This window comes from Arachis hypogaea, chromosome 11 (genome assembly GCF_003086295.3).
Source record: "Arachis hypogaea cultivar Tifrunner chromosome 11, arahy.Tifrunner.gnm2.J5K5, whole genome shotgun sequence".
Classification (NCBI taxonomy): Eukaryota; Viridiplantae; Streptophyta; class Magnoliopsida; order Fabales; family Fabaceae; genus Arachis; species Arachis hypogaea.
Window position 1 is genome coordinate 130872284 of NC_092046.1, and position 72089 is coordinate 130944372.

The following is a 72089-nucleotide window of genomic DNA, read 5'->3' on the forward strand; positions in this document are numbered from 1 at the left end:
AGTAAGTTAGTGATGAATGTTAGGAAGTATCCTAACTTTAGATAATGTGAGGCAGTTGTGTACTTCAAGTCTAAGTGTAAACTGATGTTAAATAAAAATTTCATTTCTAGAGTCTTGACATATACTAGAGTTTTAGAATATGGAGATGAAAAGGCCTAATATGTAATAGTGAGGACCTATGGTGAAACACTCCTAAAGTGTAATTCGGGATCAATAGTGAAAATTGGCACTATCCCACAACCAGATGGAGAGGTGATTTTTGAGAAGATATATGCTTGTCTTAGTGTCTGCAAGAATGATTTAAGGCAGGGTGTAGGCGGCTGATTGGATTAGATGGGACATTCCTTAAAACACAATTTGGAGATCAAATTTTATCAGCAGTGGGTTAGGATGCAAATCATCACATATATGTTATAGCTTGGGCAATCGTTGATATGGAGAATAAGGAGAATCGGAAGTGATTTTTGGAGCTACTTCATGAGAACCTCGGAGACTATAATGAAAACAAATGGTGCTTTATGAGTCACATACAAAAGGTATACTCATTAAACATCTTTTTGTCATTTTATTATATGCTTAAATGTTTTCATGTTCTCTAAATTTAGGATTTTTTAAGCCCTTCGCTTGTAGATACTGAAGGATTACTATGTGTTCATAACACATAGTAGAAGAAAAGAAAGTAATCTTTAAAGATATATTTTGTGCTTAAATTTTATTCGAATAATATAGATCAGATCTAAATACCTGAGTACGCTAGTAAAAATAACTTTATCCTTCGATGATACGAAGACGCTATGCGTATCCACACCAAGACCAACATTTGTTTGTCAACTCTTTGACCTTTGAATATCTGATCTAAATTGAGAAAACCTCTTTGCAATTCTTTGTAGATCATAAAATTTGTCTCCAAGAATTATGCCCACATATATTTGTATATGTAACGACCCAACTTTCGGTACATCATGATCATACCAGAAATCCAAGTGTCACCAACTTGCTTCCTTAGTTTATAACTAGTATTTAATATATGAGCATGTTACCTTATTAAAGCGTTATCATTTTTACGGGTAAATTTCTTTTTAAAACGTTTACAAGAATAAAATAACCAAACATACATGAACAGAAATATAAAGGAACATAAGAAACAGATATCCAAATTGATAATATACATCATATACATCACATGTAGCATTATATAAAAGATCTAATTAGTGTCCAACCTTTAAGACATAGTTACTAACTACTAATGATCATGTAATGAAGACACAAACATAGATAAGCACTTAGCATAGAAAACGAAAAACAGAGAATAAGAACAAGGAATGAGTCCACCTTAGTGATGGTGGCGTTTCCTTCTTGAGGAACCAATGATGTCCTTGAGCTCTTCTATGTCTCTTCCTTGTCTTTGTTGCTCCTCCCTCATTGCTTTTTGACCTTCTCTAATTTCATGAAGGATGATGGAGTGCTCTTGATGTTCCACCCTTAGTTGTCCCATGTTGGAACTTAATTCTCCTAGGGAGGTGTTGATTTGCTCCCAATAGTTTTGTGGAGGAAAATACATTTGAGGCATCTCCGAGATCTCATGGTGATGAGCTTCATGCGTCTCTTGAGATCCATGAATGGGGCTCTCTTGCTTGCTCCATCCTTTTCTTAGTGATGGGCTTCTCTTCCTCAATGGGAATGTCTCTTTCTATGAAAGCTCCAGCTGAGTAACATAGATGGCAAATAAGATGAGGAAAAGCTAGCCTTGCCCCAGGAGATGGCTTTTCGGCTATTTTGTAGAGTTCAAGGGAGATGACTTCATGAACTTCTACTTCCTCTCCAATCATGATGCTATGGATCATGATAGCCCGATCCACAGTAACTTCAGATCAGTTGCTAGTGGGGATGATGGAGCGTTGGATGAACTCCAACCATCCTCTAGCCACAGGCTTGAGGTCCAGTCTTTTTAATTGAACCGGCTTGCCTTTGGAGTCAATCTTCCATTGAGCTCCTTCCACACATATGTCCATGAGGACTTGGTCCAACTTTTGATTAAAGCTGACCCTTCTAGTGTAGGGGCGTGCATCTCCTTGCATCATGGGCAAGTTAAACGCCAACCTCACATTTTTCGGACTAAAATCTAAGTATTTCCCTCAAACCATTGTGATATAATTCTTTGGATTCGGGTTCTTACTTTGATCATGGTTCCTAGTGATCCATGCATTGGCATAGAACTCTTGAACCATTAGGATGCTGACTTGTTGGATGGGGTTTATTAGAACTTCCCAACCTCTTCTTTGGATTTCATGTCGGATCTCCAGATATTCATTTCTCTTGAGTTTAAAAGGGACCTCAGGGATCACCTTCTTCTTGACCACAACATCATAGAAGTGGTCTTGATGAGCTTTGGAGATGAATCTTTCCATCTCCCATAACTCAGAGGTGGAAGCTTTTGTCTTCCCTTTCCCTTTTCTAGAGGATTCTCCGGTCTTAGGTGCCATCAATGGTAATGAAAAAACAAAAAGCTTATGCTTTTACCACACCAAACTTAGAATATTGCTCGCCCTCAAGCAAGAGAAGAAAGCATAGATGAAGAAGAAGAAGAAAATATGGAGGAGAGGGGAGAGGTGTATTCGGCTAAGAAGGGGAAGAGAGGGTTGTGTTGTGTGAAAATGAAGAAGAATGGAGGGCTTTATATAGGGAAGTGAGGGGGGTAATGGTTCGGCCATATAGGGTGGGTTTGGGTGGGAAATTGATTTTGAATTTTGAAGGTAGGTGGAGTTTATGAGGTAGGTTTATGGGGAAGAGTGGATAGATGTGAGTGGTGAAGTGGTGATAGGGAAGAGAGATTGAGGTGATTGGTGAAGAGTTTTGGGGAAGAGTGTTTATGGGATTGTGTGAAAGAGGGGAGAGAAGAAGTGAGTGGAGGTAGGTAGGGGTCCTGTGGGGTCCACAGATTCTGAGGTGTTCAAGGATTTACAACCTTGTACCAAATTAGGCATGCAAAATGCCCTTGCACACAACTCTGGGCGTTCAGCGCCAGATTGGTGCTTATTCTGGGCGTTGAACGCCCATCTATTGCCCATTTCTGGCGTTGAACGCCAGAACCATGCTTGTTCTGGGTGTTCAGCGCCAGCTCTTCTCCAGGGTGCAATTCTGGCGTTCAAACGCCCAGATGCTGCCCATTTTGGGTGTTCAGCGCCAGAACCATGCTCTGTTCTGGCGTTGAACACCAGCCAGATGCTCCTTACTGGCGTTTAAACGCCAGTGAGATCCTCCTCCAGGGTGTGATTTTTCTTCTGCTATTTTTTATTATGTTTTCAATTTTTATATTTATTTTGTGACTCCACATGATCATGAACCTAATAAAACATGAAAAACAAGAAAAATAAAATTAGATAAATAAAAATTGGGTTGCCTCCCAACAAGCGCTTCTTTAATGTCAATAGCTTGACAGTGGGCTCTCATGGAGCCTCACAGATGTTCAGAGCTTTGTTGAAACTCCCCAACACCAAACTTAGAGTTTGGATATGGGAGTTCAACACCAAACTTAGAGTTTGGTTGTGGCCTCCCAATACCAAAATTAGAGTTTGACTGTGGGGGCTCTGGTTGACTCTGTTTTGAGAGAAGCTCTTTATGCTTCCTCTCCATGGATGCAGAGAGAGATCCTTGAGTTGTAAACACAAGATTGTCCTCATTTATTTGAAGGATCAATTCTCCTCTGTCCACATCAATCACAACTCTTGCTGTGGCTAGGAAAGGTCTTCCTAGGATGATGGATTCATCCTCTTCCTTTCCAGTATCCAAGACTATGAAATCAGCAGGGATGTAAAGGCCTTCAACCTTTACTAACACGTCCTCTACTTGTCCATAAGCCTGTTTTCTTGAATTGTCTACCATCTCTAATGAAATTTTTGCAGCTTGCACCTCATAGATTTCCAATTTCTCTATTACAGAGAGGGGCATGAGGTTTATCCCTGAACCAAGGTCACGCAGAGCCTTATCAAAGATCATGTTACCTATGGTACAAGGTATTATGAACTTTCCAGGATCCTATTTCTTCTGAGGCAATGTCAGTTGATCCAGATCACTTAGTTCATTGGTGAACAAGGGAGGTTCATCTTCCCAAGTCTCAATACCAAATAATTTGGCATTCAGCTTCATGATTGCACCAAGGTACTTGGTAACTTGCTCTTCAGTAACATCCTCATTCTCTTCAGAAGAGGAATACTCATCAAAGCTCATGAAGGGCATAAGGAGGTTTAATGGAATCTCTATAGTCTCTAGATGAGTCTCAGATTCCTTTGGTTCCTCAGAGGGAAGCTCCTTATTGATCACTGGACGTCCCAGGAGGTCTTCCTCCTTGGGATTCACGTCCTCTCCTTCCCTTACAGGTCCGGCCATGGTGATCAGTTCAATGGCCTTGCACTCTCCTTTTGGATTTTCTTTTGTATTGCTTGGGAGAGTACTAGGAGGGATTTCAGTGATCCTTTTACTCAGCTGGCCAACTTGTGCTTCCAAATTTCTAATGGAGGACCTTGTTTCATTCATGAAACTTACAGTGGCCTTGGAGAGATCAGAGACTAAGTTTGATAAATTAGAGATATTTTGTTCAGAGTTCTCTGTCTATTGCTGAGTAGATGATGGAAAAGGTTTATTATTGTTAAACCTGTTTCTTCCACCATTATTAAAGCCTTGTTGAGGCTTTTGTTGATCCTTCCATGAGAAATTTGAATGATTTCTCCATGAGGGGTTATAGGTGTTTCCATAAGGTTCACCCATATAATTTACCTCTGTTATTGCAGGGTTCTCAGGATCATAGGCTTCTTCTTCAGAAGGCGCCTCTTGAGTACTGTTGGATGCAGCTTGCATTCCGTTCAGACTCTGAGAAATCATATTGACTTGCTGAGTCAATATTTTGTTCTGAGCCAGTATGGCATTCAGAGTAACAATTTCAAGAACTCCCTTCTTCTGAGGCGTCCCATTACTCACAGGATTCCTCTCAGAAGTGTACATGAACTGGTTATTAGCAACCATGTCAATGAGTTTTTGAGCTTCTGCAGGCGTTTTCTTTAGGTGAATGGATCCACCTGCAGAAGTATCCAACGACATCTTAGCTAATTCAGACAGACCATCATAGAATATATCCAGGATGGTCCATTCTGAAAGCATGTCAGAAGGACACTTTTTGGTCAACTGTTTGTATCTTTCCCAAGCTTCATAGAGGGATTCACCATCTTTTTGTTTGAAGGTTTGAACATCCACTCTAAGCTTGCTCAGCTTTTGAGGAGGAAAGAACTTGGCTAAGAAAGCCGTGACCAGCTTATCCCAAGAGTTCAGGCTATCCTTAGGTTGAGAGTCCAACCATATTCTAGCTCTGTCTCTTACAGCAAATGGGAAAAGCATGAGCCTGTAGACTTCAGGATCTACTCCATTAGTCTTAACAGTATCACAGATCTGCAAGAATTTAGTTAAGAACTGAAAAGGATCTTCAGATGGAAGTCCATGAAACTTGCAGTTCTGCTGCATCAGAGAAACTAGCTGAGGTTTCAGCTCAAAATTGTTTGCTCCAATGGTGGGGATGGAGATGCTTCTTCCATGTAAATTGGAATTAGGTGCAGTAAAGTCACCAAGAATCCTCCTTGCATTATTATTATTTTCGGCTGCCATCTCCTTTTCCTGTTCGAAAATTTCTGTAAGGTTATCTCTGGATTGTTGTAATTTAGCTTCTCTTAGTTTTCTCTTCAGAGTCCTTTCAGGTTCTAGATCTGCTTCAACAAGAATATTCTTGTCCTTGCTCCTGCTCATATGACAAAGAAGAGGGCACAGAAAAATAATACTAATAGAGATCCTTTTTGCCCAAGCATAGAGGTTCCCTTATGTGAGTAGAAAAAAGGAAGAAGAGAAAATCTGAACTCAGAGAGAGAGAGAGTGTTCGAATTTTTGGTGAGATGAAGTGTTAGTAAATGAATAAATAAATAGAAGGAGATGAGAGAGAAGGAGAATTCTCGAAAGTTATTTTTGAAAAAGAGTTAGTGATTTTCGAAAATAGTTTTTGAAAAAGGTTAGTAATTTTTGAAAATTAAAATAAAAAATTAAAATAATTAGTAAATTAAAAGAAAATTTTGAAAAAGAGGAAAGATATTTTCGAAAATTAGAGAGAGAGAGTTAATTAGGTAGTTTTGAAAAAGATAGGAAACAAACAAAAAGTTAGTTAGTTAGTTGAAACAAATTTGAAAATCAATTTTGAAAAGATAAGAAGATAAGAAGTTAGAAAAGATATTTTAAAATCAAATTTTTGAAAAAGATATGTTTTTAAAAAAAGATAAGATAAAAAGATATTTTTGAAAAGATATGATTGAAATTAGTTTTGGAAAAGATTTGATTTTTAAAATCACAATTAATGACTTGATTCACAAGAAATCACAAGATATGATTCTAGAACTTAAAGTTTGAATCTTTCTTAACAAGCAAGTAACAAACTTGAAATTTTTGAATCAAAACATTAATTGATGATGTTATTTTCAAAAATTATGAGATAAAATTAAGAAAAGAAATTTTTTTTTGAAAAATATTTTTATAATTTTCGAAAATAACTAAGAAAGATGAAAAAGATTTGATTTTTGAAAAAGATTTTGAAAAAGATAAGATTTTTAAATTGAAAATTTGATTTGACTCATGAAAACAACTAGATTTTTAAAATTTTTTGAAAAAGTCAACTCAAATTTTCGAATTTTATGAGAGAAAAAGGGGAAGATATATATATATATATATATTTTTTATTTTTGAATTTTTAATGATGAGAGAGAAAAACATGAAAAAGACTCAATGCATGAAAATTTTGGATCAAAACAATGAATGCATGCAAGAATGCTATGAATGTCAAGATGAACACCAAGAACACTATGAAGATCATGATGAACACCAAGAACATATTTTTGAAAAATTTTTAATGCAAAGAAAACATGCAAGACACCAAACTTAGAAATCTTTCATGTTTAGACACTATGAATGCAAAAATGCACATGAAAAACAAGAAAAGATGCAAAACAAGAAAACATCAAGATCAAACAAGAAGACTTACCAAGAACAACTTGAAGATCATGAAGAACACTATGAATGCATGAATTTTTCGAAAAATGCAAGATGAATATGCAATTGACACCAAACTTTCAACTTGACTCAAGACTCGAACAAGATATACAAAATATTTTTGATTTTTATGATTTTATGATTTTTTTGGATTTTTATTTTATATTTTTCGAAAATCATTTGAAAAAAAAATAAGGATTCCAAAATTTTTAATATGAATTCCAGGAATCTTATGCTCTTTAGTCTAAAGCTCCAATCAAAGGGTCAGGCATGGCTTAATAGCCAGCCAAGCTTTAGTATGTAACTCAGACATGACACGCCTGACATACCCTATCCAGAAGAATTAGATATGGCTTTACAGCCAGCCAGGCTTCAACATGCTTCATGAAACACTAGAATTCATTCTTAAAAATTCTGAAGAAAAATATATTTTTGAAAACATTTTTATTTTAAAAATTTTTCGAAAACAAAGGAGAATTTTTTTTGAAAGATTTTTGAAAAATTTTTTTGAAAATAAAACAAAAAGAAAGTTACCTAATCTGAGCAACAAGATGAACCGTCAGTTGTCCAAACTCGAACAATCCCCGGCAACGGCGCCAAAAACTTGGTGATCGAAATTGTGATATCAGGCAACGGCGTCAAAAACTCTGTACGCACGTCTTAATAAATTGTTTTTTTATTCACAACTTCGATACAACTAACCAGCAAGTGCACTGGGTCGTCCAAGTAATAAACCTTATGTGAGTAAGGGTCGATCCCACGGAGATTGTTGGTATGAAGCAAGCTATGGTCACCTTGTAAATCTCAGTCAGGCGGATATAAAATAGTTATGGAGTTTTCGAAATTATTAATAAATTAAGGATAGAAATACTTATGTAAATCATTGGTGAGAATTTCAGATAAGCGCATAGAGATGCATTCGTTCCTCTGAACCTCTGCTTTCCTGCTGCCTTCATCCAATCAATCTTACTCCTTTCCATGGCTGGCTTTATGTAAGGGCATCACCGTTGTCAATGGCTACATCCCATCCTCTTGTGAAAATGGTCCAAATGCTCTGTCACAGCACGGCTAATCATCTGAGGTTCTCGATCATACTGGAATAGGATTCACCCTCCTTTTGCGTCTGTCACTACGCCAAGCACTCGCGAGTTTGAAGCTCGTCACAGTCATTCAATCCCTGAATCCTACTCGGAATACCACAGACAAGGTTTAGACTTTCCGGATTCTCATGAATGCCGTCATCAATCTAGCTTACACCACGAAGATTCTGATTAAGAGATCTAAGAGATACTCATTCAATCGAAGGTAGAACGGAAGTGGTTGTCAGACACGCGTTCATAGGGAATGATGATGATTGTCACGTTCATCACATTCAGGTTGAAGTGCGAATGAATATCTTAGAAGCGGAATAAGTTGAATTGAATAGAAAAATAGTAGTACTTTGCATTAATCTTTGAGGAACAGCAGAGCTCCACACCTTAATCTATGGAGTGTAGAAACTCTACCGTTGAAAATACATAAGTGAAAGGTTCAGGCATGGACGAGAGGCCAGCCCCCAAAATGTGATCATAGGATCAAAAATACAATCCAGGATGTCAAATACAGTAGTAAAAAGTTCTATTTATAATAAACTAGCTACTAGGGTTTACAGAAGTAAGTAATTGATGCATAAATCCACTTCCGGGGCCCACTTGGTGTGTGCTTGGGCTGAGCTTGAATGTTACACGTGCAGAGGCTCTTTCTGAAGTTGAACGTCAGGTTGTAACGTATTTCTGGCGTTCAACTCTGGTTTGTGACGTGTTTCTGGCGTTTAACTCCAGACAGCAGCGTAGAACTGGCGTTCAACGCCCTTTTACGTCATCTAAACTCGGTCAAAGTATGGACTATTATATATTGCTGGAAAGCCCTAGATGTCTACTTTCCAACGCAATTGGAAGCGCGCCATTTTGAGTTCTGTAGCTCCAGAAAATCCACTTTGAGTGCAGGGAGGTCAGAATCCAACAGCATCAGCAGTCATTCTTCTACCTCTGAATCTGATTTTTGCTCAAGTCCCTCAATTTCAGCCAGAAAATACCTGAAATCACAGAAAAATACACAAACTCATAGTAAAGTCTAGAAATGTAAATTTAACATAAAACTAATAAAAACATCCCTAAAAGTAACTAGATCCTACTAAAAACATACTAAAAACAATGCCAAAAAGCGTATAAATTATCCGCTCATCAATCGTGTTTGTTAGTTCAGAGACTGGTACTAAAATTTCTGTCTCTGTCTCTAAAATTTCAGTATTTTAGTACCTCCAAAAAGTAGGGACACAGGGGACTTAAATTTTTAGAGATGGAGACTGAAACTTTAATAATATTTTATACCTAAAATACTTTCATTTCAATTGATTAATTCTAATTTTACCCTTTATACAAATTAAATTAGAGTTTCATTCTTATTTTAATTTCTGTCTCCCATTTTACACCAAACAGAATACTGAGATTTATTTCAATCCCTGTCTCTTAGTCTCTGTCTCTCAGTCTCAGTCTTTCCGTCTCTGTCTCTCCACCAAACACTACCTAGGGTATTAGGTGTCCAGAATCAACGTATGATAATATATTGTTAATTATTATGACAGACGCAAGTCAAAGGAAACTTTATTACTATGTTCATCTTGAGAATATCCTATTGACAAATATGTGATAATTATAACCATCAGAAATTTTCAAAGTGAGTCAGTTCAATGGTCATATCTCTATATGCAACATCTATAATATCCTATGACCAAGAACAGTTTAGATTAAATTATAAAAAAAATTATCTCTCATTATTATGATTACTATCATAATGATAAATCTCTAAATTTAATCAAGAACCTTATTATATTAACATTTTAATATAATAATAATAACAAATAATTTGACACATGATTGATTGAAATGTCGTCATACTATTTATTTTTATCAGATACTGCCTATAGAAAGGACACACAAAAAAGAGTTGTCCAAAGAAGGGAGCAGCTGATGTTGCAGCTACTCTTACTGTTGCAGCTACAGTTATTGCTGCTGCTAAGTCAAAATCCAATGCACAAGGAAATGCAGTACTAGGATTTACTGTTGTTCAAATTATGTTGCACCAGAAGTTGTTGATGTTCCTCCACCTAGTAGTGATTAAGATGTGCCTACTCAAGCTCCTCCAAATACTACACTCCAACCCATTGATATCTAGGAAGTTGAGATCAAGCTTTCTCAACCAAACTCCTCAAATGCACAAGAGTCTCAAGAAGTAGTTGCATTTAGTTTAACAAACCACATTTAAAATTATTGTGAATAATCAACCTAAATTTATGTATTATTTACATGGAATAGGTGCCACCTATGAGGCTACCCCAAGTTACAGACAAGAAGAAAGTCCTTACTACCACAAGAATTGGTCACTATGGATCCATTGCAAGGAACAATTAAGCTTAGTCACAACTTTCAGACTAGCCAGCTTCTTGAAATTTGTCCCAATACCTGGCTTCAAACCACCAAAGAAAAAAATAAAGATGTAGTTAGATTGAAGATATTTTTGTGAATGATACTTTTATTTTGTGGTTTAAGTTTATTCCAGTAGACTATTTATTTATTTGGATACATTATATGCTTTGATAGCACTCTCTGTCCTTGTTATTGGGCTATTTTGGATTTAAAACTAGTCTTTAATTTTTTGAGGGAGATGTCACGTTATTGGGCTATTTTGGATTTAAAACTAGTCTTTAATTTTTTGAGGGAGATGTCACTAATATGATAGGAGTTTGATTTGGTGAAATTTGATGAGTTTGGAAAACTTGAAATTATTGTGATGATCAAATATTATTAAAAATATTAATTAAAAAATTATTAATTTAATATTTGCTTCCAATTGTTTGGTTAATGAGTTTGTTAGTGTGCAGGAAAAATGAAATAAATTTTTCTGTTGGGATAAAAGGTAATATAAGCCCAATGTGATGAAAATGTGATAAGCCTTTGTGCAAAAATATTCCATACAATATGGCTGAATTGTTTAAAGGAAGAGCAAAGCTAAGTGGGCCAGAAAATCACCCCAAAACAATTTTTCTTCCTAGACCAACAAGCCTTGGTCCGAAATTGAAAGAAGAAAGAAAGAGTTGGAGCATTCAAATATTCGGTTACGTACCTCCAAGGGTTAATGGAATTCAAATTTTAATTCAACTAAATTTATGCCTTGGTAACTGAAAGAGAAAATTAAAATTGATTTAACTGCATTAAATGCTCCACAGTCCACACATTACTCCACTTCTACGGGAATGAAAGTGGGATTTCAATTTCATTTAATTGTACAGTGAAAGTTTTGTATCTTCTCTCTCCTCTCTCTCTTTGTTTTCGATCACTTCACTCAGGAAAGAAGAGTGAACAAGTTATCAGAAGAGAAGTACAGATACAGTAAAGCTATGAAGAAGAAAAAGGCTAGGTTGATGATGGTTTCTAAAGAAGGAAGATCCGAAGCATGGAGTGTCTAGATCTTTGCCATTGAAGGCAAGATTTTGAAGAAGAGCTTCAAGATCTTCCATGCCAAGAATAGAAGCAATCCGCCTCGGTCAGAGAAGAAGATCTCAGTGGGTAAAGCTTATTTCCATTTTTGTTATTCCAAGAGAAAAGGTAGCCTCTGGAGCTACGTACGTAGAGGAAGAAGCAAATATGGAAAGGAATGAGCTATCAAGGATCAAAGGTTCATCAAGGGTCAGAGTTCTTTCTTGGAGCCAAAGTCAAGATCAAAGGCTCAGATTGAAGAAGCTTGATGAGAAGGGATGAGAGAGGTACATACATGTTGATTTTTGGTTTTCCCTCTCTCTTCTCTCTGTCCGAACCGAAACTGCTTGTGTGTTGGAGAAGATGTTGGTGGCTTGGTTGAATCGGTTTCAACCTTGGAAGCTTCCCCTTCTATAATAAGGGAGAACGGCCAAGGGTTGAGACAAGGAGAAAAAACACATAGTTCTCATAGCTACCCTAAGTTAACAGAGTTCTTCTCCTTCAATGGGTTTCATTTAGTTTTATTTTCTTTAGTTTTGTCTGTCTGAGTCTCATGGTAAAAGTCAAACAGAGTGAGATTTGTAAGAAAAAGCCAGTAAGAAGAAAAAGACAGTGAGCAAAATTAAAGAAAAAGCCATAGATGTCTAAGAGTTCCTTTGTACATCTGTATGTTGTGTTTCATGATCCTGTGGTGATTCCCTTGCAAGTTGGGTTAGTACTTTGCAGTTGAAAGCTTAGTAGGTGTCCAAGTCCAATTCAGATTTTGGGATAGAATCTGGATTTGTCCCAGATAGGAATGGGTAGTTCCTAGGGAAGAATTGGCATATGTAATCTGATGATTATAGTGAAATTCTGTCACTGTTGTGATGGAGACTAGATGTAGGCTGCATTGCACTTAGCAGCTGAACTAGGATACTTCTGGGCGTGATTCTCTCTTTCTCTTCTACTCCTATTCTGTTTATATTGCATTGGAAACAAAATTGAAAAATATCTCCTAACCGGTTACGAGACAGAAAGAAAATGTCTCTTGACTTGTTATGAGACAAAAAGCAAAAATTAATATTCAGCAAAAAGGGGCTAAGATTCAACTCCCTCTTCTCTTAGCCACTAATTACCATCAAAATTCATTGTTACTTTTTTTTGAAACTCATTGTTATGGTAATATATTATTATTATAACAACCTTATCTACCTTTAATTATGCTACTCTAGAGTTTTTTTTTATTTTTTGCAATATTTTTTTCATAATTTTGTTGGATGACAAAAAAAGAAACTTATTTCATGTTTATATCAGGACTAACAACTTGAACATTTGACAATGACACTTTTTTTTTCTTTTATTACATATCAACCCTAAATACATTAAAATAAAATCATCCTCAAACCTTAAATACCAACATGAAACCAACAACAAACATTACAAACACAGTCAACAACAACTTGTACAATTTTTATGCTTTAAGTTCAGCTTCTAACTTTTCAATTCTCCAAGCCAAATTCACCCTCACTTGGTCAACATCCTTTGTAGAAGTCACCCTTTTACCGGCGTCTTCTTGTCCAATGTTAATATAGATGAACAAATCACACCACCTCTTTCAATTCACATTGTAGTTAGAACACCAAAAAATTGGCTTGTTAGGGTTAGACTCTGTTGTGGACCATCGAAGAACAAGGCAGAAGCCACGTCACGCCACTCTAAAACTATCGATGCTCTACTTCGATGGGATCCTTGTATTTGACCGCATGGAACTCTAGGTTCCACTTACAATCATGATCCCAAAATTGAAAAGGCGCACAACGAGAAAGAAGAAAAACAAAAAAAAATGAGAAGGAAAAGAAGAGGAAGAAGTAGAGAAAGTAATTTAGGTTATAAAATGTTACGTTTGTTTTGTGTATTCTTTAATACATAGACATAAAGACAAAGACACTAAAAACATAGACACATTAAGACACAAATTTTTAAATTTGTTTGATATACAAGTACAAGACAGAAGACACAAATCATAATCTTGTTAAATTTCAATATTACCTTTATTACAAATTATTACCAGTACCACTACTACACAACCACCATTTCAACCAAACCACCACCATTAATAATCAGCCACCATCTCAATTAAAAATAACCACCAATAATAATATAAAATTAAATAATAAATTTAATCCAACAAATATCAACAAAAAAATAATTTAACAAAATTAATACAAAATTATTTTAACAAAGCTTAACCAAAATTCAAACAATTTAAAAATTAAATTATATAAAAACAAAAATAAAATTGTGACAGAAGGGAGAACAAATCTGGAACATGGTGACAAAAGGGAGAACAGATTTGAAAACACAATGCGCGAGAGAATGGAGAACAAATATAAAAATATGGTGACAGAGGGGAGACTGGTGCGCAGATATGAATCCTCGACGAGATGTGAAGCAGAGGCAACAACTACAAAAAAGTGACGGCGGCAAAGAGACAACCGTGAAGAGCAAAAAAGAAGCAAGGGGGAGAAAAGAGAGGAAGGGATGGGGGTGGTAGCTGTGGTCTGAGTGGAAGAAAGGAAGGAGAGGAGGTGGTCTGGGTGGAAGAAAGGTGGTGGTGGTCTGGTGACACGAAGAGAAGATAAGCGACGGTGATTTGGGCGGAAGGAAAGGAGGAAGAGAGGCGGTAGCGGGCTGGTGGCACGACGGGAGGAGAGGCGGCGGTGGCCGGAGTGGCAAGAAGAGAAGATGAGAGGTTAAACTCTCTATGTTTTGGAAGTAGAAAGGATGAAAAGAGACGGAGGAAGGAGAAGAATTTGAAGGGTAATTTTAAAAATTAATGTTAAAAATATTGTGTCTGTGTCTTAAGATCAGTGTTCCACCCCTTAGTGCTATACACAAATTTTGTGTCTCTGTGTGTCTTTGTGTCTTTCTGTATCTATCAGAATTTTGCGTCTTACTAGCCAAACAGAAAATGTGTACTATCGTATTTATGTCTTGGGTAGACACACCCACCAACCAAACGCACACAAAAAGAACAAAGATCAAATTGAAACTAATACACTTTTATGTCATATCACCTAATCATTACTATGTCCAGCATGGTAAAAATTGGTCATGTCACTAACAAAATCAGTGCTTCCAGTAACAAAAAATAAAAAGAAACTAACATGATGTATTTTTTTAAATTTAAAAGACTAATTTAATACAATTAAAATTTTAATAACTAAATTAATGTAATTCGTCAATTTCAAGAACTAATATATCGTACAAAGCATATCTATTTTGATATGCTAATTTTTATATTGATAAAACTTTTATTTTGATTTATTATTTTTGTTTTGATAGGATTTTGATTTTAATTTAATATACTAATTTTAGGAATACAATTTTTGTATTTTAAAAACAAAAAGGGTGACACGTTAAATTCAAAAGTGTGTTCGGTTAGAAATTAACTTTTTTTTTTCTTTTTTTTTATTTTATTTTGTCTTTATGTATTTTTTTTTCTCTTTCTCACAAAATAAAAAAAATAAAAAGAGAAGAAACAAAAAAAAATGAAATAGAAAAGAAGCAAAAACAATAAAAAAAATTACAAATACATTTTTTTTTGTATTTCTCATTTTTTATCAAATTTTGTAATTTTTTTTGCCCTCTTGGGTAGTAAATACAGAAATTTTTTAAGGAAAACAAAATTTTATAAATATTAACATAGAAATTTTGTATTTTTTTTTGCCTCTTTCGTCTTTCTCTTCCTCATTTTTTTTATACAGTTATTTTGTATTATTCAACTTCACAAATTTTTATATAGTTTTAATTATAAATTTTGTGTTTTTTATTTTATTCGTAGAGAATTGATAATTCTGCACTTTTTTATTTCTCTCTATATTTTGTCAATGTAATTATTTAATTTTTCGTTAGGTTCAACTTCACAAATTTCTAGTTTTTTTATTTTTTTTTACAGAATTTTATAAATTTTTATTTTTTTTCTCTTTTACAATGAAAATAAAATTATTTTTAAAAAATACATAACTTTATAAAAAAGTAAAAATTAAAAGAGAAATAACTATTCTATTTCTTCTTTAAAAGAGTAAGAATTAAAAGAGAAATAACTATTAAAAAATGAAGAATTGAGGGGAAAAAAACAGAGAAAAAGAAAATGGTACAAAAAGAAAAATGTAATTACTTAAATATAAAGCCAAAATGTACATAGATGCAGAGAAGAGTATAAATCATACTTTGTGAATTCTTCCTTTTTTTTTTCCCTTTTTTTTTTCAGTTCACATTCTGTATGCTATATATTTATTATGTATGTGAGTATCTACTAAAAAAAAAAGAAATTGTATATAATTTATGCATATTTTGTGAATAATTTTTGTTAGATCAATCAATCTCTGAACTCCCTAGGTTATAATTGATTCCTAAAAAGCTTACTCATTATTATTTGTGTTACTGTTCACGATAATATTTGTGTGTATAAAAACCAATTTGACCGAAACTTGACTAGTACAAGCACATAGGAAAATATATATCTAAGGAAATACGTGGAGAGTCCTATATATATAGAAACAAGTGGATCCTAATATATATATATATATATATATATATATATATATATATATAACATTCGGCGTTTATTTTTTTGAGTAATGTTATATGTACACCAAAATTAATCACTAAAGTTAAATATGTTGAAATATAAATACATATTAAAAATAAATTAAATCATATATATTTATATACAAATATATTAATAGCTGATTTTAATAATTAATTTAGTATATAAATAATATTTTTATTTTTTTAAATACGGATAAAACTTTGGTAAAACACTCATCAATTATTAAATTTTGTGATATTTTTAAAAATGGGGTGAAATAATACGTTCTCCGTATACATGGTGCACGAAATTGTGATCTCCAGGCTCGAACAAATCCTGGTAATGGCTCCAGAGCTTGGTGCTCTGATCTTAATTCATAATTGTCACAACTTTGATACAACTAACCAGCAAGTGCACTGGGTCGTCCAAGTAATACCTTACGTGAGTAAGGGTCGAATCCCACGGAGATTGTTGGTATGAAGCAAGCTATGGTCACCTTGTAAATCTCAGTCAGGCGGATATAAAGTGATAATGTTGTTTTCGAATATTATATAATAAAATAGGGATAGAGGTACTTATCTAAATCATTGGTAGGAATTTCAGATAAGCGAATGGAGATACTTTTCGTTCCTCTGAACCTCTGCTTTCCTGCTATCTTCATCCAATCAGTCTTACTCCTTTCCATGGCTGGCTTTATGCAAGGGCATCACCGTTGTCAGTGGCTACATCCCCTCCTCTCAGTGAATAATATGCTCACGCACCCTGTCACGGCACGGCTATTCATCTGTCGGTTCCCGATCATGCTGGAATAGGATTCACCCTCCTTTTGCGTCTGTCACTAACGCCCAACACTCGCGAGTTTGAAGCTCGTCACAGTCATTCAATCATTGAATCCTACTCAGAATACCACAGACAAGGTTTAGACCTTCCGGATTCTCTTGAATGCCGCCATCATTCTAGCTTACGCCACGAAGATTCTGGTTAGGAGATCTAAGAGATACTCATTCTAGCTTATTTCATGTAGAACAGAAGTGTTTGTCAGACACGCGTTCATAAGGGAGAAGGATGATGAGCGTCACACATAATCATCACCTTCATCACGTTCTTGGGTGCGAATGGATATCTTAGAAGCGAAATAAGAAGAATTGAATAGAAAACAGTAGTACTTTGCATTAATCTTTGAGGGACAGCAGAGCTCCACACCTTAATCTATGGAGTGTAGAAACTCTACCGTTAAAAATACATGAGTGAAGGTCCAGGCATGGCCGAGATGGCCAGCCCCCTAAAACGTGATCAAAGGATCATAAGGTAATCCAAAGATGGTCAAAAAGACTAAAACTGAGACCAAAGATGCCTATTACAATAGTAAGAGGTCCTATTTATACTAAACTAGCTACTAGGGTTTACATGAGTAAGTATTTGATGTATAAATCCACTTCCGGGGCCCACTTGGTGTGTGTTTGGGCTGAGCTTAAGTGTTGCACGTGCAGAGGCCATTTGTGGAGTTGAACGCCAGTTTCTGTGCCAGTTTGGGCGTTCAACTCTGGTTTTGGATCCTTTTCTGGCGCTGGACGCCAGTTTACGTCGTCAATTCTTGGCCAAAGTATGGACTATTATATATTGCTGGAAAGCCCTGGATGTCTACTTTCCAACGCAATTGGAAGCGCGCCATTTCGAGTTCTGTAGCTCCAGAAAATCCACTTTGAGTGCAGGGAGGTCAGAATCCAACAGCATCAGCAGTCCTTTTTCAACCTCTGAATCTGATTTCTGCTCAAGTCCCTCAATTTCAGCCAGAAAATACCTGAAATCACAGAAAAATACACAAACTCATAGTAAAGTCCAGAAATGTGAATTTAACATAAAAACTAAGGAAAACATCCCTAAAAGTAACTAGATCCTACTAAAAACAATGCCAAAAAGCGTATAAATTATCCGCTCATCACAACACCAAACTTAAATTGTTGCTTGTCTCCAAGCAACTGAAAATCAAATAGGATAAAAAGAAGAGAATATACTATAAATTCCAAACTATCAATGAAACATAGCTTCAATCAAATGAGCGGGACTTATAGCTTTTTGCCTCTTGAATAGTTTTGGCATATCACTTTATCCATTGAGGTTCAGAATGATTGGCATCTATAGGAACTCAGAGTTCAGATAGTGTTATTGATTCTCCTAGTTCAGTATGATGATTCTTGAACACAGCTTCTTTATGAGTCTTGGCCGTGGCCCTAAGCACTTTGTTTTCCAGTGTTACCACCAGATACATAAATGCCACAGACACATAATTGGGTGAACCTTTTCAGATTGTGACTCAGCTTTGCTAAAGTCCCCAACTAGAGGTGTCCAGGGTTCTTAAGCACACTCTTTTTTTTGCTTTGGACCTTGACTTTAACCGCTCAGTCTCAAGTTTTCACTTGACACCTACACGCCACAAGCACATGGTTAGGGACAGCTTGGTTTAGCCGCTTAGACCAGGATTTTATTCCTTTAGGCCCTCCTATCCACTGATGCTCAAAGCCTTGGGATCCTTTTTATTTGCCCTTGCCTTTTGGTTTTAAGGGTTATTGGCTTTTTCTGCTTGCTTTTTCTTTTTCTTTCTATTTTTTTTCTTTTCTTTTTTTTTTCGCCCCTTTTTTTTTTCTTTTTTTTTTCTGCAAGCTTTGTTCTTTGCTGCTTTTTCTTGCTTCAAGAATCATTTTTATGATTTTTCAGATTATCAAATAACATGTCTCCTAGTCATCATTCTTTCAAGAGCCAACATATTTAACATTCTTAAACAACAACTTCAAAAGACATATGCACTGTTCAAGCATACATTCAGAAAACAAGAAGCATTGTCACCACATCAATATAATTAAGCTAAGTTCAAGGATAAATTCGAAACTCATGTACTTCTTGTTCTTTTGAATTAAAACATTTTTCTTTTAAGAGAGGTGATGGATTCATAGGACATTTATAACTTTAAGACAGAGTTTACTAACTACTAATGATCATGTAATGAAGACACAAACATAGATAAGCACATAACATAGAAAATGAAAAACAGAGAAAGTAAGAACAAGGAATGAGTCCACCTTAGTGATGTCCTTGAGCTCTTCTATGTCTCTTCCTTGTCTTTGCTGCTCCTCCTTCATTGCTTTTAGATCTTCTCTGATTTCATGAAGGATGATGGAGTGCTCTTGATGTTCCACCCTTAGTTGCTTCCAATAATTGTGTGGAAGAAAATGTATCCCCTGAGGTATCTCAGGGATCTCTTGATTTGCAGTCAAATGTTCTACCACTGGGCTATAGACCCTTGATGGAAGCTTTTGTCTTCCTTTTCCTCTTTCTAGAGGCCTCTCTGGCCTTAGGTGCCATCAATGGTTATGGAGAAAAAACAAAAAAGCTATGCTTTTTTTTTACCACACCAAACTTAGAATGTTGCTCGTCCTCGAGCAAAAGAAGAAAGAATAGAAGAATAAGAAGAAGATATGGAGGAGATGGATGGGAGTGTGTATTCGGCCATATGGGTGGGATTGGGTGGTAGAGAGATGTTGAATTTTGAAGGTAGTGGGTGTATGGATGTGAGTGGTAAATGGAAAGTAGAAGGGATGATCATGAATGGGAAGAGAGATGATGAGGTAGGTGGGGATACTGTGGGGTCTACAGATCCTGAGATGTCAAGGCATTTACATCCCTGCACCAATTTAGGCATGCAAAATGCCCTTGCACACAACTCTGGGCGTTCAGCGCCAGGTTGGTGCCCATTTTGGGTGTTCAACGCCCCTTTGCTGCCATTTCTGGCGTTGAACGCCAGAACCATGCTTGTTCTGGGCGTTCAGCGCTAGGATGCTCCCATTCTGGGCGTTCAGCGCCAGAACTATGCTCTGTTCTGGCGTTTGAACGCCAGACAGATGCTCCTCCAGGGTGTGATTTTTCTTCTGCTGTTTTTTGATTCCGTTTTTGATTTTTTTTTTTTGTTTATTTTGTGACTCCACATGATCATGAACCTAAGAAAACATGAAAAACAATAAAAATATGAATTAGATAAACATTGGGTTGCCTCCCAACAAGCGCTTCTTTAATGTCAATAGTTTGACAGTGGGCTCTCATGGAGCCTCACAGATGTGCAGAGCTTTGTTGAAACTCTCCAACACCAAACTTAGAGTTTGGATATGGGAGTTCAACACCAAACTTAGAGTTTGGTTGTGGCTTCCCAACACCAAACTTAGAGTTTGACTGTGGGGGCTCTGGTTGACTCTGCTTTGAGAGAAGCATTTCAAGCTTCCTCTCCATGGTTGCAGAGGGAGATCCTTGAGTTTTGAATACAAGGGAGTTCTCATTCCATTGAAGGACTATTTCACCTCTGTCAACATCAATCACAGCTCTTGCTGTGGCCAGGAAAGGTCTTCCTAGGATGATGGATTCATCCTTTTCCTTTCCAGTATCCAGGACTATGAAATCAGTAGGTATGTAAAGGCCCTCAACCTTTACTAATACATCTTCTACTTGTCCATAAGCCTGTCTTCTTGAGCTGTCTGCCATCTCTAGTGAGATTTTAGCAGCTTGCACCCCATAGATTCCCAGTTTCTCCATTACAGAGAGGGGCATGAGGTTTATCCCTGAACCAAGGTCACACAGAGCCTTAAAGATCATGGTGCCTATGGTACAAGGGATTATGAACTTTCCAGGATCCTGTCTCTTCTGAGGCAATGTCAGTTGATCCAGATCACTTAGTTTATTGATGAACAAGGGAGGTTCAACTTCCCAAGCATCAATGCCAAATAATTTGGCATTCAGCTTCATGATTGCACCAAGAAACTTGGCAGTTTGCTCTTCAGTAACATCCTCATTTTCTTCAGAAGAAGAATATTCATCAGAGCTCATGAAGGGCATAAGGAGGTTCAATGGAATCTCTATGGTCTCTAGATGAGCCTCAGATTCCTTTGGTTCCTCAGAGGGAAGCTCCTTATTGACCACTGGACGTCCCAGGAGGTCTTCCTCCTTGGGATTCACGTCCTCTCCTCTCCTCACAGGTTCGGCCATGGCGCTTATGTCAATGGCCTTGCACTCTCCTTTTGGGTTCTCTTCTGTATTGCTTGGGAGAGTACTAGGAGGGATTTCAGTGATCCTTTTACTCAGCTGGCCCACTTGTGCTTCGAAATTTCTAATGGAAGACCTTGTTTCATTCATGAAACTTACAGTGGCTTTAGATAGATCAGAGACTAGATTTGCTAAATTAGAAGCATTTTGTTCAGAGTTCTCTGTCTGTTGCTGAGTTGATGATGGAAAAGGTTTATTATTGTTAAACCTGTTTCTTCCACCATTATTAAAGCCTTGTTGGGGCTTTTGATCCTTCCATGAGAAATTTGGATGATTTCTCCATGTTGAGTTATAGGTGTTTCCATAAGGTTCACCTAAGTAATTTACCTCTGCTATTGCAGGGTTCTCAGGATCATAGGCTTCTTCTTCAGAAGATGCCTCTTGAGTACTGTTGGATGCAGCTTGCATTCCATGCAGACTCTGAGAAATCATATTGACTTGCTGAGTCAATATTTTATTCTGAGCCAATATGGCATTCAGAGTATCAACTTCAAGAACTCCCTTCTTCATAGGCGTCCCATTGCTCACAGGATTCCTTTCAGAAGTGTACATGAACTGGTTATTAGCAACCATGTCAATGAGTTCTTGAGCTTCTGCAGGCGTTTTCTTTAGGTGAATGGATCCACCTGCAAAAGTGTCCAGTGACATCTTTGATAGCTCAGATAAACCATCATAGAATATATCTAGGATGGTCCATTCTGAAAGCATGTCAGAAGGACACTTTTTGGTCAACTGTTTGTATCTTTCCCAAGCTTCATAGAGGGATTCACCTTCTTTCTGTCTGAAGGTTTGAACATCAGCTCTAAGCTTGCTCAGCTTTTGAGGAGGAAAGTACTTGGCTAAGAAAGCCGTGACCAGCTTATCCCAAGAGTTCAGGCTGTCTTTGGGTTGAGAATCCAACCATAATCTAGCTCTGTCTCTTACAGCAAAAGGGAAAAGCATGAGCCTGTAGACTTCAGGATCTACTCCATTAGTCTTAACAGTATCACATATCTGCAAGAATTCAGTTAAGAACTGAAAAGGATCTTCAGATGGAAGTCCATGAAACTTGCAGTTCTGCTGCATCAGAGAAACTAATTGAGGTTTCAGCTCAAAGTTGTTTGCTCCAATGGCAGGAATGGAGATGCTTCTTCCATGTAAATTGGAATTAGGTGCAGTAAAGTCACCAAGCATCTTCCTTACATTATTATTATTTTCGGCTGCCATCTCCTCTGCCTGTTCGAAAATTTCTGAAAGGTTATCTCTGGATTGTTGTATTTTAGCTTTTTTTAATTTTCTCTTCAGAGTCCTTTCAGGTTCTGGATCTGCTTCCACAAGAATGTTCTTATCCTTGCTCCTGCTCATATGACAAAGAAAAAGGCACAGAAAAATAATAATAATAGAGATTCTCTTTACCACAGTATAGAGGTTCCCTTATGTTAGTAGAAGAAAAGAGGAAGAAATTCGAACACAGATAGAAGAGGGGGTTCGAATTTGGTGATGATGTGAGGAAGAGATGTTAGTTAATGAATGAATAAATAGAATAGGATAAGAGAGAAGGAGGGAATTTTCGAAAATTAATTTTGAAAAGGAGTTAGTGATTTTTGAAAATGGTTTTTGAAAAATGTTAGTATTTTTCGAAAATTAAGATTTAAAATTTAAATTAATTAATAAATTAAAAAGAAATTTTGAAAAAGGGGGAAGATATTTTCGAAAAATGAGAGAGAGAGAGTTAGTTAGGTGGTTTTGAAAAAGTTAAGAAACAAACAAAAAGTTAGTTAGTTAGTTGAAACAAATTTTGAAAAGATAAGAAGTTAGGAAGTTAGAAAAGATATTTTGAAAAGATATTTTTGAAAAAGATAAGATAAGAAGATATTTTTGAAAAGATATGATTGAAATTAGTTTTGAAAAAGATTTGATTTTTAAAATCTCAATTAATGACTTGATTCATAAGAAATCACAAGATATGATTCTAGAACTTAAAGTTTGAATCTTTCTTAACAAGCAAGTAACAAACTTCAAATTTTTGAATCAAAACATTAATTGATTATGTTATTTTCGAAAATTTGATATAAAAATAAGAAAAAGATTTTTGAAAAATATTTTTGGAATTTTCGAAAATAACTAAGAATTTTGAAAAAGATTTGATTTTTGAAAAAGATTTTGAAAAAGATAAGATTTTCAAATTGAAAATTTGATTTGACTCATGAGAAACAATTTGATTTTAAAAATTTTTGAAAAAGTCAATCCAAATTTTCGAATTTGATGAGAGAAAAAGGGAAAGATATTTTTTTGATTTTTTGAATTTTTATGATGAGAGAGAAAAACACAAAAAAAAATGCAATGCATGAAATTTTTAGATCAAAACATGTGATGCATGCAAGAATGCTATGAATGTCAAGATGAACACCAAGAATACTATGAAGATCATGATGAACATCAAGAACACATTTTTGAAAAATTTTTAATGCAAAGAAAACATGCAAGACACCAAACTTAGAATTCTTTAATGCTTAGACACTAAGAATTCAAGAATGCATATGAAAAATATGATAAGACACAAAACAAAAAATCATCAAGATCAAACAAGAAGACTTACCAAGAACAACTTGAAGATCATGAAGAACACTATGAATGCATGATATTTTCGAAAAAATGCAAGATGCATATGCAAGTGACACCAAACTTATAATGTGACTCAAGACTCAAACAAGAAACAGAAAAATATTTTTGATTTTTATGATTTTCTAATTTTTTTGGATTTTTTTTTTCGAAAATTATATGAAAAAGAAAAATAAGGATTCCAAAATTTTTAATATGAATTCCAGGAATCTTGCCATGTTAGTCTAAAGCTTCAGTCCAGGAATTAGACATGGCTCACTAGCCAGCCAAGCTTTTAATGAAAGCTCCAGTCCAAAACACTAGACATGGCCAATGGCCAGCCAAGCTTCAGCAGATATGGATACTTTTCATGTATAGAACAACTAAGTGTGTGAGAATCTCTTCATTTGTGATGGTAAGTTGAAACCCCAGTCCAAAAATTAGACATGGCTTACAGCCAGCCAGGATTCAACAAATCATCATGAAACACTAGAATTCATTCTTAAAAATTTTGAATAAAATTTTTTTTTGAAAGCAATTTTAAATTTTTTTTTCGAAAACAGATGAGGAAATTTTAGAAATATTTTTGAAAATAAAACAAAAAGAAAATTACCTAATCTGAGCAACAAGATGAACCGTCAGTTGTCCAAACTCAAACAATCCCCGGCAACGGCGCCAAAAACTTGGTGCACGAAATTGTGATCTCCAGGCTCGAACAAATCCTGGTAATGGCTCCAGAGCTTGGTGCTCTGATCTTAATTCATAATTGTCACAACTTCGATACAACTAACTAGCAAGTGCACTGGGTCGTCCAAGTAATACCTTACGTGAGTAAGGGTCGAATCCCACGGAGATTGTTGGTATGAAGCAAGCTATGATCACCTTGTAAATCTCAGTCAGGCGGATATAAAGTGATAATGTTGTTTTCGAATATTATATAATAAAATAGGGATAGAGGTACTTATGTAAATCATTGGTAGGAATTTCAGATAAGCGAATGGAGATACTTTTCGTTCCTCTGAACCTCTGCTTTCCTGCTATCTTCATCCAATCAGTCTTACTCCTTTCCATGGCTGGCTTTATGCAAGGGCATCACCGTTGTCAGTGGCTACATCCCCTCCTCTCAGTGAATAATATGCTCACGCACCCTGTCACGGCACGGCTATTCATCTGTCGGTTCCCGATCATGCTGGAATAGGATTCACCCTCCTTTTGCGTCTGTCACTAACGCCCAGCACTCGCGAGTTTGAAGCTCGTCACAGTCATTCAATCATTGAATCCTACTCAAAATACCACAGACAAGGTTTAGACCTTCCGGATTCTCTTGAATGCCGCCATCATTCTAGCTTACGCCACGAAGATTCTGGTTAGGAGATCTAAGAGATACTCATTCTAGCTTATTTCATGTAGAACAGAAGTGTTTGTCAGACACGCGTTCATAAGGGAGAAGGATGATGAGCGTCACACATAATCATCACCTTCATCACGTTCTTGGGTGCGAATGGATATCTTAGAAGCGAAATAAGAAGAATTGAATAGAAAACAGTAGTACTTTGCATTAATCTTTGAGGGACAGCAGAGCTCCACACCTTAATCTATGGAGTGTAGAAACTCTACCGTTAAAAATACATAAGTGAAGGTCCAGGCATGGCCGAGATGGCCAGCCCCCTAAAACGTGATCAAAGGATCATAAGGTAATCCAAAGATGGTCAAAAAGACTAAAACTGAGACCAAAGATGCCTATTACAATAGTAAGAGGTCCTATTTATACTAAACTAGCTACTAGGGTTTACATGAGTAAGTATTTGATGTATAAATCCACTTCCGGGGCCCACTTAGTGTGTGTTTGGGCTGAGCTTAAGTGTTGCACGTGCAGAGGCCATTTGTGGAGTTGAACGCCAGTTTCTGTGCCAGTTTGGGCGTTCAACTCTGGTTTTGGATCCTTTTCTGGCGCTGGACACCAGTTTACGTCATCAATTCTTGGCCAAAGTATGGACTATTATATATTGCTGGAAAGCCCTGGATGTCTACTTTCCAACGCAATTGGAAGCGCGCCATTTCGAGTTCTGTAGCTCCAGAAAATCTACTTTGAGTGCAGGGAGGTCAGAATCCAACAGCATCAGCAGTCCTTTTTCAACCTCTGAATCTGATTTCTGCTCAAGTCCCTCAATTTCAGCCAGAAAATACCTGAAATCACAGAAAAATACACAAACTCATAGTAAAGTCCAGAAATGTGAATTTAACATAAAAACTAAGGAAAACATCCCTAAAAGTAACTAGATCCTACTAAAAACATACTAAAAACAATGCCAAAAAGCGTATAAATTATCCGCTCATCACAACACCAAACTTAAATTGTTGCTTGTCCCCAAGCAACTGAAAATCAAATAGGATAAAAAGAAGAGAATATACTATAAATTCCAAACTATCAATGAAACATAGCTTCAATCAAATGAGCGGGACTTATAGCTTTTTGCCTCTTGAATAGTTTTGGCATCTCACTTTATCCATTGAGGTTCAGAATGATTGGCATCTATAGGAACTCAGAGTTCAGATAGTGTTATTGATTCTCCTAGTTCAGTATGATGATTCTTGAACACAGCTTCTTTATGAGTCTTGGCCGTGGCCCTAAGCACTTTGTTTTCCAGTGTTACCACCAGATACATAAATGCCACAGACACATAATTGGGTGAACCTTTTCAGATTGTGACTCAGCTTTGCTAAAGTCCCCAACTAGAGGTGTCCAGGGTTCTTAAGCACACTCTTTTTTTTGCTTTGGACCTTGACTTTAACCGCTCAGTCTCAAGTTTTCACTTGACACCTACACGCCACAAGCACATGGTTAGGGACAGCTTGGTTTAGCCGCTTAGACCAGGATTTTATTCCTTTAGGCCCTCCTATCCACTGATGCTCAAAGCCTTGGGATCCTTTTTATTTGCCTTTGCCTTTTGGTTTTAAGGGTTATTGGCTTTTTCTGCTTGCTTTTTCTTTTTCTTTCTATTTTTTTTCTTTTCTTTTTTTTTCGCCCCTTTTTTTTTTCTTTTTTTTTTTTCTGCAAGCTTTGTTCTTTGCTGCTTTTTCTTGCTTCAAGAATCATTTTTATGATTTTTCAGATTATCAAATAACATGTCTCCTAGTCAACATTCTTTCAAGAGCCAACATATTTAACATTCTTAAACAACAACTTCAAACGACATATGCACTGTTCAAGCATACATTCAGAAAACAAGAAGCATTGTCACCACATCAATATAATTAAGCTAAGTTCAAGGATAAATTCGAAACTCATGTACTTCTTGTTCTTTTGAATTAAAACATTTTTCTTTTAAGAGAGGTGATGGATTCATAGGACATTTATAACTTTAAGACAGAGTTTACTAACTACTAATGATCATGTAATGAAGACACAAACATAGATAAGTACATAACATAGAAAATGAAAAACAGAGAAAGTAAGAACAAGGAATGAGTCCACCTTAGTGATGTCCTTGAGCTCTTCTATGTCTCTTCCTTGTCTTTGCTGCTCCTCCTTCATTGCTTTTAGATCTTCTCTGATTTCATGAAGGATGATGGAGTGCTCTTGATGTTCCACCCTTAGTTGCTTCCAATAATTGTGTGGAAGAAAATGTATCCCCTGAGGTATCTCAGGGATCTCTTGATTTGCAGTCAAATGTTCTACCACTGGGCTATAGACCCTTGATGGAAGCTTTTGTCTTCCTTTTCCTCTTTCTAGAGGCCTCTCTGGCCTTAGGTGCCATCAATGGTTATGGAGAAAAAACAAAAAAGCTATGCTTTTTTTTTACCACACCAAACTTAGAATGTTGCTCGTCCTCGAGCAAAAGAAGAAAGAATAGAAGAATAAGAAGAAGATATGGAGGAGATGGATGGGAGTGTGTATTCGGCCATATGGGTGGGATTGGGTGGTAGAGAGATGTTGAATTTTGAAGGTAGTGGGTGTATGGATGTGAGTGGTAAATGGAAAGTAGAAGGGATGATCATGAATGGGAAGAGAGATGATGAGGTAGGTGGGGATACTGTGGGGTCTACAGATCCTGAGATGTCAAGGCATTTACATCCCTGCACCAATTTAGGCATGCAAAATGCCCTTGCACACAACTCTGGGCGTTCAGCGCCAGGTTGGTGCCCATTTTGGGTGTTCAACGCCCCTTTGCTGCCATTTCTGGCGTTGAACGCCAGAACCATGCTTGTTCTGGGCGTTCAGCGCCAGGATGCTCCCATTCTGGGCGTTCAGCGCCAGAACTATGCTCTGTTCTGGCGTTTGAACGCCAGACAGATGCTCCTCCAGGGTGTGATTTTTCTTCTGCTGTTTTTTGATTCCGTTTTTGATTTTTTTTTGTTTATTTTGTGACTCCACATGATCATGAACCTAAGAAAACATGAAAAACAATAAAAATATGAATTAGATAAACATTGGGTTGCCTCCCAACAAGCGCTTCTTTAATGTCAATAGTTTGACAGTGGGCTCTCATGGAGCCTCACAGATGTGCAGAGCTTTGTTGAAACTCTCCAACACCAAACTTAGAGTTTGGATATGGGAGTTCAACACCAAACTTAGAGTTTGGTTGTGGCTTCCCAACACCAAACTTAGAGTTTGACTGTGGGGGCTCTGGTTGACTCTGCTTTGAGAGAAGCATTTCAAGCTTCCTCTCCATGGTTGCAGAGGGAGATCCTTGAGTTTTGAATACAAGGGAGTTCTCATTCCATTGAAGGACTATTTCACCTCTGTCAACATCAATCACAGCTCTTGCTGTGGCCAGGAAAGGTCTTCCTAGGATGATGGATTCATCCTTTTCCTTTCCAGTATCCAGGACTATGAAATCAGTAGGTATGTAAAGGCCCTCAACCTTTACTAATACATCTTCTACTTGTCCATAAGCCTGTCTTCTTGAGCTGTCTGCCATCTCTAGTGAGATTTTAGCAGCTTGCACCCCATAGATTCCCAGTTTCTCCATTACAGAGAGGGGCATGAGGTTTATCCCTGAACCAAGGTCACACAGAGCCTTAAAGATCATGGTGCCTATGGTACAAGGGATTATGAACTTTCCAGGATCCTGTCTCTTCTGAGGCAATGTCAGTTGATCCAGATCACTTAGTTTATTGATGAACAAGGGAGGTTCAACTTCCCAAGCATCAATGCCAAATAATTTGGCATTCAGCTTCATGATTGCACCAAGAAACTTGGCAGTTTGCTCTTCAGTAACATCCTCATTTTCTTCAGAAGAAGAATATTCATCAGAGCTCATGAAGGGCATAAGGAGGTTCAATGGAATCTCTATGGTCTCTAGATGAGCCTCAGATTCCTTTGGTTCCTCAGAGGGAAGCTCCTTATTGACCACTGGACGTCCCAGGAGGTCTTCCTCCTTGGGATTCACGTCCTCTCCTCTCCTCACAGGTTCGGCCATGGCGCTTATGTCAATGGCCTTGCACTCTCCTTTTGGGTTCTCTTCTGTATTGCTTGGGAGAGTACTAGGAGGGATTTCAGTGATCCTTTTACTCAGCTGGCCCACTTGTGCTTCGAAATTTCTAATGGAAGACCTTGTTTCATTCATGAAACTTACAGTGGCTTTAGATAGATCAGAGACTAGATTTGCTAAATTAGAAGCATTTTGTTCAGAGTTCTCTGTCTGTTGCTGAGTTGATGATGGAAAAGGTTTATTATTGTTAAACCTGTTTCTTCCACCATTATTAAAGCCTTGTTGGGGCTTTTGATCCTTCCATGAGAAATTTGGATGATTTCTCCATGTTGAGTTATAGGTGTTTCCATAAGGTTCACCTAAGTAATTTACCTCTGCTATTGCAGGGTTCTCAGGATCATAGGCTTCTTCTTCAGAAGATGCCTCTTGAGTACTGTTGGATGCAGCTTGCATTCCATGCATACTCTGAGAAATCATATTGACTTGCTGAGTCAATATTTTATTCTGAGCCAATATGGCATTCAGAGTATCAACTTCAAGAACTCCCTTCTTCATAGGCGTCCCATTGCTCACAGGATTCCTTTCAGAAGTGTACATGAACTGGTTATTAGCAACCATGTCAATGAGTTCTTGAGCTTCTGCAGGCGTTTTCTTTAGGTGAATGGATCCACCTGCAAAAGTGTCCAGTGACATCTTTGATAGCTCAGATAAACCATCATAGAATATATCTAGGATGGTCCATTCTGAAAGCATGTCAGAAGGACACTTTTTGGTCAACTGTTTGTATCTTTCCCAAGCTTCATAGAGGGATTCACCTTCTTTCTGTCTGAAGGTTTGAACATCAGCTCTAAGCTTGCTCAGCTTTTGAGGAGGAAAGTACTTGGCTAAGAAAGCCGTGACCAGCTTATCCCAAGAGTTCAGGCTGTCTTTGGGTTGAGAATCCAACCATAATCTAGCTCTGTCTCTTACAGCAAAAGGGAAAAGCATGAGCCTGTAGACTTCAGGATCTACTCCATTAGTCTTAACAGTATCACATATCTGCAAGAATTCAGTTAAGAACTGAAAAGGATCTTCAGATGGAAGTCCATGAAACTTGCAGTTCTGCTGCATCAGAGAAACTAATTGAGGTTTCAGCTCAAAGTTGTTTGCTCCAATGGCAGGAATGGAGATGCTTCTTCCATGTAAATTGGAATTAGGTGCAGTAAAGTCACCAAGCATCTTCCTTACATTATTATTATTTTCGGCTGCCATCTCCTCTGCCTGTTCGAAAATTTCTGAAAGGTTATCTCTGGATTGTTGTATTTTAGCTTCTTTTAATTTTCTCTTCAGAGTCCTTTCAGGTTCTGGATCTGCTTCCACAAGAATGTTCTTATCCTTGCTCCTGCTCATATGACAAAGAAAAAGGCACAGAAAAATAATAATAATAGAGATTCTCTTTACCACAGTATAGAGGTTCCCTTATGTTAGTAGAAGAAAAGAGGAAGAAATTCGAACACAGATAGAAGAGGGGGTTCGAATTTGGTGATGATGTGAGGAAGAGATGTTAGTTAATGAATGAATAAATAGAATAGGATAAGAGAGAAGGAGGGAATTTTCGAAAATTAATTTTGAAAAGGAGTTAGTGATTTTTGAAAATGGTTTTTGAAAAATGTTAGTATTTTTCGAAAATTAAGATTTAAAATTTAAATTAATTAATAAATTAAAAAGAAATTTTGAAAAAGGGGGAAGATATTTTCGAAAAATGAGAGAGAGAGAGTTAGTTAGGTGGTTTTGAAAAAGTTAAGAAACAAACAAAAAGTTAGTTAGTTAGTTGAAACAAATTTTGAAAAGATAAAAAGTTAGGAAGTTAGAAAAGATATTTTGAAAAGATATTTTTGAAAAAGATAAGATAAGAAGATATTTTTGAAAAGATATGATTGAAATTAGTTTTGAAAAAGATTTGATTTTTAAAATCTCAATTAATGACTTGATTCATAAGAAATCACAAGATATGATTCTAGAACTTAAAGTTTGAATCTTTCTTAACAAGCAAGTAACAAACTTCAAATTTTTGAATCAAAACATTAATTGATTATGTTATTTTCGAAAATTTGATATAAAAATAAGAAAAAGATTTTTGAAAAATATTTTTGGAATTTTCGAAAATAACTAAGAATTTTGAAAAAGATTTGATTTTTGAAAAAGATTTGATTTTTGAAAAAGATTTTGAAAAAGATAAGATTTTCAAATTGAAAATTTGATTTGACTCATGAGAAACAATTTGATTTTAAAAATTTTTGAAAAAGTCAATCCAAATTTTCGAATTTGATGAGAGAAAAAGGGAAAGATATTTTTTTGATTTTTTGAATTTTTATGATGAGAGAGAAAAACACAAAAAAAATGCAATGCATGAAATTTTTAGATCAAAACATGTGATGCATGCAAGAATGCTATGAATGTCAAGATGAACACCAAGAATACTATGAAGATCATGATGAACATCAAGAACACATTTTTGAAAAATTTTTAATGCAAAGAAAACATGCAAGACACCAAACTTAGAATTCTTTAATGCTTAGACACTAAGAATTCAAGAATGCATATGAAAAATATGATAAGACACAAAACAAAAAATCATCAAGATCAAACAAGAAGACTTACCAAGAACAACTTGAAGATCATGAAGAACACTATGAATGCATGATATTTTCGAAAAAATGCAAGATGCATATGCAAGTGACACCAAACTTATAATGTGACTCAAGACTCAAACAAGAAACAGAAAAATATTTTTGATTTTTATGATTTTCTAATTTTTTTGGATTTTTTTTTCGAAAATTATATGAAAAAGAAAAATAAGGATTCCAAAATTTTTAATATGAATTCCAGGAATCTTGCCATGTTAGTCTAAAGCTTCAGTCCAGGAATTAGACATGGCTCACTAGCCAGCCAAGCTTTTAATGAAAGCTCCAGTCCAAAACACTAGACATGGCCAATGGCCAGCCAAGCTTCAGCAGATATGGATACTTTTCATGTATAGAACAACTAAGTGTGTGAGAATCTCTTCATTTGTGATGGTAAGTTGAAACCCCAGTCCAAAAATTAGACATGGCTTACAGCCAGCCAGGATTCAACAAATCATCATGAAACACTAGAATTCATTCTTAAAAATTTTGAATAAAATTTTTTTTTTGAAAGCAATTTTAAATTTTTTTTTTCGAAAACAGATGAGGAAATTTTAGAAATATTTTTGAAAATAAAACAAAAAGAAAATTACCTAATCTGAGCAACAAGATGAACCGTCAGTTGTCCAAACTCAAACAATCCCCGGCAACGGCGCCAAAAACTTGGTGCACGAAATTGTGATCTCCAGGCTCGAACAAATCCTGGTAATGGCTCCAGAGCTTGGTGCTCTGATCTTAATTCATAATTGTCACAACTTCGATACAACTAACCAGCAAGTGCACTGGGTCGTCCAAGTAATACCTTACGTGAGTAAGGGTCGAATCCCACGGAGATTGTTGGTATGAAGCAAGCTATGATCACCTTGTAAATCTCAGTCAGGCGGATATAAAGTGATAATGTTGTTTTCGAATATTATATAATAAAATAGGGATAGAGGTACTTATGTAAATCATTGGTAGGAATTTCAGATAAGCGAATGGAGATACTTTTCGTTCCTCTGAACCTCTGCTTTCCTGCTATCTTCATCCAATCAGTCTTACTCCTTTCCATGGCTGGCTTTATGCAAGGGCATCACCGTTGTCAGTGGCTACATCCCCTCCTCTCAGTGAATAATATGCTCACACACCCTGTCACGGCACGGCTATTCATCTGTCGGTTCCCGATCATGCTGGAATAGGATTCACCCTCCTTTTGCGTCTGTCACTAACGCCCAGCACTCGCGAGTTTGAAGCTCGTCACAGTCATTCAATCATTGAATCCTACTCAAAATACCACAGACAAGGTTTAGACCTTCCGGATTCTCTTGAATGCCGCCATCATTCTAGCTTACGCCACGAAGATTCTGGTTAGGAGATCTAAGAGATACTCATTCTAGCTTATTTCATGTAGAACAGAAGTGTTTGTCAGACACGCGTTCATAAGGGAGAAGGATGATGAGCGTCACACATAATCATCACCTTCATCACGTTCTTGGGTGCGAATGGATATCTTAGAAGCGAAATAAGAAGAATTCAATAGAAAACAGTAGTACTTTGCATTAATCTTTGAGGGACAGCAGAGCTCCACACCTTAATCTATGGAGTGTAGAAACTCTACCGTTAAAAATACATAAGTGAAGGTCCAGGCATGGCCGAGATGGCCAGCCCCCTAAAACGTGATCAAAGGATCATAAGGTAATCCAAAGATGGTCAAAAAGACTAAAACTGAGACCAAAGATGCCTATTACAATAGTAAGAGGTCCTATTTATACTAAACTAGCTACTAGGGTTTACATGAGTAAGTATTTGATGTATAAATCCACTTCCGGGGCCCACTTGGTGTGTGTTTGGGCTGAGCTTAAGTGTTGCACGTGCAGAGGCCATTTGTGGAGTTGAACGCCAGTGTCTGTGCCAGTTTGGGCGTTCAACTCTGGTTTTGGATCCTTTTCTGGCGCTGGACGCCAGATTTGGGCAGAAGGCTGGCGTTGAATGCCAGTTTACGTCATCAATTCTTGGCCAAAGTATGGACTATTATATATTGCTGGAAAGCCCTGGATGTCTACTTTACAACGCAATTGGAAGCGCGCCATTTCGAGTTCTGTAGCTCCAGAAAATCCACTTTGAGTGCAGGGAGGTTAGAATCCAACAGCATCAGCAGTCCTTTTTCAACCTCTGAATCTGATTTCTGCTCAAGTTCCTCAATTTCAGCCAGAAAATACCTGAAATCACAGAAAAACACACAAACTCATAGTAAAGTCCAGAAATGTGAATTTAACATAAAAACTAAGGAAAACATCCCTAAAAGTAACTAGATCCTACTAAAAACATACTAAAAACAATGCCAAAAAGCGTATAAATTATCCGCTCATCAATATTATATATTTTTTATTTTAAAATTTAATAATTGAGTATTATACCTGTTTCATCCTGGCACTGGGGTGGCCGAATTTAGCGACTCCGAGCAAGCGTCTGTCGGAGAGGAAGAGCTATACGTTGGCCTGGAACGAACATCGCGGCGGAAATACCTGCAAAAGATACTCCGACGCTCAAGTTAGTGATAATCTCGAGTGAGAGTAATTAAATAAGTATGAAGACTGAGAATGGAACCTGAGTCTTAGCCGAGGATATTAGCTCGGCTTTATAGCGTTATTCTGCCCGTTTGCTGTGGATAAGTCCTAATTTGTAGGTTGGATATGACATTCTGTTTTGGTAATTAGGTTTGCTTTGCACGTTTCTTATTTTTAAACGGATGAGGCCGTTTCTGTTTGATTTCGTGCTGAGCTTATCGGGCAGTTGGCATGAAACCGATCTTATATGCTCATGTGCCGAGCTTTTTGGGCGGCCGAGGATAAGGGTGACGTATCATAGCCCCCAAGCTTGCCTGGGTTTGGACAAGACTAAGGCGAGCTTCCGGACCAAGAGTACCGCAATCCTCGGTCGCTGAGTTGTCGTATGTTTACCTTGCATCCCCCAAGCTCGTCTTAGTTTGGTGTGTTGGTTTTGAAACGTTTTCTTAGCATTAAATGCTTGCTTTGTTTTTCGCGCTTTAATGAATGATTGATTTGATTGTGCTGCGCGTTCCAAGGAGCCCCTGATCGTTTGATTTGCGAAGTGCTGATCGTGGGTTGATGGTTTGGATCAAAGGGTAACGCTTCATATCTAACTGCTCCTTATTCTGTAATAAACAAGCTTGTATCTCTTAGTTTTTTGTATTTGGGACTTCTGCGTTTTCGAGAAAAAATGAGTAAGAAAGGTGAGTGCTGATCCGTGTCTTTGTTCCTTTCCTCCTTTCTCAATTTTGGTTTTCTCTGCCTTGTTTCATGGAAAAGGGAAAGTCTGATATGGGTGAGGGTGATTTGTATGGTTGGGTTGACTCAAACGTTAAGGATTATGTGTCTCAATTTAGTGATAAGGAGTCAGTTGACATGTTGGGTTCTAATGTCTGGGTTAGGAGCGATAGTGGTATAAGGATAGAAATATTTCCCTGTGATGTTGATGACCGGGTTTTCCATTGTCGCAATGACTGGGCTTACTTCTATATGTACAGCTGTTTGTTTACTGAGTTGGGGGTTAGGGTTCCTTTTACTGATTTTGAGTGTAGTGTGCTTTATTGGTTAAACTGTGCTCCTAGTCAACTTCACCCGAATTCCTGGGGGTTCGTAAGAGTTTTTGAAGTGTTGATGGAATTCCTTGAGTAGCTGCCTTCTCTTCGGTTGTTCTTTTCCTTATTTCAGGCAAAAGGGGTTAATCGGGGTCTTTGGGTTAACCTGAGTAGTTATCCTCGCCGTGCCATTTTTGGTCTTTACAAGTCCTCTTTTAAAGACTTTAAAACTATGTATGTTAAAGTGAGGAGTGTACCTGAGGAGTTTCCTTTCTACTTGAATGAATATCTTGTTGAGAGGTTCCCTTTATCTTGGTGTTCTGAACCTATGCAAGCTTTAGATGCGGATGATAGGTCGGTCGATGATCAACTTATGATGGAATTTTTGTTTGAAAAGTTGGGCCCAAAGGGATTATTATCTATGTCCGAGTTGTTAAAATGGGATACTAATAGGGTGGCTGTTCTGAAATATCTAGGTAAATTAGTTGTTTTTGATTCATTGTTGTTTTCTCCTTGTTCGTTCTCACTCTTTTGGTTTTCTGTGCAGGTGATAAGGCGCCGACGATTACTACTGCTGGTTTGAAGTCATTCTTCAGTCAGCGGAAAAAAGCTGAAAAAGAGGGTTCGACTACCAATGTTGACAAGGATTTTGTGATTCATCCTGAACCTGCCCTTAAGGCTAAACGAAAGAGGGGTCATGTGAAAGAGAGAGTTGCTGAGGCTTTTTTGGAAAAAGGAGAGTCTTCCATGGAGCTTCGAAGGGTGGAGTCGGCTTATGAGTCTTAGAAAAGGTTGCATGGTTATTCGGAGGATGTGCATAGTCGGTCTTTGTGGGGTAAATTATACCTTTTTTCTATCATGGCTGATGAACTTTGCTGCTTCCCTGATGATATGAAGATGATTGAGGGTGTCGAACACGTAGGAGTGAGTCGTTTTCTGCAGGTAAGTGTTGTAATTTTTGTTTTGTATGTTTGTGTTGTGATGCTGTTTTGATATTCTTTTTCTTGTTTTAGGTGATTGGTGCGCGTATCGTGGCTGTTGGTCGTGCTCAAGAGCTCGCTCTTGAAAAGGAAAATAAGTCGGCTTTAGATGTTGCCGAGCTGTCCTTGGCTGTGGAGGAAAAGGAGAAGACTATTACGGAGCTGTCTTCTTCATTGAGATTGAAAGAGTCCGAGCTGGCTGAGGAAAAACGTCTTCAGCTCTCTTCTGCAGAGGAGGTGAAGACTGCCAAGGCTGAAAATGACCACTTGGGGTCAAGGATTAAGGAGTTGCAGACTAAAGTCTATGAGGCTTTTGTGCAAGGATTTGAACGTGCCGTCTCTCAGGTGCGTGTTTGCCAGAGGTTTTTTCCTTAATTAAATTACTGTTTCCTGAGTCGGACGTGGATAAGCTTGACGTGACCAAGGTGGTTGCGGGTGGGCAGCTCGTGGATGACGAAGCTGCTGTTGTTGATGAAAGCGAGGGATCCAGTATTGGCGACAAGGCAGATTAGGCTTTTAGTTATGTTTTGATTTGTAAGCTTTGTATGTGGCCTTGTGGCCCTTTGAAACTTCTTTGTTTTTGGAAAATTCCAAGTATCATCCTCGGTTTTGACTTTTTGATTTCCGAGTATGGGGCTCGGCGTGATTAGCCTTTTTGTATGTTATTTTGGCGAAGTTTATAATAGCTGCATTTATTTTGTTTTGCAATTGCAACGAATCTTACGCCTTTTAGATTACTGAGGTAGCTTTTTGTAGGGGGTAATCCTTTGCGGTTTGTTTGGAATAACTTAACTTGCTTTCATTTGTTTGTGATCTGTCTAGTAATATTTTCGGTATGTGTGGTATGTAAGATATGCTATTTTAGCAACAAACAACAATAGTTGTGAGAATGGTAGGGCAGTTTAAGCCTTTATGATGAACTTTTGACATGCTTTTGTAGTTTGAATACTTCCGAGGGCAATGCTCGGTACGTGTATCTTAGGTTCCGAGTATGAAGCTCGGATACTTTTGAGTATTGTTGCTTAAAATGTATGTTGACTGTTATAAAAGATGTTTTGGTTTAGCATAAGTTCCATTTGTATAATGATTTGTAGCGTCCGACCTCGTTAAAACCCTCTCCGAGTAAAACCCATGTGTTTTGGGGAGAAAACTTTCGGATGGAAAAAAGAGTACCATCATCCGCGAATTTACAGACTATATCACGATTGATATTCCCTTAAGGAGGAAACATTCCATGTTCCTGGAAGTTGATCTCCTTTAAGGGTTTCTAGTTTGTAAGCCCCCTTTCCGAGATTCTAAAGAACTCGGAAAGGTCCCTCCCAATTTGCTGCTAATTTGCCATGTGCCGGAGGTTTTCGAGCTTCTTCTGTTCGTCTGAGTACGAGGTCTCCGTTGTTGAAAGACCTGTGAGCTACTCTTTTGTTGTGTCTTCGCTCTAGATATTGCTTTCTGGCTCACTGCTTTATGGATGAAATATCTCTTTCTTCTTTTATAAGATCCAACTCGGCTGTCCGAGCTTGCAAATTATTCGATTGATCATAATGCTCGGTCCTTAATGTTGGGACGCTGACCTCTACTGGGATGAGTGCTTCTGTGCCATATACCAGCTTGAAAGGAGTTTCTCCTGTGGCAGATTGAATGCTGGTATTATAACTCCATAGAATTTCTGGAATGAGGTCGGCCCACTCTCCTTTAGCTTTGCCGAGCTTTTTCTTTAATCCCTGCAAGATAATTCTGTTAGCTGATTCAACTTGTCCGTTAGTTTGCAGGTGCTCTACTGAGCTGAAGTGATGTTTGATGTTAAAATTCGTTAGAAAGGCAGCGAGCTTATGATTTGTAAATTGTCTCCCGTTATCCGAGATTATCTCTCTTGGGATACCGTATCTGCAAATAATATTTTTCCATAAAAAAGATCGCACTTTTTCTACTGTTATGTGCGCCAGTGGTTGTGCTTCTATCCACTTAGAGAAATAGTCTATTGATACTAAGAGGAACTTTACCTGGCCTGGCGCTTTCGGGAAAGGTCCGAGGATATCCAATCCCCACCTATCGAAAGGCCAGCTTACCTCTAAGGTATGGAGCTCCTCGGCTGGGGTCTCTGAGAGGGTGGCGTGTTTTTGACAATTATCACATGCCTTGACTTTCGAGATGCAGTCCTTTTTTATCGTCGGCCAATAGTATCCTGTTCGCAGGATCTTTGCCGCTAATGCTCGGCCGCCAATGTGGTTGCCGCAGACCCCTTCGTGCGTTTCTGCCATTACATCCTCGGCCTCCTCCTTGCTAATGCATTTGAGGAGCGGCTGGGAGTGTCCTCGTCTGTACAGGGTATTTCCGAGTATTGTATAGAAACTTGCTCTTCTTCGAAAGAGCGGCAAGTTTGGTTCATCTTCCGGTACGATACCTGTGTTGATGTAGTTGAAAAAAGGTGTTCTCCAATCTGGTACCTGCATGATGCTTAAGATTGTGTCGTGCTCAAAGCTCGGCTTGCTGAGTGTTAGTTGTGACAGGGCCGGCGTGTTCTCCGTTTGCCTTGTTGTAGCTAACTTGGATAACACGTCGGCTCTGGTATTTTGTTCTCAGTTTACATGAATAATATCAAATTTACTGAACTTTGAGATGAGATCCTTTGTTATGAGCCAATATTTCTCTAACAAAGGATCTTTTACTTGGAATTTGCCCTTTACTTGGTGCACAACTAATGAAGAGTCACAGTAAACTGTGATTTGAGGTATTTTCAGTTCTTGGGCGAGCTTAAGTCCAGCGAGTAAAGCCTCATACTCCGCCTGATTGTTGCTTGCGTTGAAGCGGAATTGTAGTGCCTGTTCGGCTACCACTTTGTCTCCTTTCTTCAGCAATATCCCTGCTCCACTGCCTTCTTTGTTTGACGCTCCGTCCACATGTATACTCCAATTGGTCTCTGTGTTTTGTATGTCATTAGTCATTTCTGATATAAAGTCGGCTAGCACCTGTGATTTCAGTGTCTTCCTTGGCTTGTACTGAATGTCAAACTCGGAGAGTTCGACCGACCATTTTGTTAATCTTCCGGCAAGCTCCGGTCTGGTTAATATCTGTCTTAACGGTTGGTCTGTTCGTACTATGATTGTGTGGCTCTGGAAGTAATGTCGCAACTTTCTTGCTGTAGTGATTAATGCTAGTGCCAGCTGTTCTATCTTCGGGTACCTTGTTTTTGTTGGTTGTAGTACCCTGCTGATAAAGTATATTGGATTTTGCTTTCTCCCTGTTTCTGTTACTAGTACCGAGCTTAGAGCATGGTTAGATACTGATAAGTACAAACACAAAGGTCTACCTGCCTCAGGTCTCTGAAGGATTGGTGGTGATGTTAATAGCTGTTTGAGTTTTGTGAAGGAGTTTTCACATTCGTCTGTCCATGTGAATTTTTTGCCTTTAGAGAATGTCTGAAAAAATGATAAGATCGGTTTGCCACTGCTGGTAGGAATCGTGACAGGGCGGCTATTCTCCCTGCTAGCTGTTGAACTTCTTTTACTATTTTTGGGCTTGACATGTTTAGCACTGCCTTGCATTTCTTTGGGTTGGCCTCGATGCCTCGCAATGTTAACATGAACCCAAGGAACTTCCCTCCTTGCACTCCAAAAGCGCATTTGTCTAGATTGAGTCTCATGTTATATGCTCGGAGTTGTTTGAAAATCTCTACCAGGTCATCACAGTGTGACCCTTGCATAGGTGTTTTCGCTACCATATCGTCTACATAGACCTCCATATTGCGGCCTATCTGCTGTTGGAATACTTTGTCCATCAGGCTTTGATACGTCGCACCTGCATTCTTTAAGCCAAAGGGCATTACCTTGTAACAAAAGTTTCCATGTTCTGTTATAAAAGCTGTTTTGCTTTGGTCTTCTGCCCGCATTAGGATTTGGTTATAACCAGAGTATGCATCCATAAAACTCAAAGCTTTGAAACCAGAGGCGTTATCAACTAATTTATCAATGCAAGGTAATGGATATGCATCTTTAGGGCAAGCTTTGTTTAAGTTTGTAAAGTCGACGCACATGCGCCATTTACCTGAGTTCTTCCTTACCATTACCACGTTGGACAACCATGTGGTGAAGCGAATCTCTCTGATGAAACCTGCGTTGAGGAGCTTCTTGGTTTCTTCAAGTGCTGCTTGTTTTTTCTCCTCTCCGAGGTTCCTTTTCTTCTGTGCTACTGGTCGGACTGTTTTATCAATTGCTAACCTGTGACAGATGACTTCTGGGCTTATCCCGGGCATGTCATCTGGTGTCCACGCGAAAAGATCGGTGTTCTTACGCAGTATGTGTATAAGTCTTGCTCGGTCTTCCCCTTCTAATACTTCTCCGATATATGTGTATTGTTTGTCATCTGCCGTTAGTGTTATTTGTTGAAGGCTGTCCATTGGCCGAGGTCTTTCGCCGAGGTCTTCTCTCGGATCGAGATCGGCTAACATGGTGGTGTCAGCCGAGCTATGTATGGATTGGACTTGGGGCCGAGTTGTCTCCTTCGTATGGTCTCGCTTTAAACAAGCATTGTAGCACTGCCGAGCTTCTTGATGGTCGGCGTAAACTGTGGCTATCCTGTTTTCCTGCATTGGAAACTTAACACACAAGTGTAATGTGGACACCACCGCTCTGAATATATTCAGGGCGGGTCTCCCGATTATAATATTATAAGGGCTATAATAGTCTACTATTAGGTATTGAATATCCATGGACTTTGACATAGGGATCTCTCCCATTGTAGTCTTCAGCCATATATGTCCCATGATGGGGACTCTTTCCTCGGAGAAGCCAATTAGTTCTCTCGAGGAAGGTTGTATCATTTTTTCTGATAATTGCATCTTTTTAAAGGTAGAATAAAATAAGACATCAGCGCTACTACCTGGGTCTAGCAGTGTTTTTCTTACCAACAGTTCTCTGACCTGGATGGAAATCACCACTGGGTCGTCAAGGTTAGGGCTTGCTGATCTGAAGTCTGATTAATTGAAGGATATTGTGACATCTGGGTCTTCTTTCCTCTTTGGTTGTAGAGTTCCTTCATTTGCTAGCATGGCTCTATAACTTCGTTTCCTGGCCGAGCTTGTTTCACCACCGCCTGCGTATCCTGCTGATATGTGGCTGATGATGCCCCTTGGTGGATCAGGGGTTGTCTACTCCTTTTTGTTCTTGTCTGTCACTGTTTGTTTGTTCTATTCCCTATCCGAGCTTGCCCTACTGGTTTTTTGGCTCTCGACGTATTTGTCGAGAAGACCTTGTAGCGCCAGTCTTTCTAGGAGGTCCTTCGCGACAATGCAGTCGTCCGTGGTGTGGCCGAACTTCTGATGGAAGGCGCAGTGTTTGCTCCTATCCACAAACCTTTGGTCTTGGTAGTTTCCTACCCGAGCTGGTGGTTTCACGATTTTGGCATTCAGAATCTCTTTTATGATGTTCTCTCTTTTGGTATTGAATCTGGTATATGTGTTGTATTTTGGTGTGAGTTTGAAAGGCTTCCTTGTATCCCTGTTGCCTGGTGATCGGAATGTTTTTTCCTCTTCCCTCCTTTGTGGTTGTCTGTCCGGCTTTTGGGCCTCGCGGAGCTCTTCGATCTCCATTTGACCCGCAGCCTTCTCCCGGAACTCCTCCAATATTTTTGGTTTTGTTATCGCAATGGTTTCTCGGAATTCGCCTGGTCGGAGGCCAGTTTTGAGGGCATGGAGGTGGACGGCCGGATCTAAGTCTTGGATCTCCATGGTGGCCTCGGAAAACCTGGTCATATAATTATTTAAGCTCTCATGTTGGCCTTGCTTGATCGTGCCTAGGTAGTCTGATCCATGGACATAAATTCTTGATGCAGCGAAATAGTCAATAAAGGATCTCGCCAGCTCCTCGAAGGAGGAAATCGAACCTGCAGACAATTTAGAAAACCATAGTAATGCAGCACCATCAAGATAAGTAGGAAAAGCTCGGCAAAGTACAGGTTCATTGTTAGCGCCATTAAAAAACATCATGGATTGAAACTTTTTTATGTGAGCTCGGGGATCACCGAACCCCTTGTAAGGTTCCAGTGCTGTAGGTAATACAAAGTTTTTCGGCATCTGGAACTTAGTGATCTCCTCAGAGAAAGGGTTCTCGAGGGTGAACTTCTCTTTTGGTGGAGTTATGTTCAGGGGGTCTGTATTGCCCTGCGCCGAGCTCTTAGAGCTTTCTCCTTCGTGCTTTCCATTGGACAGCTCGGCTATCCTCCTTACCTCCGCTTGGAGTTCGGCGATCTGAGCTAGGAGCTCTGCCTGTGTGGGTTGGGGGTTCCCATTGTCAGCCATGTCCGAGGATAGGGAATCCTGCAAAATAAGGTAAGATACTAAATATAGATAGTGAGGTCAGATATATTCCGGCCCCACGGTGGGCGCCAAGTGTTTCGTCCTGGCACTGGGGTGGCCGAGCTTAGCGACTCCGAGCAAGCATCTGTCGGAGAGGAAGAGCTATACGTCGGCTTGGAACGAACACCGCGGCGGGAATACCTGCAAAAGATACTCCGACGCTCAAGTTAGTGATAATCTCGAGTGAGAGTAATTAAGTAAGTATGAAGACTGAGAATGGAACCTGAGTCTTAGCCGAAGATATTAGCTCGACTTTATAGGCGTTATTCTGCCCGTTTGCTATGGATAAGTCCTAATTTGTAGGTTGGATATGATATTCTATTTTGGTAATTAGGTTTGCTTTGCACGTTTTTTATTTTCAAACGGATGAGGTCGTTTTTGTTTGATTTCGTGCCGAGCTTATCGGGCAGTTAGCATGAAGCCGATCTTATATGCTCACGTGCCGAGCTTTTTGGGCGGCCGAGAATAAGGGTGACGTATCAATACCAAAATCTTTTTCATATAAAAAAAATTAGCCGAAATTCGGCTCATCCCATATTATTAGATGCATTGGGACCATTATGTATTCTTTGACAACTAAGCATCCACGAAATGAATATAGTACTGTACTACACACTTCAAAAGTAGTCTATAATGGCGTCTAGCTTCTTTGTTTGCTTTTCTTAATGATTTCAATTAACAAGTTATTACAATTCATATGAAGTAACATAGGATGTATTATAAGATGCAAGTAAAATAATTAATAAATATAATTATTTATTGGTTGTGGGGTTAAGTAGCCGTGACACACCGGATTTGAGGCAGATATGCTGGGTTTCTTGGCATGCATCTACCATGCAATGTAAAGTAAATATTGACGTAATAATTGGTGGGTCAAAATTCAAAAAGATGAATTCAATTCCAATGCACGAGTAAAAAATTTCTCTGTCTTGCGGCTTTTTATATTTTTAAATTTAATTATTATATATTGATAACTAAAAATATTATATTATTTAATTAGATGTATATATTTATTGATGATATAATTTAGTGATATTAGAATTAGACATATAAAAAAATTGAGTAAAATATTGTTTTTGTTCTCAACGTTTTTGGGTAAGTCTTAAAGTTATCCCTAATATTTAAATCGTCTTATTTAAATTCTTAATGTTTTAAAATTGACTCAATGTTGTCCTGCCGTTAGCGATCTATTAAAGGAATTGAAGGCGGGACAAAATTGAGACGATTTTGAAACGTTAGGGATTTAAATAGGACGAAAATATTGGGAACAAAAACGATACATAGAAATAAATTTTAATTTTATCCTTCACTAATATCAATCTTTTACGGTACATAGTTATTCAATTATTTTTTTTAATTATATCTATATAAATTACATTTAATCACATTACTTTGATTCTAAATAAATTTATTTTTTTTTATATTTTACTCTTAGAAATTCTTACTCATCATGAAATATTGTAGAATGACTAGAATCACATTACTTTATTGTGTATGTATCATTTTTTTCTCCACAAGTTTATATACTAGTCATTCTACAAATATTTTATGACGAGTAAAAAATTTTAAGAATAAAATTATAAAAAAATAAATTTATTTAGAATAAAAATAATGTGATTAAGTATAATTTACTTAGATGTAATTAAAAAAATAATTGAATAACTATGTACTGTAAAAATTGATATTTTTGAAGGTTAAAATTAAAATTTATTTCTATGTATCATTTTTTTCCCAACGTTTTCATCCTATTTATATTCTTAACGTTTTAAAATTTTCTCAATTTTGTCTCGCCGTCAATTTTGTTAACAGATTCTTAACGACAGGATAACATTGAGTCAATTTTAAAATGTTAGGGACTTAAATAGAATGATTTAAACGTTAGAAATAACTTTGAAACTTATCCCAAACATTGAGGACAAAAACGATACTTTACTCTAAAAGAATTTTTTTTTTAAAGAATATATGTTTGAAAACAAGAAATTAAAATAGCATATAAAAATAATTAAGAAATTAAGGACAGAATGACTACACTATAATAGTTATCTCATGAATAGACAAATATACAAAAGTGGAGTGAAGCATTATTATTTTGACCATAATTAATAAGAAAAAGTATAAATGTTTATTTGCATTATAATAGATATAGACACTACAACAATTTTTAGCTATTGCAATATGTACTTAAATAACACTTAAAAAATGTTGTCTAAACTAATTAAAGACAACACTTAATATTTGTTACATAAAAACAAAGCTGTTGCAATTCTTTTTTAACAACACACCATAAATGTTCTCTTTTGATTAATTAAAGTACACTTAAGAAGTGTTACTTTTATAATTTAAACAAACAACATTTGTGATATTTATATATTACACTTTATAACTGTTGTTCTTACATTTTTAATAAGCTTCTCATTATAAATGTTGCCAAAATTCAATTAAAATTTTTTCACTAAAATTTTGACTTTCTCTCCAAATATTTTAACAAATTTTTTTTTAACTTAGTAAATAATATATAATAAATTTGAAACAAAATTCCAAATCGTACTGAGTTCAAAACAAAATTGAAAATTCCAAGCGTTGTTTTCAATTAGAAAATAGAAACCCTAATCCCAACCATTTCAAACCCTTCTGCGCGATTTACCCTTGTTTGTTCGATTTCCTCATCGTTGCTTGTGAAGTTGTGTTCCTCTCTGCTCGCTTCGCCGTCGTGCTTGTCGTTGCTCGCGCGCCGTCGTGCTCATCGCTGCTCGCATCGCCGTTGTGCTTGTCGCTACTCGCATCGCCGTCGTGTTCGTCGTTGCCCTGTATTTCCTCATCGTTGCTTCTGAAGTTGTGTTCCTCTTTGCTCGCGTCGCCGTCGTGTTCCTCTCTGCTCGCGTCGCCGTCGTGCTCGTCTATGCTCGCGCGCCGTCGTGCTTGTTGCTGCTCGTGCTTGTCGCTGCTCGTGCTCCTTCGTCCTCGTTGCTGCTCGCATCGCCGTCGTGTTCGTCGCTCTGCATTTTGAGCTTCTGAATTTTGCTATGCTTGATTCCAATTTGCTCGCCTTCTTCTACTTGTGATGTTTTGCTTGGCCCCTGGCTAGGTGCTGATATGCTCTGCTCCCCCGTGGTGCTCGTGCTCTTTCCATCACAGATAGGCTCCTTACTTTACTCAGCTTTGTTATGGCCGAAGTTGATGAGAAATTCTGGTAATGAAAATTTTTCTTCTTTGATGAGAAATTACTGTTTAATTAATTATGATCCTATTAAATCACTGCAATGTTTAATTGTTATTGTGTATTCGCCGGCCTGTGCTTTAATCACTAAATGATGTCAATTTTAGGGCTTGGAATTTAATTATTGTTGGTGGAATCTCAATTTAAGGAACTTAACATTAGATTCATAGTTATTGTATGTGTTGGAGTTGGCTGAGAAAGCTTCCGGTTTAATCAATTTACTGCTAGGTTTTTCACAATGCTTCCAGTTACCTTCACTTTTTCTTTTTCTCTGCTTAATTGAACTTACTTCTTCAGGGAGGAGGAAGAGGTTGATAGATTCAGCAAAGTTCAAGAGAGTTTCTTGACAAGTTCTTCAACTCTCAGTATACTTGAATTCATGTTAGTGGTCCAAACTGTTATACTTAGAACTTTCATGAAAATAAAGTAATTAGTGATGTGTTGTGTGCAGTAGAGATTCTTATTGGCATTATTTTACTAAAAGACATTATATTATTGGCAATGCTTGATTATATATAGCATAATCTTTCCACCATAGGTAGACTATTTTGTGATTTTTGTTTGGTTACAAATATGAAATTAAAGGGGTGTTAGGGTTTGCATATATTATTATTATTATTATTATTATTATTATTATTATTATTATTATTATTATTATTATTATTATTATTATTTGATGTTGAAATGTGAGCTTAATGTGTAATTAAACTAGCTTATCTTATTGATTTTGATAATAGGCTGTGGTTAATAACCTGGAAGATGCTCATGAGATGCTTTACACTGCAATCTCAACCGCACTGAAAGAAAGCAAACCTGTTTATATCAGCATCAGCTGTAACTTGGCTGCAATTCCTCACCCCACTTTCAGTAGGGAGCCAGTTCTATTTTTGTTGTCTCCAAAGTATGATTCTCATCTTCTTTACTTAATTTTATTTTATTTTTCTTTACCACTGAATTGCATCTTCTTTATGTTTAAGAAGATTGTAATGATCACTAATATATTTTCTTTTGATGAATTTCACATATTGAGTAATCAAATGGGGTTGGAGGCAGCAGTAGAGGCTGCAGCTGACTTCCATGGCAACATGAGTGTCTAAAAATACAAGTACTATGTGAGCAAATTTTCCTATTGCCAAGTAAGTTTAATTGTTCACAAGGTTACCAACAACTAAGTTGTATAAATGAAGCAATATACACAAATGATTAAAATAAAATGATTACTGAAAATAGCAATTCCAAGGAACACATTAAATCCAAGGTTCAGAAAATCGGATCGGTCATCAAACCGCTCTAGTTACTGGTTTATTGGTTCACTGGTCTAACCGGTCCAACCAATGGTTCAATCGAAAAAACCGTTTTAGAATAGAAATAAAATAAATTACAAATACACATCCTAAAATATAATTATATTCTAATATAAATTTTAAAATATCTTCGAAATTTAAAACACTACATAAAATATCATCAACCAAATACATATGATCTTATCAAAATCCAAACTCAAAAGTTAAATAGTAATAAAAGTATATCTAAATATTAAATCCCAACATCATGGTTTATCAATCATCAAAATCCGTAAGAACTTGTTGCAAATCTGCTTCGGTGGATGATCTTCACCTTCATTCCCACTACTACCACCGTAGTGACTCATCAACATGTGTCAATGCATTTACTAGCCACTGAACAAGGATCTTAACATGTATACCCTTTATGCAAACAAAAGCATGTTTTTCTACTCCCATCTGTTCCTTTTCGTCAGGATTCTCACACCAATCAATATCTCCTTCAACCAAAGCAAGAGACCTAGATACCTTGAGCAATGAAACTAGAATTGCAATTCTCTGTTCAAGATTCAATTCCATATTTCCACAAACATGCTCGGGACATTGCAGTCCACTTTCATCCCCACTTGGCCCAACTGAGATGAATGAAAGCATAGGAAATATACTATCCACATCCACTTCTAGTAAAACTGGAAGTGCATAAGTATTTAGATTGGATCGAAGTTTTGAGAATCCAGAAGCTAGTCCATAAAGAATTGGGTGAAGGCAAAGACCTCTATAGGTAGCATACCCACCTTCAATGCCATCAGTCTCCCAACATTCATCACGCAAATATTCAAGGAAACACTTGTGAAATGATGTGGCAGCACAGCAGACATCATCATCTACATATGCCTGTACGGTAACAAAACAGAGTAACAAATTAACAATTTGCTACAGCATTCAGCCAGTCAACAATATTGCAAAACAGAGTAGGTGTAAAATTGCAAAAGTGCAAAACAACATTCAGCCAGTTAACAATTTGCTACAGCATTCAGCCAATCAACAATTACAAAACAGCAAAAGTGCAAAACACTAAAACACCAGTAGCCCTCTTCATAGTTTTCATGTTTCTGTATCAGAGGGTGAATTTTGAATACAATAAAAAAAACTTACTAACCAACAAACAGAAATTGCAATTGGAATACAATAAAATAGAAGACCAGAATTAATTTAATTTTCAGATTATTTATTTCTTATACTAACCAACAAACAGAGGAAGATGAGCAGAGGAAGTTCACAGAGGAAATTCACAGAAATTGAACAGAAATCAAAGTTCACAGAGGAAGTTCACAGAAAAAAGAACAGAAATCTAAGTTCACAGAGGATCAAGTTCATGTTTCTTCATGTTTCTTATAAAACGCAGTAGGTAGCAAATAAAGCAAAGGAAGCTATAGCACTCCAGATAGCTAACTAGGAAAAAGGATAAATACATATTTAACCAATTTTTTTAGACACATAGATGGCTAATTAAAATTAATTTTTTATAACATTTTGAACATTATAAAAATGAAACAGTGTTTCTTATACTAAAGAAGATAAGCAGAGGCAAAGAACAAAGAAGATGAGCAGAGGACGAGTCACTCGCCTAGGGTCGATGGAGGGCTACTGGTGTTGAGGACCACGGGACGATGAAGACGATGAGAGAGCTACTGGTGTTGAGAAGATGAAGACGATGGAGATGGAGGGCTACTGGGCAGGGAACCAGGCGACGATGGAGGGCTATTGGGGCTGAGGACCAGGCGACGGCGGTGGTGCTAACAACCTGAGACCGCGGCGACGATGGAGGGCGTCTGGCCGGCTAGGGTTCAGACTTCAGAGGGCGGCTAGGGTTCACTGATTCACTCACTGAGAGACTGAGAGAGTGAGATGAATGGGGTCAGGGGAAGAAGGGGGATTGGGGTGCTCCACTGGCGGGTCGGGTCGGGTGACATTTTTTATTTTTTTAAAAACCAATAAAAATAGCGTGGTTTAGCAGAACCGGCCGGTTACCGGTTCACCGGTTTTTGAGCGGTTTTTCTTATTACGATTTTTAAAGGAGGATCGGACCGTTTGCATCGCTGGTTTGCGGTTAAACCGGTCAAATCGGCCAGTCCGGTCCGGTTTTCAGAACCTTGATTAAATCACAATCACAAAAAATTATAAAAGATTGAGATGGCAGTGAAGTCTCCCAAAACAACCACATTGTCCTGAAATTGTTGTATGACTGTATGCAAATCAGCAAACTGTCGCGGTCTCATCTGGTCCTTTGTACTCAAGTACACTCCAATTAGTCCCCAACTATATTTTTAACTGATAGACAATGAAACTATGAAAGGTTAATGAATTTGGTTATTTTATTTATTTTTCTTCCTTTTGATATAAGTTAGCAAGGGGATGAAATTTGTAGGAGGTGAAACTGCAGCATTAAGCAGAGTATATGAATACTTTTGGAAGAAGGTAAGAAGTTATATCAAAGTGTTAATGCAAATCTATGTTATGAAATTGTTGCTCCAACTCCAAACTGATATTTCATTAGGATAATTCTTCTAGTTATGCATTTCATGTACAGAGAATTTATCAATAACTCTGCATGACCGGTCCAAGGGGCCAATGGAGACTATGGTCGATTTGGAAAATCTGTGTCTTGTTACATTGGGTTATCTAACTCAATTGTGAGATTTCACATTTGTAGGATTTGCTAAAGGTATATAAAGAGACCAGAAATGGAATGTTAGGACTTGATTACTCCACTAAGTTCTCACCATGGCTTGCATTTGGAAGCTTGTCTCCTCGTTTAATTGTTAACAAATTTGCTTTTATTATTCAATATATTGGCATAAAAAATTATTTGCTTGTAACCATTAAAGATGCTGTTTGATATTTAAGTTAACTTGAACTTGGTAATGATTAAGAAAGTGCAGTTGTGAATGCAATTGTGCCGCTTTTAAAATATGAATAAGTATATAGCTGAAATCTTGCTTATTTATGTAATTATTTGTTTTGACATCTCAAATTATTGCTTTGTTGAATAGCTGAAGAGCCAAGAGAATTATTCTTACATGGTGGTTATATCTACTAGTTCTTCTCCTTCCTATACAAGAGTTCATATCAGTTTTCTTTTGGGGGTTTTATGAAAAGTAGGTTTTACTTTCATGCTTTTTCTTCATCTAATTTTTTCACTTATTTCCAATGCATATTTAGAAGTGGTCTAAATTATTAGAGTTAATTAGTGGGTTGAAGAACATGTCTCATTTTATATAAGAACTCTTTTCATAAATATATTTAACAAAAACGTAGTGCCACTGTCACCTAAAGAGGGTTTTGTCACTCATCGTTACAAGAGCTCAAGGTAACTAATAATAAGATTAGGACAAAATTTAATATTAAGATTCCCAGTTTCTTTCAATAAATGTATTTTCTTTTGGATTCAGTGCTACTAGATTAGGATTTCCTCTTGTTTTTTGCTAGCTAGGCTACAAGTGGAGTTAGTAGAAGTGGTAGTTTACACAGAAGAAATTACAATTTTTGTTGTTGGATTAAAGTGGTTCAAGTATCTATTTCAAAGTTTCATGCAATTTCGATAACAAATTTCGGAGAACTTCTAAAACCACTTTTTAATGAGGTAGCAAGAAAAGTTGCCGGATTTGGTTTTGAATGATAAGAAATCATGTATTTATAAGAATTAAGATGGTGACTTGCTAGTTTTGCTTTAACAAATATTCTATTAGAAAAACTACAAAAAGCACTGCTCATGAATATATATATTTGTTAAGGGGAATATACAATTTAATATTCATATATAAGAAACATTCCCAAAGATGAGATCCTGTTACCCTTTACTCTTGTTGTTTAGGAGGAGTTTTTTAGACTTATTTATTGCTTTTATATCTATAGTATTTAATATCATAAAGAAAATTTTATTATAATTTTTCAGTTTTAATGATAAGTTGCTTATTTTTTGTTGTGTATTATTTGCAGATTTAACATATAGAACAAGTCAAGTATGGATATAAAATATGCAAGTAGATTGACATCTTTTTGATAAATATTAATTACTATTTTGTTATGACAATTATTATTAGATAAGAATTTTATTATTTTGTTGAGAATTATTGATAAACATGTATTTGAAATACTAATTAAAATTTTTAATATCTATTTTAATTAGAATTTTATAATTAGTTATTTTGTCTCTTTTATAATTTTTTTCTATTGTGCACAAATTTATTTATTAATTAAAATAATTACACATGTATGAACAAAAAATTTTATTATAAATTTTATTTTTGTATTTTTATTACAAAAATAATTTTTATTTTTATCAAAAAGGCAACCTTTTTATTAATTGCATATTTTGAATATTAGACAACACTTGTATGGTTGCATATTCAAAAGAAAAAGCAACACTTGTATAGGTTGCATATCCAAAAGAAAAGGCAATACTTTAAAGGGTTGCATATTCAAAACTAATAGGCAACACTTCAAAGGATTGCAAATTCCAACTTATAAGCAACACCTAAAAGAGTTGCATTTTATTGCAAATAGGCAACATTTTTTAGTAGTGACCAAAATGCGAGAGAAGAGACAACACTGCAAAAGTGTTGTCTCAAACACATCTTTGAAGTGTTGTTGTTTTTCAACCAAAGGCAACACTTACCAAGTGTTGCTCTCAAAAGCGTTGCTTTTGAAACAAAAAAGTGTTGCCTTGATCTAAGGCAACGGCTGCATATGCAATGCCGCCCAAAAACGTTGCTTTAGGTCCAAAAGTGTTGCCATAAATCAAAAGCAACCTTTTGTCAGCCTTTAGGCAACACTTTTTAAATGTTGCCTCAACCTGAAAATGTTGTAGTGAGATAAAGCTATAAAATACGGATACATTTTTTATTTATTGTATTTGTGTATTGGACACATTTTAAATATGACACTCATCGACATTTATCTAATACGCGTGTTTTTTGTGTCCAACTGTGTCTTAATAAAAAATAAAAAATTTTTCTCCGATCTAAACATGCTTGGATACACCTAAATATCATCACATGTCAGTATATTTAGTCTTATTCTTAACATATATTCTTAAAATGAGTTAGAAATAGTATATACTATTAATTATTAGAACAAAAAATATGTTAAATATTTTATATAATTAAAAAAAGATATTAAAAATAATTAAAAAATTAATTTGTATTTTAATATTAGTAATGCTAAAATATTCATTATAATTTATCTAAAAAATATTTTATATTTTATATATATAATGTATTTTATGTTTTATAAGAATTTTAAATTTATATATCTACGTGCGTGTTTCCATATTATAATAAAGTCAATTTTATTAGTACACCCAAAAGTATTAGTTCATTTTCAGTTACAAACAAAAATAATATTTTTAACCCTTTAATAATAATTAGTACGTAAATGATGATCTAACTTCGTCTTACACTAATCAATTTAATTTTTTAAAATTTATGATGCACAAATATTAATACGAATACAAGATACAATACGATATAAAATTTATTGATACATAAATTTTAAAATTTTATAAGACACAAAAATACACACATATATATAATATAAAATATTTTTTTAGATAAATCGTAATGGTATTTTGATATTTATTGATATTAAAATATAAATTAATTTTTAATTATTTTAATGTTTTATTTTAATTATATAAAATATTTAAAATATTTTTATTTTAATAAAAATAATAATATATATTATTTTTAAATAGATTTAACAAATTTGTGTGTTAAAAACACATTTTAAAAATATAATAATAGAAACTTGTTAATACTTTTGATGTATTCAATGTATTGAAAGCGTAAAAAATTAGTTTTTGTAATAATTTTTATAAAATATTTTTTTATGTGTGTCTAAATTTATTTTAAAAATATATGTTAAGAATAAAGGTGGATACGTTGACACGTGATGGTATTTAAGTGTGTTTAAATATGTTTTGAAAAGAAATTTTTATTTTTTATTAAGATATGATTGGACACAACAAATACGCATGTCGAACAAATATTAATAAGTGTCATATCTAAAATATATCTGATATGTAAACACAACAACTAAATAAAATATCCGTGATTCATAACTTAAAATGTGATGTATTTATAAAATGAACAATGCTAGGGAACCAATAGAGTATTAGCCAAAAACCAACCAAATACCTTTGGGTGAATACAAATACCTTGGTGATGTGCCTCTTCCTTCTCTGAATGAAGAAGCTTGCAATAATCTTACGACACCAGTTATTATGGAGGAAGTCAGAACAGTTGTTTTTCACATGAACTCTTTTAAAGCTCCGGGTCTTGATGGGTTTCAAGCTTTCTTCTTCAAAGAATATTGGGAGATCATTGGTCTTGATGTTTGGAAGATGGTTAAGCAGGCATTCTCCGATGTTACTCTTGATCCGAGAATGTTGGAGGCTTTACTGATTCTTATTCCAAAGGTTGAATCACCAGTATCTATGAAAGATTTCAGGCCGATTAGTCTCTGCAATGTAGTTTACAAGATCATCACGAAGGTCCTTGTTAATAGGCTTCGTCCTCATTTTGCGGAGATTGTTGGCCCGCTTCAAGGAGGATTTATTCCGGAATGAGGAACTCATGACAACATCATTATTACTCAAGAAGTTCTCCACTTTATGAAGTTGACTAAATCAAAGAAAGGCACACTGGCCTTTAAGATTGATCTGGAGAAAGCTTATGACAGAGTTGACTGGAGGTTTTTAGCTCATGCCCTTAAGAGCTTTGATTTTCCTATTCCTACAATTAATTTGATTATGAATTGTGTAACTGCTTCTTCCTTATCTATTCTTTGGAATGGGAATCGTCTTAATGGCTTTACTCCTAGTCGAGGTCTTAGACAAGGAGACCCTATGTCACCTTATCTTTTTGTGTTGTGTATGGAGCGATTGGCATGCTTTATTAGTCATCAGGTTGATTTGGGCTTGTGGGAGTCGGTTGCTATTTCTAGAGGGGGACCAAGAATATCCCACTTAATGTTTGCGAATGACTTGCTTCCATTCTGTAAAGCTACAAAGAGACAAGTGCAAAATGTGATGTTAGTTTTAGAGACTTTTTGTAAAGCATCTGGGATGAAGATTAATGTGGAGAAGTCTAAAGCGCTTTGCTCCAAGAATATCTCTGCAACAAGGAAAGAGATTTTCACTGGGGTATCCTCTATCAGATTTGTCCATGACTTGGGCAGGTATCTTGGAGTTACTCTTAGCCATTCTAGGGTGACTCGTTCAGCTTTTAATGGTGTCCTGGATAAGATTCGGAGTAGGCTAGCAAGCTGGAAAGGGAATTTACTCAATCGGGCTGGTAGACTCTGCTTGGTTAATTCTGTTGTACCCGCTATTCCCACGTACCAGATGCAGGTCTCTATTTTTTCCAAAGGAATCATTAGTAAATTGGAGTCTATGATGAGAAATTTTCTTTGAAAAGGACAAGTTGATGGAAGAGGATTGAATCTTGTTAGTTGAAAGGTACTGGTTACTCCAAAAAAATATGGAGGTTTGGGGATTAGAGATCCTTATTGTGTAAATATTACTCTTCTTGGGAAGCTAGTTTGGACTTTTTTTCCAGCAGCCAAACAAGCTATGGGTCCAATTGTTGGATGCCAAATACCGATAATCTATATATGACTGTTTTAGTTATCCTAAGAACATGGACTCTCCCATTTGGAGGTGTCTTTGCAAGGCTTGGGAAGTGTTAAAGGATGGGTTTGCTTGGTGTATTGGAGATTTGAACAAGAATTTTTGGTTTTCTAGCTAGAGGAGAGAAGGACGGTTATCTAATGAGATGGATTATGTTCACATTTTTTATTCGAATCTCCGGATACAGGATATTTGGTCGGTTGATAGGTGTTTTATTCTCCTTTATCTCAAAATCTGAAAGGTAGTATTCTCTCTTACAATCCAGATGAACAAGCAGGTCCAGAAGTGGGTTGGTATTGGTGTGGGTCTGCTGCCAAAGTCTATGACTCACGCAATGGTTACTTGTGGTTGTGTAAGCAGCTATTTGGTTGGGAGGAGCGGGAGAATTGGCTTTGGCTTTGGCGTCAGCTTGTTCCGGAAAAGCATAAGTTTTTGGCTTGGTTGTGTCTTAAGGAGGCTCTTCTTACTGCAAGTTTTTGCTTTAGAAGAGGGATGTCGTCATCGGATAGGTGTCCAATATGTCTTTCTAGCCAGGAATCGGTTTTACATTGTATTCGAAATTGTCCAAAAGCTCAGCTTGTTTGGCATAGGTTAGATATTTCTTGTCATCCTTTGAATTTGAAGAACTGGTTCTTGTATCATAGCAGAGAGCATCCGTTCAAGTTCTTTTCGGGACTTTGGTGGATATGGAGAGCAAGGAATAATGACATCTTTAATCCTCATAAAACTTGGCCTCCAGAAAAAGTGATTTGTCTGGCATTAACTTCAAAAAAGGAGCTTAGGAATATTTTTGAATTACAACGTATGTCCCTTCCCTCTACTCTAAATGGTTTTTGGAATCCCCCATCCATTGGTACTTTTAAGATTAATTGTGATGCTAGTTATTTTGGTTCGGGTGATAGTGTTGGTTTTGCTTGTATTATTAGAGATTGTAATGGGAGTTGGCAAAGGGGGTGTTTGGGAATGATTGAGAGTAATAGTATTCTTCAAGGAGAATTGTTTGCCATTTGGAGAGGATATCTCTTAGCTTGGGATGTGGGTCAACGAGATGTTATTTGTGAAACGGATTGTGTGGAAGCATTTAATCTTGTTACTCAAGATGGTTTTGGGTTTATTGATCCATTGGTACTCAAAATAAGAGATATCATGCATTGGAATTGGCGTGTTGACTTTCGTTTGATTATGAGAGATGCAAACACGGTGGCAGATAATATGGCAAAGACGGCGATGAAGTTACAACTTTCACATGTGGAGCTTCTTTCACCTTGGGAGGAGTTTAAGAGTAGTCTTAAACGGGACTGTCCCTCTATTTAAACAGTTCCTTGTTTTATTTGTTTTGTTTTTGTTTGTTTAGTTTATTTCAGTCACCAAAAAATATATGGATGTTTCTTCTGCTAAGTATCAAAATGTTTCTTTTTCATATTAAATGGATGTTCTTTTATATATTTTTCGAATTTTTTTGTATTGCAAATGTGAATGTCTCTATTTCTTTAAGAATTTTATTTTTTTTAAATTTTATAGATATTTAATTATTTTTACTAAAATATAATTAGATGTTTCTTTTGTTAAGTATTAGGATTTTTTTTCATATTAAATGAATATTTTTTGAAGATGGACTATTACTCCTATGTTATTGTTGTTGTTATTCAGTGACTCTGCCACTTCCCATATTGCCCCTCCTAAACGCCTTCCAGATCCAATGGCAGCTGAGCCACATGTCCCTCTTCTTCTACTTCGGTCTCAACACATTCACCGGACAAGAGTGGGGTTCCGGCCACGTACACCCTTCCCTCTTCAACCCCACCAACCTCAACGCCACTCACTGGATACACCTCGCCAAACTCAACGGCTTCAACCGCGTCATCCTCACCGCCAAGCACCACGACGGTTTCTGCTTGTGGCCTTTCCAATACACTAACTACTCTGTCCGCTCCTCTCCCTGGAAGGCCGGCATTGGGGACGTCCTCGCTGACCTCTCCGCTGCCGCCAAACTTGCCGGCGTTGACCTCGGCATCTACCTCTCCCTCGTGTTGAAGCAGTTGTCTTGGATGCGCTTGTTGAGGGCATCGCGGAGAGCATGGAAGTCGTCGGCGCTTCTAACAGCATTGGTGAGAGAGAGAGAGAGAGGTGTGTGTGATTGTTGGAGGTGGGTAGGTTAATGTGAGAGAGAAGAGGAAGACTTTTATAGGTTTTAATTAGGTTTACTTAATTAATTTTAAATTTTTTAAATTTTGAATTTAAAAAATTTAAAATTAATTATTAATATAAATTAATGTAATTTTATTTAGTTTTTGGCTGATAACCTTTTGGTTCCATATACTTTTCCTTATAAAATAATACATTTAAATTCGTTATTAAGATTAAGAGAAGTTAAAATTAATTTTTAATTAAAAATTTTTTATCTCCCAAAAGTAAAGAAAAATAGAGTCGGTCACACCGACACACTTGGACATGCAAGGAGAAGTAACTAAAAGACTAAAAAGTAGAAACCATGTTTAAGTTTTCTTCTTACTGCTACTTCTTAGCAATTTCCTAAACCAAATCCACTAGCACTAATATAAGGATTAGAGCACAAAGAGATTGTTATCAGTGAAGATTAAAGTATATAGATACAATGAAGCTCAAGATGAATATAGTATATCAGGATAGTATATAGTTAAAGTGGTTATAAAAAAAATGTTATTAAAATTAATTTTTTTTTTATTTGACAAGATTCTTTTATTATTTTTAAAAAATAAAAAATATCACTTTAATTTTAGTACCAAAATATTGTATAATTATTATTAGGATAACTATCGGAATGATAACTATCATTGCATGCGTATCAACTCCAACCAACCCACTATTAATATAACATGTAACCACAGAAAAAATTAATTTAATTAACTACTTATTAACTAAAATAATGTAATTAAAAGCTAGCAAACTCAACAACTCCACAAAAGAACCCTTTCTATATAACACATTAAACCCTTTTCCCTTTCTCTATCCCAAATTCGATGTATTTTGTCCACCATCTCATATCTTTAATTAATTACAATCTTCGTGATTAGTCCTGTTCTTTAAAATATGATGAGTCACACTAATGATGAAAACCAGCCTCATCAAGATAAAGGTATGTATACTATATATACACGTTCAATTAATTTCATTTCATTTGCCTGTTAATAATTAATTAGTTCTACCAATTTAATTAATGGTTGTGCATGTATACAGAGGCATATAAGTCAAAAGACACTGCAATGGCTCCTATGAATCCAGTTCCAGGTCCACCTGCTGCTATCACTCTTCATGAGAACTACACTCACCAAGTTCCTCCATATGAAGAACAAACTAAGTTCAAGGGAGGGTTCTGGAGAGGATTGTAATATCTCTATTTAAATTTTGAATTGTTTTCATTTAAATATGAAAGAACATGTGTATATATACTAGTATTTTTGATGAGTTTAAAAAGGGTTCATAAATAATAATTTATGATACTAAATATTTTCTCTATTTATTTTTGTGCAGTTGTGCTGGATTGTGCTGCGGCTGTTGTTTGGACATATGCTTTTGAGTTTTGACTTTTGAGGATAAACACTATATATAGTATATTGGTATTGCAATAGAATGTTTTCCATATATATAAAATTATATAGATTTTTTTTTCTTAGTATACAGATATTTAAATAGAATATATATATATATATTTGAGAGACGTAGTGTTTATTAGTGTTTCATATTGTAGCACATCCTGTTCCTGATATTATTATTATTATTATGGAAATATATATTAATAGTGTATTTGGAATATACAATAAAATTAAAATTAATTTGATTTTAAAATATATTTTTTTATTTGAATTTAATAAAAAAATAAAAATTGAATTGATTTGTAAATCTATGAAATTTACATTATAACCAAATTCAATTTTTTTAGCGTTTAGTTGCAATTAAAATAAATTGATATGTAAAAATACAAAAGATTTTAGAAAACAAAAGAGGTGGCACTACAACACAGGCAGGATATAGCGACGGAAAATTGATTGTCGCTTTCTTATGCGCTGCAAATTGGTAAGATAGTAGTGGTTTATATCAGAGCGCTTCAATGTACAGCAGAATCTGATGAGTTAATGATAATTTTATAGAGAACCGATGTTGAATCAAACACTTTATCCCACCTTTATCATATAATTAAATCAGAGAACTTCTGCAACATCAGAAATCTACACAAAAAGAGAGTGGAAGCGCGCAAAATCCTTATTCTCTTCTCCACCATGTACTTTTGTGTCGTTGTGGAGTTGCGTGGTTGCTCATCCATCCTTCTGTCGTTGTCATCGTCCTTTTCACTTGCCCTATTGTTCGCTACTCTGATCATCTATCGCTCCTTCTCCTTTCTCGCTGGTTCATTCTTTCACCTTGCTCTTTCTTTTTTGTTGGGGATAAGTATTGTTTTGGTCTCTAAGGTTTAGGGTTAAAATCGAAATCGTCCCTACTATTTTTTTTGGTTCAAAATCATGCTCAACATTATATTTATTATTAAATCATTCTTTTGAACACAATAATTTTTAAATAACAGAAATACCCTTTGTTTTGTTTCTCTTAGTTATTCTGAAGGAAACTTGTTTGAAGATGAACCCTCAAATCAAAAGCAAAATCAATTACTTCCACAAAACACAATTACTCAGATTCTATCAAGGGAAAAATTATCAAAAAATAAAGAACCTTTTGCTTTTACTCATTTACCCAATACCTCATCTTCCCTCATTCACACCTTTGAAAAAGAAAGAAAAAGAAGAGAGAACAAAAGCAGCAAAGTAGAGAATAGGGGTGTGCACGGCCCGACCCGACCCAAAGACCCGACCCGCTCCCAAACACTTTTGGGGCTAATTTGGTGTGATTTCATCAGGTTTAGGGTCGGGTATGGGTCTCAAAAATAGACCCGGTCATTATTTCGGGTCGGGCCTGAGCCATAACTCGGGTCACCCGAAATCGGCCCGGTGGCCCGGTCATCATACACAATTAATATTTTGTGTTATTAGTGATGGATGATGGCTATTATTATGTGAAATTTAAGTATTGTAAACCTTAATATTTTGTATTACTAGTCATTATATATAATACTATAAGTTAATGTTTTATATTTAAAATGTATAAGACTTTAGACTAATGCATAATCTTGTGTTATTTGTATTGATTTAAATATTTGGTGTTATTAAGCAATATTAGTATTGATTATTGTTATGCTTTAATTTTAGAGAAGAGTTGGTTCTTATTATATTTTTCTAAGTGAATTTTACCATGACAAATAATAGTTGGAGTCTTGGAAATTTGGATATTTTTACATGCTAACTTACAAGAAGGTACCAAGGTAATATAATATTAACGGCCCAATTTTCACCCGGTTTTTACCCGGTATAATCGTGGCCCAAAAGTGTATAAGTTTCATCGGGTCTAGGGTCGGGTTCGGGTTTAACAAATAGGCCTGGTATATATTTCGGGTCGGACCTGGGTCACATCAAACCCGGTTTCATCCGACCCATGCACATCCCTAGTAGAGAAGATGACATCGGCGATGAGCAAAGCCACCGTTGCTACCACCGCCAATCTAGAATAGAGAAACTCTTCCATTTCATTCGAATATAATTGTACTTGAAAAGACAATACATCCAAAACAATTAATTGAGAGAGAGAGAGAGGCGCTGGTGGGGTCTCTTCAGCTGTCATTGTTGTTGTTGTTGTTGTTATTGCAGCTTTCAAAGAGAAGAGAGTAAGTAAGAGGAGAAGTGGCGTCATTGAAGGCTTCTTGGCGTTTGTTGCCACCGTTGTTGCAGCTTGCACCATCACCAACCTGCTTCGCTACTGCTGTGAAGGTCGTTGAAATGCGGTGTGTGGATTTGGAACTTCAAATCCGTTCTTAAAGAGAAAGAGATGTTAAAGAGAAGATTTGTTCTTCAAATTTGTTCCATTTGTGATTTTTTATTTTTTCTCAAGAATAAATTTGTCTTTTTATTAATAAAAAAATTATTTTAATAATAAATATAACATTGAAGATGATATTAGATAAAAAAAAAATTAGAGACGATTTCATTTTTGATAACAAATTTTAAAAATTACTTATGAAATTTGAATTTTATTTTCATCATATCATAAATCATTTATGATGTAGGATAAGGAGATTAGATAGAACGTATAATAATTTTATTTTTATCTAATTAGCTTTTATTCTATATTTAGAAATTTAGAAATAGACAACTTTTTCATTCTCTTTTGCCAAGTTATTTTTCCTTACCACAAGCAAGTTAAATAATATAAGTCAGCGGCACAGTTCTTTGCAAGCTCAGTTAAATATAGTAAATATCCTTTCATACCGACAATTTTACTTAACAACAGTCAGCAAATTTCAGCAACTAACTTCTTAGCTGCATCAATCATCATGCTAAAAATTCATGTTACAAATGGTCAAAATATTAAAGAATTTTTTTAAAGCATTTCCTGACTTCTATCTATGTAATTGTATTCTAGGGGTTGCATGTTACGCGAAATCCTAGAGACAAAGTTCCTAACCTAATTATCTACTTTTTCTCCTTCCAAAGATAATTATTTCATCTATCTGCAAAATTTTTCAAACACAGATAGACATATTTTAATTAAAAAGTTAAACTAATAAGTATTGTCTGATTTTAGAAATTCTATTTTATGCTTGAATTTGTTCAAAAGAAACTAACCTCATACATTAGAGTTCACAATAATTGTTAAAGAGCAATATTTAATATGCTCATTTGCTTTCTCATTATTTCAAAGATATAGTTAAATATTCCTAATCAAGATTTCAATAATATACATTTTATGAAGAAACAGAGCTGAGACTTTAATAAGAGTTTAAGCTAAATTTTTAGGTTGATATTAGTACATAACATGTACTTAGTGAAGATAAAAAAAAGAAGACAAACATAATTACGACGCATAAATTCCTAAAGATTCTAATAAAAGAATAATGCTACTAATTTGAAGAGTATAAATGATACCAGTTTTGTGGGGGCAAATTGAGAGTTGTGATATATTAATTAGTTCAATTACAAGTGCAACAACTAAAAAAATAAAATTTTTTTTGTAAACATGACTAAATTATTTGTTCAAAAAATATATTAAGTATTGAATTTTACTATTTACAAATTGCATTGAAAACTTTCATTAATCAAGTTGAATTAAATAAATATCACCTTATTAGTATTTATTTTAAAACTTATTTTATGTTTGTTTTTATTATTTTAGATCCAATTATGATTTGACTCATTTTATTTTAGTGAACTTATAAATTAGGATTTGGAACTAAGAGGTATAAAAACTTCTAAATTTTGTAGTCATTTTTTTTAAAATTTTGACAAATAATTTTTTTTTTAAACTTCTTTGAGAAATTTGAGTATAAACAAAAGAGATAGAATGATTTTCTTAACTGTTGTATCAGGAAATCAAATTGAGGTAGAAAAGTCACTTTCTTTAATTTTTCCATCTTATCCTGAATTTCGTTCCGTATCATTTGGTATCAGATATTTTAGATATTAGATTAATCTTTGTTAATTTATATTTGTTCTTCTTTTATCCTAATAATAAAAAACTCTTATTCACTAAATTTGTGCAGTAGTTATTTGTATTATTTGTGTTTTTGAATATTAAAATAATAAAAAAACACCCGCAGTACCGTTATCACCTGCGTCGTTCATTGTTCTTGTTAGTGTCTCCCTTCGTCTCTTATTTTTTCTTATTTTTCTCCCTTCTCGTAGCACCTGGGTCGTTCTCTTAATTTTTGTTAGTTTCTCTTATTGTTTATTATTTTCTTATTGCTTCTTGTTCCCCTTATTGTTCCAGCAGCGTTAGGTTTCATTGAAAAAACAAACAAAATAACAAGGTATTCAGTAAAACAAAAAAAAGGTATTTAGTAAATTAAAAAAAAAACACAACAAAAAAAGAGAGTTGTGTTATAAAAGAAAAATAAAAACAATCTTTAAAAATTATTATTATTATTATTATTATTATTATTATCTTTTTTTTATCACTTTATACTCTGTATCTTTTGTCTTTTATTTGAGTCATTTTTTTTATCATTGCGTCGGATTTTTTTTTATTTTTTATTTTTATTTGATTTCTAAAGTGTAATAGCCAAAAGATTCAAGAATGGTAAAAGGTAAGAGTGGTGAGTTCAATAAAGGATAAAAGCCAATTTTGAGAGTAAACACGAGTGTCCATCATCGAGTGAAATACTTGAGAGAGTGATTGCGAGGTCCTTTCTATAACAGTTTTGCAGGTTCATTGCGATGACGATCCACTCATAAGGTACTATAGTTGATATGGGGATGATGCAAAGGATCATTCAACACTTAACTAATCGCTTAAATGAATTAGAGGAATTGCGGCAGGAGGTGACACAGACATTGTCCAAGAATACTAAACTTGAAACTTTCAGGAATCGGTGTCAGCCTCAAATTCATTCTGATGATGACTCTGATGGAGCTACAACACCTTGACACGAAAGTTAAGATAGCAATATCAATGTTATTAAGATGCAAATACCACCGTTCAAAGGGTGAAATGATCCTAAATTTTATTGGAGTAAGAATGTAAGGTGAAAAGAATTTTTGCTTGTCATAATTACTTAGAGACAAAGAAGGTTTGCTTGGCAGCAATTGCGTTTTCTGACTATGCCTTGCTTTGGTGGGATGAACTAGTAAAGACAAGATGGTAGAATGACGATCACCCTATAGAGACTTGGGATCATATGAAGCGCCTCATAAAGAAGAGATTTGTACCATTCGTACTACTACAGAGAAGTATATCAGAAGTTATATCGGTTGACTCAATACTCCAAATTTGTCGAAGACTACCATAAGAAAATGGAGATGCTTATGATCACTGCCAACATAGAAGAGGATACTAAAATTACTATGGCACAATTTATAGGTGGTTTGAATAGAGCTATTCCTGATGTGGTAGAGTTACATCATTATGTGGAGATGGAGAATTTAGTTAGTATGGCAATAAAGGTGGAGAGGCAACAACAAAGACGAGCACCTAAGAGATTATTTCATGCTAATCCAAAGTGGGTTCACATTGAGTCTCGTAGTGATAGTACAACAAAGACTAAGGGTGCCGACTCCAAGGAGAAGTTGTTTGATGCTACAAAGAAGAAAGGTAATTCTAACTCTTCTTCTTTTGCTACCTCTAGGCATAAAGATATTAAATGCTTCAAGTGTCATGGTTTGGGTCATTATGCAAGTGATTGTCCAAACATGAGGATGATGGTTATTAGAGTAGGTGATATTGTGTCTGATTCTAATCGAAGTGATACCTCTGATCATGATAGTATGCTACCTTTGGAGGATTGTTTTAATGGTGATGTTGAGTATGCAGTCCATGGTGAAACTCTTATTGTTAGACGTGCATTGAATTTGCAGATGAAAGAAGATAGCCTAGAGTAATGCCAAAATCTTATTTACATTAGATGCTTGATGGGTAAAAATGTGTATAATCTAATTATTGATGGAGGTAGTTGGACTAATGTGGCTAGTACATTTATGGTAGAGAAATTGGGTTCGACATGTGTTCAACATCCTAAACCATATACGTTGGAGTGGTCGAATGACAGTAATGAGATCAAGGTTGACAAGTACGTGACAATTGCATTCTTTGTTGGAACGTATGTTGATGAGGTATTGTGTGATGGTGTACTAATGCAAGCTTGTCATTTATTATTGGGGAGACCTTGACAGTTCGACCATCGAGCATTCTATGATGGTTACACGAATTGGTTCTCTTTTGATTTTAATGATCGTAAGATAACTCTTGCTCCATTATCACATAAAGAGGTTTACCTTGACTAGTTAAAACTTCAACAGGATACCTGGTGCACGAAATTGTGATCCTTAACAACGGCGCCAAAAACTTGGTGCTCGGAACGTAATTCACACTTTGTCACAACTTCACACAACTAACCAGCAAGTGCACTGGGTCGTCCAAGTAATAAACCTTACGTGAGTAAGGGTCGATCCCACGGAGATTGTCGGCTTGAAGCAAGCTATGGTCACCTTGTAAATCTCAGTCAGGCGGATTCAATTGGTTATGGGGATTTAATAATTAAAAGATAAATAAAACGTAAAATAAGGATAGAGATACTTATGTAATTCATTAGTGAGAATTTCAGATAAGCGTATAGAGTTGCTTAATTCCTCCTGAATCTCTGCTTTCCCACTGCTTTCATCCAATCCTTCATACTCCTTTCCATGGCAAGCTGTATGTTGGGCATCACCGTTGTCAATGGCTACATCCCGTCCTCTCTGTGAAAATGGTCCAATACGCTGTCACTGCATGGCTAATCATTTGTCGGTTCTCGATCATACTGGAATAGGATTTACTATCCTTTTGCGTCTGTCACTACGCCCAGCACTCGCGAGTTTGAAGCTCGTCACAGCCATTCCTTCCCAGATCCTACTTGGAAAACCACAGACAAGGTTTAGACTTTCCGGATCTCAGGAATGGCCATCCATGGGTTCTAACTTATACCACGAAGACTCTAATATCTCGGACTCGGTCCCCTGTATTAGATATCTAAGAGATACTCATTCTGTCTCGTCTTCATGTAGAACGGAAGTGGTTGTTAGGCACGCATTCATAGGTGAGAATGGTGATGAGCGTCACATAATCATCACATTCATCATGTTCTTGGGTGCGAATGAATATCTTAGAATATGAATAAGCTTGAATTGAATAAAAAAACAATGGTACTTTGCATTAATACTCAAGGAACAGCAGAGCTCCACACCTTAATCTATGGTGTGTAGAAACTCTACCGTTAAAAATACATAAGTGATAATGGAGTTCATTGGTCTCGGCCCCAGAGGGGAACCGGAGTAACCAAGACTTCGAATACAATAATAAAAAGTCCTATTTATACTAAACTAGTTAATAGGGTTTACAGAAATGAGTAAATGATGCAGAAATCCACTTTCGGGGCCCACTTGGTGTGTGCTTGGGCTGAGCATTGAGCTTTACACATGTAGAGGCTTCTCTTGGAGTTGAACGCCAGTTTGTAACCTGTTTCTGGCATTTAACTCCACTTTGCAACCTGTTTCTGGTGTTTAACTCCAGAATAGGGCAGGAAGCTGGCGTTGAACGCCAGTTTGCGTCGTCTAAACTCGGACAAAGTATGGACTATTATATATTGCTGGAAATCCCTGGATGTCTAATTTCCAACGCAATTGAGAGCGCGTCATTTGGACTTCTGTAGCTCTAGAAAATTCACTTTGAGTGCAGGGAGGTCAGAATCCAACAGCATCTGCAGTCCTTCTTCAACCTCTGAATCTGATTTTTGCTCAAGTCCCTCAATTTCAGCCAGAAAATACCTGAAATCACAAAAAAATACACAAACTCATAGTAAAGTCCAGAAATGTGATTTTTATTTAAAAACTAATAAAAATATACTAAAAACTAACTAAATCATACTGAAAACTTTGTAAAAACAATGCTAAAAAGCGTATAAATTATCCGCTCATCAATACCAAAAAAGAATGGGATGTGAGGTCAAAGAAAAATTCGAGAGAAAAGAGGCTATGAGAGAAAACAATATAGCAAAAAGCTCAAAGATGAATGAAAAGAAAGAAAAGAGTGCATGTCACGAAAATAGTGTGAATACAGAAAAAAATGAGAGAGTTGAGAGAAAATTGTATTTCTTTAAAAAAGAGAGAGATTTAAAGAGTACTTTAGTAGGCAAGAGAGCCATGATTATGATTCGATATCAAGGAACCTTATTATCTGACACTGGATTTAATCCAAATTTGCCAAATAGCTTTGTCTCTTTGTTGTAAGAATATGTAGATGTCTTTTCTATTGAAGTGCCAAGTGGTTTACCTCCATTACAAGGGATTAAACACCAAATTAATTTTATTCCTGGAACTAGCATTCCTAATAGACCAGCCTATAGTAGTAACTTTGAAGAGACAAATGAGCTTCAAAGGCAAGTGGAGAAATTATTAGTCAAAGGTCACATTAGGGAGAGTATGAGCCAATGTGCTGTACCAGTTTTGTTGATTCTATAGAATGATGATACTTGATGGATGTGTGTGGATTGTCATGTAGTCAATAAGATTACGGTAAAGTATCATTATCCTATCCCTAGGTTAGATGACATGCATGATGAATTACTTAGTACATGCATATTCACTAAAATTGATTTAAAAAATGGGTATCATCAACTTAGAATGAAATCAGGGGATGAATGGATCGGAAGACTGTATTTAAAACAAAATATGGGTTATATGAGTGGTTAGTAATGCCTTTTGGGTTAACTAATGCACCTAGTACTTTTATGCGTCTAATGAACCATGTTTTGCCAGATTTTTTGAGTAAATTTGTTATTATTTATTTCGATGATATTCTCATTTATAGCACTTGTTTGGATGACCACTTGTCACATGTTTCAACTGTTTTGGAAGTGCTTCGAAAAGAACATTTATATACCAATATTAAAAAGTGCACATTTTGTATTGATAGAGTAGTGTTTCTTGGTTTTGTTGCGAGCGCGAGTAGAATTGAGGTTGATGAGGAAAAGGTGAAAGCTATTCAAAAATGGTCAACTTCTAAGAATACTTCGGAGGTAAGAAGTTTTCATGGTTTTGCTAGTTTTTATAGAAGATTTGTGAAAAAAAAATTTTTACCATTGCTACACCTCTAACAGAGGTTATCAAAAAAGATATTGGATTTAAATGAAAAAAGGCACAAAAAATTACATTTCATACCCTAAAAGATTATTTGTGTTCTGTCCTATTCTTGTTTTACCTAATTTTGATAACACCTTTGAGATCGAAAGTGATACTTGTGAAATTGGTATAGGTGCTATTTTTTTGCAAGAAAAGCAGGCCATTGCATACTTCGGTGAAAAGTTGAACTTAGCTCCATGCAAATATTCAACTTATGACAAAGAATTGTACACCTTGGTTTAAGCAATGGACATGTGGTAACATTACCTACTACCTAAAGAATTTGTGATTCACACTGATCATAAATCCTTAAAGTACTTAAAAGGACAAGATAAACTTGATAAAAGACATGCTAAATAGACAAAATTTATTGAGACCTTTCCGTATGTAATTTCCTTTAAACAAGGTAAAGAGAATGTAATTGCTGATACTTTATCTCAGATGTTTGCGTTGATTATTATACTTACTTCTAAGTTGTTAGGATTTGAATTTTTAAAAGAGTTATATACAACTGATTCTAACTTTTATGCTATTTATGTCTCTTGTGAATATGGTGCACTTAACAAATTTTATAGACATGAAAGTTTTCTATTTCGTGGTAATAGAATTTGTGTGCCTGTTTGTTTTATTATGGACTTATTTGTCTTGAAATCACAGGTGTTTGATGGGTCATTTTAGTGTGTATAAGACTTTGGATGTGTTATCTGAATATTTTTACTGGCTACAAATGCGTATGGATGTTAAAAAAGTTTGTGCTAAATATATTGCATGTAAAAAGGCTAAATCTAAGTCTTTACCACATGGTTTGTATACTCCCTTATTTGTTCCGATCCTGTGCATCTGTGAGTTGATATTTCTATAGAATTTGTTCTTGGTTTGCTTAGAACTAGGAAAGGTAGAGATAATATTTTTGTTATGGTAGACAGATTTAGTAAAATGATTCACTTTATTGCATGACATAAAACTGATGATGCCACAAATATTGTTAATTTATTTTTTAGGGAGGTTGTGCGATTGTATGATGTTCTCCAAACTATTGTTTCTGATCGTGATGTAAAATTTTTTAGTCATTTTTAAAAAGTGTTATGAAGTAAATTGGGAACTAAATTGTTATATTCTACTACTTGTCATCCTCAGACTGACAATTAAACCGAAGTAGTAAATAGAACATTAAGGACCTTATTACGTGCTATTGTTGGTAAGAATATAAAAATTTGGGAAGATTATTTTCCTTTTATTGAGTTTGCTTATAATAGAACAATTCATTCTTCTACATATTTTTCTCCTTTTAAATTTGTGTATGGTTTTAATCCTTTAATTATTTTAGATTTATTACCTTTATCTTTGAGTGATCTTGTTAGCTTGGATGCAGAAGGTAAAGCTGAAAAGGTTAAAGCAATGCACTTGAAAGCACATGAGTTGATTGAAAAGAAAAGCAGGTTGACAGCTCAAAGGATGAATAAAGGTCGAAGACAACTTGTCTTTGAACCTGGTGACTAGTATGAGTTCATTTGAGAAAGGAGAGATTTCCTACTCAAAGGAAATCCAAGTTAGACCCCTAGGGGTAATGGTCTATTTCAGGTATTTGAAAGGATCAATAACAATGCTTATATGATTGACTTTTCAGGTGAGTATAATGTGTCAACTATTTTTAATGTCTCTGATCTATCTTCTTTTAATTTGGATACAGATTCGAGGACAAATCTTTTTCAAGAGGGAGGAAATGATACGAACTTTGTGGGACGAACTGGGAACTGTCATATGTCAATTGGTCCAATTACAAGAGCAACAACTAAGAGAATAAAAGAAAATTAGCAAACATGGCTAAATTATTTGTTCAGTAGATGCATCAACAATTGGGCAAGACAATCGTTAACGATCATAGAAAGCCAAATGTTTTACTATTTACAAGTTGCATTGAAGACTCTCGTTAGTTAAGTTGAATCAAATAAGCATCACCTTATTAGTATTTATTTTAAGACTTATTTTATGTTTGTTTTATTTTATTTTATTTTTATTATTTTAGGCCCAATTAAGATTTGGTCCATTATATTTTAGTAAATTTATGCATTAGGATTTTAGAACTAAGAGGTATAAAAACTTCTAAATTTTGTAGCTACTTTTTTTTTTCAATTTTGATTAATGATAATTTTTTTGAGTTTCTTTGAAAAAATTGAGTGTGAACAAGAGAAGTAGAATAATTTCCTTAACTATTGCATCAAGAAATTAAATTGAGGTAGAAGAATCAATTTCTTTAATTTTTCCATCTTATCCTAGGTTTCTATCAATAAAGCAACTGTTCACATATAATATAAAAGGCAGGATCATTGGATTTAATTTGTTGCATTCAATTCGTTCTTGCACTTAATCATTGATTACTTAGGTCTTCAATAGTTAGACTATTTGTATATATAGAATTCTTGTATATTTATATCATAGTCTAACTTATTAAATATCTTTTTTAGTACTTTAAGACTCTCCAACTTTCTTTTTGCCCTTTCTTGTGTAGTTAGTTGAGTTCTTTCTCAAGCTAATGCTGTTTTTTATTTGGTCATTTAATAAAGGAGTTAAACCCCAAAATGATCCTTAAGATTGGCATTATGCACTAAAATCGTCTCTGAGATTCCAATTGCACCAATTACATCCCTGAGATTAAAAAAATGCAACATAGACCCATTTTCCATTAGCGACATGATGACATGGACTGTAAGTGACACGTGTCACTTCATGATTTGGCCACGTGTAATGGTATGATGATGTGGTGACCAGTGACACGTGGCATGCTGACGTGGATGGTTGTGCCACGTGTCACAATGTTATTTGGTCGCGTGTCTGTTTGTGCCACATATCGCAACAATATTCGTCCACGTGTCATCCATTATATCGTCACTCTATATGCACCAAATTAGTCCCTCACTTTGCATTAAGTGACTCATTTTAGTCCCTGAAATTGAATGTCGTGCACCAAACTAGTCCCTTCAGCAATTTTTTCTCATTTTTTTAAATTTAAAATTTTAATATCTTGGATACACTAATTTCAATTCTATTTTTTCATATATCGTTTAAATACAAGTTCTTTCATAAAAATTTTTAAGATTTTAGTTTTAATTATATAATTTTTTTAATAATTTAACATTGGTAAATTTTGTAATATATAAGTATGTTATTATAAAAAAATAATTATATGATTAATTAGACACATTTTTTTCATAAAAAATATGTGTTTTTAACAAGAAATTAATAATTAAAATAAACATTTTTTTCTTATGAAATACATGTTTTCGTTATGTGTAAATGAGTTAGATTGAAGGCACTTCAAGTATCCTCACTACCATCTTTGACTTCTGCAATCTAGACGAAAGAGGCCGGAGATGGTAATGAGGGAAGCTTGAAATGCCTTCACGTCAACTCCAAGACGACGGTTATTAGGGGTATTCGCAAGAAAAAAATATTTTATAAAAGTACTGAAAGAGGTCGGAGATGGTAGTAAAGGTGCTTGAAAAGCCTTCACGTCAACTCCAAGTCGGCGGTTAGGGTATTCACAAGAGAAAAAATATTTTATAAAATCACTTTTATTTGAAGAACATGTGAAAAAATAGAATTGAAATTAATACATTAAAAAATATTGAAAATTTTGAATTTATAGAAAAAAATGAGAAAAAACTAGTGAAGGGACTAGTTTGGTGCACGACATTTAATTTTAGGGACTAAAATGAGTCACTTAATGTAAAGTCAAGGACTAATTTGGTGCATATAGAACAATGACATAATGAATGACACGTGGACAAATACTGTTGCGACACGTGGCACAAACGGACACGTGGCCAAATAACATTGTGACACGTGGCACAACCATCCACATCAGCATGCCATGTGTCACTGGTCACCACATCAGCATACCATTACACGTGGCTAAATCATGAAGTGACACGTGTCACTTACAGTCCACGTCATCATGCCATGTCATCACGTCGCTAATGGAAAATGGGTCATGGACTAATATGGTGCATTTTTTTCAATCTCAAGGACGTAATTGGTGCAATTGGAATCTCAGAAACGATTTTAATGCATAACGCCAATCTCATGGACCATTTTGGGGTTTAACTCTTTAATAAAGTCTTACTTGCTGCACTTCAACTGAAGCAATACATTGGATAATTAAAACTTTTTTCTTCTTTCTTATTTTTTCGTTAGCTTCATTCCCTTAATATTCTGTCTAGTTTTGGTGTTTGATATTTATTCTTCTTTTTATTTTAGGATAAAGTATATTTTTTGTCCCTAAAATTTGGCAAAATTTTTAAAAATATCCTTAAATTTTATTTTGTTTTAATTTTGTTC

The 72089-nt window shown here is 35.8% G+C and overlaps 2 protein-coding genes and 3 non-coding genes across 5 annotated transcripts; 4 read left to right on the forward strand and 1 right to left on the reverse strand.

Moving 5' to 3' along the window:
• The first annotated feature begins 5148 nt into the window (after positions 1 to 5148).
• On the forward strand, positions 5149 to 5256 carry LOC112724358 (small nucleolar RNA R71). Its single transcript, XR_003163524.1, has one exon. It is a non-coding gene; the product is annotated as a small nucleolar RNA R71 (small nucleolar RNA).
• A 16692-nt stretch (positions 5257 to 21948) lies between these two features.
• Positions 21949 to 22056, forward strand: LOC112724679 (small nucleolar RNA R71). The gene has a single exon (XR_003163830.1). It is a non-coding gene; the product is annotated as a small nucleolar RNA R71 (small nucleolar RNA).
• A 7952-nt stretch (positions 22057 to 30008) lies between these two features.
• Positions 30009 to 30116, forward strand: LOC112724680 (small nucleolar RNA R71). The gene has a single exon (XR_003163831.1). It is a non-coding gene; the product is annotated as a small nucleolar RNA R71 (small nucleolar RNA).
• Positions 30117 to 41666: 11550 nt separating this feature from the next.
• Positions 41667 to 42776, reverse strand: LOC112721807 (uncharacterized). Its single transcript, XM_025772835.1, has one exon. The coding sequence runs from the start codon at positions 42774 to 42776 to the stop codon at positions 41667 to 41669; it is 1110 nt and encodes a 369-aa protein (XP_025628620.1).
• Positions 42777 to 57965: 15189 nt separating this feature from the next.
• Positions 57966 to 58815, forward strand: LOC112724062 (uncharacterized). Its single transcript, XM_025775353.3, has 3 exons — positions 57966 to 58138; positions 58240 to 58387; positions 58534 to 58815. The coding sequence occupies exons 1-3, from the start codon at positions 58093 to 58095 to the stop codon at positions 58577 to 58579; spliced, it is 240 nt and encodes a 79-aa protein (XP_025631138.1). The 5' UTR covers positions 57966 to 58092; the 3' UTR covers positions 58580 to 58815.
• The last annotated feature ends 13274 nt before the right edge of the window (positions 58816 to 72089 follow it).

What these genes read in the sequence shown, in the direction of transcription:
- LOC112721807 (XM_025772835.1), bottom strand. Translation starts at nt 42,776, where the DNA reads ATGGCTGACAATGGGAACCCCCAACCCACACAGGCAGAGCTCCTAGCT.
- LOC112724062 (XM_025775353.3), top strand. Translation starts at nt 58,093, where the DNA reads ATGATGAGTCACACTAATGATGAAAACCAGCCTCATCAAGATAAAG. An exon ending in CCAGCCTCATCAAGATAAAG is followed by an intron (nt 58,139 to 58,239) that starts GTATGTATACTA and finishes GCATGTATACAG; the next exon opens with AGGCATATAAGTCAAAAGAC. An exon ending in GGAGGGTTCTGGAGAGGATT is followed by an intron (nt 58,388 to 58,533) that starts GTAATATCTCTA and finishes ATTTTTGTGCAG; the next exon opens with TTGTGCTGGATTGTGCTGCG.